This window comes from Glossina fuscipes, unplaced genomic scaffold (genome assembly GCF_014805625.2).
Source record: "Glossina fuscipes isolate IAEA_lab_2018 unplaced genomic scaffold, Yale_Gfus_2 147, whole genome shotgun sequence".
NCBI classification, from domain to species: domain Eukaryota; kingdom Metazoa; phylum Arthropoda; class Insecta; order Diptera; family Glossinidae; genus Glossina; species Glossina fuscipes.
Genome location: NW_023998490.1, coordinates 1,287,505 through 1,359,593, shown reverse-complemented (window position 1 = coordinate 1,359,593; position 72,089 = coordinate 1,287,505). Strand labels below are relative to the sequence as shown.

The 72,089-nt window shown below is 35.1% G+C and overlaps 2 protein-coding genes and 1 long non-coding RNA gene across 6 annotated transcripts; 1 reads left to right on the top strand and 2 right to left on the bottom strand.

Annotated features, from left to right (window-relative positions):
* Positions 1–50,611: 50,611 nt before the first annotated feature.
* LOC119641225 lies at positions 50,612–61,998 on the top strand. 4 transcript variants are annotated; one of them, XM_038039785.1, is made up of 4 exons: positions 50,612–51,313; positions 59,568–59,943; positions 60,059–60,208; positions 61,001–61,998. In XM_038039785.1, exons 1-4 carry the CDS (start codon positions 51,265–51,267, stop codon positions 61,890–61,892), a joined length of 1,467 nt encoding a protein of 488 aa, XP_037895713.1. In that variant the 5' UTR covers positions 50,612–51,264; the 3' UTR covers positions 61,893–61,998. The 4 variants fall into 4 exon arrangements, with proteins under 4 accessions (XP_037895713.1, XP_037895712.1, XP_037895715.1 ...); XM_038039784.1 differs by having other exon boundaries at positions 60,056–60,208; XM_038039787.1 differs by lacking the exon at positions 61,001–61,998 and having other exon boundaries at positions 50,617–51,313; positions 60,059–60,422.
* On the bottom strand, positions 59,824–60,117 carry LOC119641228. The gene is made up of 2 exons (XR_005247806.1): positions 60,026–60,117; positions 59,824–59,965 (listed from the first exon to the last, which is right to left on the bottom strand). It is a non-coding gene; the product is annotated as an uncharacterized LOC119641228 (long non-coding RNA).
* Positions 61,999–68,960: 6,962 nt separating the features above from the next.
* Positions 68,961–70,473, bottom strand: LOC119641227 (U3 small nucleolar ribonucleoprotein protein IMP3). The gene is made up of 4 exons (XM_038039788.1): positions 70,308–70,473; positions 70,047–70,258; positions 69,072–69,296; positions 68,961–69,004 (listed from the first exon to the last, which is right to left on the bottom strand). Exons 1-3 carry the CDS (start codon positions 70,442–70,444, stop codon positions 69,100–69,102), a joined length of 546 nt encoding a protein of 181 aa, XP_037895716.1. The 5' UTR covers positions 70,445–70,473; the 3' UTR covers positions 68,961–69,004; positions 69,072–69,099.
* Positions 70,474–72,089: the final 1,616 nt, after the last annotated feature.

Here is a 72,089-nt window from a genome sequence, read left to right as displayed (position 1 = left end):
CGACCCTAAAGGGATTCCGTCAAGCAAATTAATCTCCTCTACCAGGAAAGATGTACTTACAAGGATCTCGCATTGCAAATCTGCTCACCGGGGAACTAATGCTTCCGTTGATGCTCTTCGTGAAATATACACAAAATGCTTGTTGCTTGAGGTCGCCAGCTCTTTTATGTTATACATGTAATCCTCTAAGATGGTAGAGTATCCCAGTAAAGATGAACCCCTTCAGGTATACATTATAGCGTCATTGTTAGTTTTACTCAGTTGATCAGAATGATTAGAACTCTTATTAGTTCCTTTTATTTCCTTGCACTTTATCTGTCCACCTTACGGTTATGGTGAGAAGCTCGGTGTAAAACACTCTCGAACACTCTTACTCTTAAGTAAAAGAGGTTGAAAAAATTAAAGCGAATCAGAACTAAATTGAAGCTATTTTCTCAGAAGCTAAGTTTGGAGATAGATCTACTTGTTATATTATATAATAGGTGTCAAAAAATTCGTTCAAAACAGAATTTTTTCTCACTTTTATTAATTCAATACCTACTGACGATAGCGATAGCGATGTTGATGATGATGAAGGTGACGTTGACGGGTTTAAAACTTATATTTTCAATTATGCTTAAAGACTGCCTTGGTGTGCATTCATCAGCTACTTAGGTATGCGCTTGCACTTGACACTTGGTAACGATAATAACAAATACATCAACGGCAGTCGCTCAGTCATTCGGGAAATACAGACATTCCTATCTTTTCATTTCCCCTCCCCCTTCCCCCCTATTTTTTTTTTTTCTCTCATTTGTGTTGTTTGTTGATAACAATTAAATTGTAATAAATTATTTATTTATGGTTTTCGTTATCTGCTTTTGGTCTTTCATTTGCGACAGGTGCCAATCAAAACCGGAAATCTTACTGACTTTTGTTTTACAAAGTGAAAGTAATCACTGGATCTTCCAAGAATCACATTAAATACATTTAGAAATTCAATAGAAAATGAATACAATTGAAACTCATAAGGAATAATAGATCTGGTTGGGTCAAGAATTTTCTATACAAACTTCCTTACCTGATAATATAAAAAAAAAAAATAAAAAAAATGGCTAAATAATTACGAAGAATGATTGACTTTATTATATGATTCATCGCTTGAGCGATTACGCAAGGCAAATAATTTTAATTGATTTTAATGAGATCGCTTTTATGTTTTGTCGTTGTACTCATCAAGCCTGTTAGCTTTCCAATCGGGAATGTCGGTTGTATTGTGCAATCGTCAAACGAAATTTGAAAATTTTATTAAGATTTTCGTGTTCCAGAAGAAACAATGCTTGCTAAGAGCAAATCAAACGTTTGTGAAGGTTGTACTCGAGTTTAAGTATATTTGTCGTGGGAAACAGAATAAATTTTTGAAATTGTGAGTGATCGTGTAGTTTTTAGGGTAGGAAATCACGTATACCTGTTCATGTGAATATATTTAATGTATAATACATAAGCAATAATGGAACAAGTCAAATCATCTGGTGCTAGCATTCTATTGTTTTCGCGAAATTATTGAAAAAGCAAGACATCTTTGCCTAACATGAGTCCTTATTTAACAAAAAACTCTGATCTGGGTACGATCTAAGAACCGTTTGCTATTGTTTCTTACTCTAAGTTTTCTGGCTGGTACGAAGACACTTGTATTTGCTGCTCAGTCTTTGAAATCCAAAGGGCAGCCCGATATGTATATATAATTTGTTGTGTTCAATAAATATTGAAATTTTATGTAACCAAAAATAAAGGACAGTAGATCCTATTAGTTCAATTGCACAAATGAAAAGAGATGAGACCCATCTATCCACGGGAGCTGAAAAGCTGGCCGAATCTCCAATATATAACCAAAAATTCTAATATGTAACAATTTGGAAGGAACGATCTGAAATAATTACAAATATGTAGCAGTGAATAAGTCCCGGGACTAAGTGAGGAATAACTTTCTTTTATTTTTTAGACTTTGTTATCTCTAACTTCTCCAATACTTCGATGTCTTTCTTTATAGAAGAATGCAGTTGTTAGAACTTCAGTTTCAACAGTGACATCCTCATTTGATCAAAATAATTTTTCATCGAGCATTCTTTTAAGATTTGCTCGAGTAGACAATAATCAATGAAGCCGTATACGACGAACACGATGGATACGTAGAGCAATTCGTACTTGGATGCGTGCAGTTTTGCCCTTGTAGCCATTGACTGGTGACACGATGCACTATCTTTATCAAGGAGCAGTTCCTTGTTCGCAATTTGAGCCGTTTCGTGATAATGGCATTCTTTGATCAAATCAAACGTGCATAGGATAGGTGCATATTCGTCATTCCCCTTTTTTATAGGTAAACGATGAATAAAATATCACGTGCATCCCAAAATGCGGAGAGCATAAGTTTGCGAGATGTGCTTTTAGTTTTTGGTCACTTTGCACCTTTTTCGTAAGGCACTTGACACTTGAGCGGCTATAGCGGCTGACCCATGTTTCGATCATGATCATAAAAAATTCCGTTAATTGCTGTTAAGTATTTCCAACCAGGAGCACGGTCATAAATAAACGCAACACCCACATTAGAAAACAATCTTCTCGTGTCTGAATCCCCAAGGATAATAATGAATATCCAGCCGTTTGTATTTGTCGAGTATTAGGATTTTTACGATCTTTCCCGCCATTTTCTGATGCATCTTTCTTCGGGTTGGAGTCAGTTTTCAGTGTTGTTTGCTCGTAAGTTGAAGTAAGCACGATATGAACTTCCACTTTCATTCCACAAAGATAGAAAGAGTCAGCCATGCCCATCCAACATTATAGAGATATGAAAGTTTAGTTTCTTCCCTTTTTGAAGTCTTTGAAGACTTTTTTAATAACGGTAAAAGTTCAATCGCTGCCGATTATAATTTTCTTATTTGTTTTATTTGTAAATAACAATAGTAGTATCAATAAAATTACTGGCACCTATAAGCGAACGATCGAGGTGAGTGAAATTTTGACATGGCGCCGTTTGTGTGATCGCGCTTCCAGGAAACGATATAAAATTTTGTTAGGGACAACATCTATGTGGTAGCCTCCAAAATTATCGATCAACGTTTTGTTTTACTATAATATACATGGTCTCGATTGGGATCATTGCTATTAACTTAAACGTAAAAGGAAGCAAGCACTACTTAAATGCTGCGATGATGTTAGAGAGCTAAAGCACCTCCGTGCAATAAATTTCATTAAAATATCTTGCGAACTGTGACCTGCAGACAAACAGGTAACCGGATAGGCAGACTTGCTTAAATTCTTTTAGAGGACGAATCTGAATCGATTAGTAAGGAGATGGTTACACACATTTGATGACGAACCCCGGTGTTAGGTATCATTGATCAATTCTGTAGCAGGTGCGTTTTTAGCTATAATTGTGTTTGCAAAAAATATAAGAAGAAGAACAGAGACAGAAAGAGAGGGCAAATGAAAAGTAGTTAGTAAACTTATTAAAGGTTTTTTTTATGGCAAAGTAATTTTCAAATCTATCATTATTTTTCTAATGCTTTGATGAATGTGAATGCATTCTTACATTAATATAATCTTAAAATTAATTACATACGATATCTATACGCAGCCATTATGATAAGGCTTACTAAAGTAAAAGCTTTTCTTTGTTTCTTAAGTTTTTAATTATAGTTAATCTGAGTTCTTGCAATAAATAATTACATTAAGACAAATGTTATTTACGTCAAAAGAAAGTCTTGACTGCAAACTTATGAATTAATATGAGACAGACAAGCATTAGCTAAACGCTTAATATCCACGATTGAAATGCTCAATTCACATGTTTACAATAACAACAATAACAATAATAGCGATAATAACAATTATAATAATGATAATAACACATTTTAATTAGCGATTTTATTATTCAGAAGGAAGGAGGAAAAAAATAAACAACGATTCATTTCAAAGATACAAATGCCTTTTTGTTCTCGTAATCGTTGAAAATATTCCCGTAGCCAAGAATTTTTCAGTTCAGTTCGTTACACGATAGTTTGTAATCATTATGCAACAAATTGTTTTGTGCATTCATAAAGCAACAACAACAATTGCATATATTCATTATGCATAAGTGTTCACATCTACAACCGGAGAAATGTTCACTTTCTCAAACGATTGGTAGCAACAGCAAGACTATACCCCGACGTATACATATTGCTGGGTTATTGATCCTGTTTGTTTCTGGCTCCGGTTATGAGAGTCCCAGAGTGGAGGCTTCGAATTCGAATCACTTATGTCAATTGGAGGAGTAGCAAAAGCTTAAGACAAAAAGTCGTGAAATTTATTCAGCGAAACCTTGAACGGAGTACTATCAGTAACAATCTGAATTTTTTTCGTTGATCCTTTCAGTATTTGGACATTTGGTGATCTGAAGACGAGTAAGTCATGTTGTAAATCCTCCGGACAGAAAGCATAATGTAAGCGCCATTAGGCACTGAAATGTGAGTAAGAAGAATGAATTGAGATTAAGAAGGTATTGCCTAAGGTTTACTTTAGGGCAAATTTCAAGCGCTTTTTAAATATTTACAATAAAGACGATATTTTTCAAGTTTAGAAAGAAACTTGAGATCAAACTTAACTCTCTATAAGCTATACCTTGGAAGGTACGTGAAGGTGCATTTTAAGCAACAGGGAAAAGTTTTTCAATTCTTTGCTAGTTACGGAATAAATTTCGAAGAAAAGTTATTTCTTTGAGAATGAATATGGAAGACGGACAGTAGCAGCTAAATTTTTTCCAAGTATTTGTGTTAATCAAGTAGTTGTGCCATGATATTTGCCTTGTTAGATGAATTTCAACGCTTCATAAGCATTCGGCTGATATAAGGTATGTCACAGGCAAAGTATGGGAAATTAACTTATTGAAGCCAAGCACTTTATCGAATTCGAGTTCATTGTGAAAGTTTTCCTATGTTCAAAACGGAACTGTGAGCTTGATAAAAGCGCTCATGGCGCTTCATCTGATGCTTACGTCACCTTTGACCATTGCTAGCCATAATTATACGTTGCTAACCATTGCTGTATAAATAACAAATTATTGGCAACTGTTGTGCTCCGTACAAACCGGCAGCAAATTCACACTCGAACCGTGCAATTGTCCAGTTCAGACGTTGACCCAAATAGGCGCTGTTTAGTTGTTAAAAAAAAGAACGAAAAATTTTGAAAAATCCCATAGCGATTGACTTTGAAGGCGACAGAGCATCTTATAGATGGTCATTGGAAAAAGTGGCGGCCACTGCTCAAGCCGAAAATCTGGACTGGAAGAAGTACTGATACGCCTACGCTTTTGTTTTCGGTAATCAGACCAGTTGGAGGTCATTGATTTGCCAAAGTTCGAAGACATCCCAGTTGGTTCAAAGAGTTTGTAACATAATGAATGCCTCCATCGTGCGCATTAGATGAAAATACAAGTTTCTGAAGAAACTCTGCATTGTGTTCAGCTATTCGGCTACTCCAGCGGCTAAATAAATTGATTACCTATAAGCAAAACACCATAACGGATATATTTTGAGTCATTTGATTCAAAATTGTGGAAGAAAATAGGTAGTTTAACGTAAAACAAGGTCAGCTTGTGCTAAGCGAAAGTTTTGTTTGGTGCAAAATTCAACGACTTGATTTGTTTTCGAAATATCTATCTATATACATCAGTGAAAGAATCTGTGAGGTCTTGAAATTTTGTTTTTTTTGTTTTGGTTTGTTTTGGTTTTGTTTCCAGTCCAAACAATCCAAATAATGCACCTATAGAGAATAGTCTGCATAAATTAAGATCATCAATTGAGCTCTGATTTAAATAAAAAGTTTTACTGGCGGTTAAGGCGTATTCGCTTTTCGCGGATGTATACCATACCTGGAAGTACTTGGGATAAGCCTTGTGACAGACAGCCCTTGTATTACATCAATCGATTCTGAATTGTTTTTCTTTTTTTGAATCGATGATGCTCACGTCATGTGACCATCTTTTATCCATCTATCTGCCTGTTTGATGTCTATCGGCGTAACTTTCAAAATAATTTCACGCAATCGGATACACTGATAAGCGTAGTTAAGTTTCCACTATCTGACAACGCATATTGGTTTCAAATCAGATTCAGATAAGTTCAGATAGCATAGACGTATTATTCGGACCCCTTTCTAAATGAGGATTCCAACAGAGAAGCTTTTATATTGCATTTAGCCGAGATGGTGTTGAGCATTTAATGGTCGACTTTACTCAAATCGCAACATTTTAAGTTTTCTAAATCTTCTTTTCAGGAAAAGTTGTAATTATTATATTTATTAATATTAATAATACTTCTTGCAGTCCGCAAAACATTCATATATTTGAAATCTAAGTGATGGGCGCAATAATTTTCTCTCACTTATTCAAAACCACTTCGTTGCGAAATTATTTCTCCTAACGGTAGTGCATTGACTTTTGTCATTGATTATTTATACATTCAAGGTATACCTTGTAAAAAAATTTCTTTAGCATTAGAAATTGTTGTTGTTGTTATGTTCATAAATTCATACAAGTTTCGTGATACAGCATTCTGCACGAATATATCTTAACCTTGGACAATCGATTCTCCAATTATAATTTTGGGGTAAATGAAAATGCAAACATATGTGGACATAACAAGACCGTGTCAGAGATTTTATTACCTGGCGGGGTCATAATTTACATGAATTAAAAAAAAAGGAAATTTTTTACCTTTTTATCTTACGAGCGTGCTAATTATATGGGAAGCCCTTTTGTCTTCAGACAGTTGCTACCCCTTGTGTTCTAACAAGTTCTGCAAGTTAAGCTATAAATGATTTTCGTAAAACGTTCGGCCAATCATACCAAATTGCCAACTTTTTGGTAAGGCTTCGAGAAAGTAAATTGATTGTTTGGCTTTGTACACCTTTTACTTAGCATGACCGAGCGAAAGGTTTGATTCAAAGCAGCTAAAAAGATAAAAGATGCTACTTGGCTCGAATAGAAAGAAAATTATTCGGAAGACATGAGACAAATATTAATTCGATTGTAAATATCCATCCAGAAAATTCTATAATTTTTATACCCTACACCATTTGTGATACAATGATACATTAAACTTGTGCGGGACTGGAAGATTTTTATTACGCAGGTTATCTCCCCAACTGTCTTTCTTACCATTTTAATACCTCGACGCAGTTTGGCCCAAGAACGAAATCCATTGAAAATCCTTCTTTGGATAAACCGATGTATGGGTAACTATAATTTAGTGTAAGGCATTTAACGGTGCACCACACCTCACTCTATTCTTTTACTTCTTTTATTAAAATTTTCAACTTCAGTAGATCAGCAGCAACTTGTACCAAAGAGTTAACTATTATAAACCGCTTCAGAAGGTGGATTTTTTAGGCTCACGCCTCTGCTAATAAAAAAAAGGCGCCGTATATCTTAAGCTAAATCTCATAATTTAAGTCCATAATCGAATGTTACTTCCATATAATATGTATTCATATATCTGCATATAAATATTAGTTTGGGGAAAAAGAAATCCATTATTTTTTCGGTAGATGGCTGCACTGATAGATTTCTCGTAAAGTATTGATCAAAGAATTTCCGATACTGTACATTTACATACTGTACATTTCGCAGTAAAAAAATTCTTTTGCTGTTTTTTGTTTGGTGCATTCAGTTGTGAGTTACAGCGTGTTAAAAATGGAAGTGAACAAAGAGAAAATTCGGTACATTTTACAGTTTTTCTTTGACAAAGGCGAAAATGCAAGCCAGGCGGCTAAAATTGTGAATGGTGTTTATGGTTCCGATACTGTAACAGCCAATTATGTGCAATTTTGGTTTCGTAGATTGCGTTCAGGAATTTTTGATGTTAAAGATGCACCTCGCACAGGTAGGCCGGTCGTCGAAAATGTCGATAAAATCGGAGAAATGATCGAAGTTGACCGGCATGTTAGCAGTCGTAACATCGCCCAGGAGCTAAAAATCGACCATAACACAGTTTTAAACCATTTACACAAAGCTGGATTCAAAAAGAAGCTCGATGTTTGGGTGCCACACCAATTAACAGAAAAAAACATGATGGATCGAATTTCCATCTGCGAAGCCTTGGACAAACGGAATGAGATAGACCCATTTCTTAAATGGGTCTATGGTGACTGGAGATGAGAAATGGATCACATACGATAACCCTGTGCGAAAACGATCGTGGTCAAAGAGCGGTGAAGCACCTCAAACGGTGGTCAAACCAGGACTAACGGCCAGGAAGGTTTTGCTATGCATTTAGTGGGACTGGAAGGGAATTATTTATTATGAGTTGCTTCCATATGGCCAAACGCTAAATTCTGATCTCTACTGTCACCAACTGGACCGTTTGAAGATAGCGATTGACCAGAAACGGCCAGAATTGGCCAACAGGAGAGGTGTCGTGTTCCACCAGGACAACGCTAGGCCACACACATCTACAGTGACTCGCCAGAAACTTTGGGAGCTTGGTTGGGAAGTTTTAATGCATCCGCCACACAGTCCGGACTTGGCACCAAGCGATTATCATCTTTTTCTTGCATTGCAAAATTTCTTTAATGATAAAAAATTGGAAAAAGGGAGGATTGTGAAAATCGACTACTAGAGTTTCTTGCAAATAGAGACCAGGACTTCTATGAGAGAGGCATTTTGAAGTTACCTTTAAAATGGCAACAAATCATACAACAAAACGGTGCATATTTGACCCAAATCGGACAACCCGAAGCATGTTAAATAAAGTCGTGAAGTTCATATAAAAATAATGGATTTCTTTTTCCCCAAACTAATATATACCCAAAAGGGTTACGCCTGGGATTCCTTTGCCTGATGGCTTATGTTTTATGAGTTCAGAGACCTAACACTCACTATAGCTACGACCACACACATAATAAACGTAATCTAAGCATGGCCCACTGTGCGGAGGATTGAATTCGGCTATGCCTACTCGATTGCTGTGTTTCTTGACTATTTGCCTATGCGAATATAAACTTTCAGCATTCTATCTTTTACAATTTATCAGTAATCCGCCCATCCCCCAAATCGATCGATGATCGATATAGTTATAAAAATAATAATAATAATAGCAACATTCATTAAAAAATAATGATAGTAATAATAATAAAAATTATCATGTTGACAATAATAATAATATAAATTAGTTTATATAATGAAAGTCAATATCAAATTCATTAATTATTATACGGTAAAGCAATTGAAAGGTAAAAATTGGTTTATACGTTATCGAAAATTTGTGAAAAACACAAAAAACCCGTTTTTTATTTTGCTATTGACAAATGAAAAGCAGAATGTTCGAAACAATCTGAAGCTCCCAAACAAAGCCAGCGATCTCTAAATAAAAATTGAGTTCCTAAAGACCATCTTTTTAAGTGAAATTTTCATAACCAAAACCGAAAACTTAAACATCGTGTATACGATTTAGGAGAGCAAATCTAAATATTGGAACATGTATTGGATTTAAGAAGTTCAGTATATGACGAATAAATAATTATTAGATTCCAAAGTGCATCAATTTCATCTTACACATTAATGTTTGCTCATTTTTAAGTAACTGCATTAAACTGAGATATGCAATGTGCTTCGATTCATGGATCTGTGTATGTACCTGCCAAGCAAAAGAGATAAAATAAAAAGTTATAATAATAATTAATAATAAATAATAGCAATAATATTAATGAATAACAATAATAGCAAGAATTAATAATAATAATCTCTATTTAATGTAATAATAATTGCTTAGTATATTTTGATTTAATTTCGGTCCAATATTTACTTTTCTGCATACAAGATGCTGGGTGATCTTCTTATTCTAATTAAATTTTATTAGCAGATTTACGAGATGCAGCTTAAACTATTTCTTAAAAGGTAAATTTAGCATAAACTTTTTTTTAAGTGGTACGTAAAACTTATCATTATTTTATAATTATCAGTTCATCAGCATTTATTTGATATTTTCTTGTTACGTCTCTTGCGGATGATTTAGAATTTCGTTGGAGCTTCTTTTGATTATGGGGAAGGACAGTCTGCATTTGTTTCAAAGATTTAATAGGAGCTGATGTGCTTTCTTTATTATTTTATGTAAAATTTACTTTTATTTCCTTGAAGTAATTACTTTGCTGGTCCAAGAGCCATCAATAACAAAAGATTCTTCACTTAAGCCTTAAGCTAATTAATCTAAAAATCCATTGAATTCTGAATACATAACAAGTTATTATACTTCTTGTTAGTAACAGGCTATATCAATTTCAACCGTATAAATCGTACTAACACTACTACTATAGGGCTCGTTAAAGCAATTCAACGTGAAACGATGGCTCGGCATTCAATCGTAAAAGCTTCTTTCTACTTTCGGAAATAAATTTAGACAACTGGTTTGGGAGGGAGGTCTGATAAGCGTATTCATCGCTATCATTAACAAGAAATTCAGTGATGGAAGCTTTTAATTATAATAATAAATAGTTTTGTTTCTCCTCTGAAAGCATAGGGGAACAGGACTCACCGTTAAGTACTCTATATTATTTATTTATATAAAGGCTTTTCAAAATTAGGTCCAATGTTTTTGAAGTGATTGAAAAAGTGCTCCGATCCAAACCATTTTCCATAGCGTTCGATCTTGGGACAAAACACGTGTGTGTGCCAAGTTTCATCAAAATATTGCAAAAATTGCGAGCATTAAATGGACGGCAACAAGACGGACAGCCGGACAGATGAACAAACAAGCTTTGATCAGTATTTATTTATTTATTTTATATATAATAAGAGATAGGTCTGTCTCAAGTCTCAAGTCTTGGTGATGGTAAGATATAAAAAGTGGTTATAAATGAAATCAATATTGACAATATTTTATTCTTGCAATATTTAGCATACTTGATGTGAAATGTATATAAGAACGGGGCTATAATAAATCCTCTAAAGCGCCCTTTCTTCGAGACGTCTATGTTAGTTGTGTTAATATATACTCATGTACATATGAATTAAGCGCAGCTACTTCATTATACATGAAATGATTTGTAGAGAAAAAAATATGAATAATAACCTTAGGCAACCCTTTATTAAAAAGATTTATACACATTTGTATCTCCTCTTACATGCAAATATTAACTGAAATTTTTTAGAATGTGTTTAGTAAGTAGTTCTTCAAGATAGTTCTCACATTCGCTTGTGTACATGCATGTACAGGTAGTCATATGTTAGGTAAATAGCAGAACAACTGCATGATGTATCATTTCGTTTTGTTGAATTCTTGTTTTTTTTTTTTTTCAATATTTTCACGATATCAATAAAACGATTTTATTGATTTGTTACTCGTGAAGCTTTTTTAAAATAAAAGCAAAAAAAAAAAAAATGCTTTTTTACCTATTGTTTTCATCAAGCATCGCTTGCTGTCCGTCGAAGATATTTAGTTATGTTATATTGAGTATCTGTCGGCACGGTTTAGATAACTGGTTTGTCTGTTAAATCTCATATCATGTTGGTAGACCATTGTTAATGAATGAATAAAAAAAATTTGGCTTTAATGATGGAATTTTTTATTGAAAGAAGGGTTTAAATCGCCAGGCGCGGTTTAAATAAAAAACACAATAAGCAAAATGAGAAACAAGAAAAAACCCAATCAAGACAACAGATCATCATTCAATCAAACCGATGCCACGTTTAGTTTGTTTAGCCACACGAAAGCTTTCATCCACATATACATACACTTAAATAAACATGGATTTCGGATAAAAGTTAATTGTAATGATTAATATCTTTTTTCATGTCGAGAATGATTGTTTTTCTTCTTCCCTTTTTTCCTTTTTTTATACCCTACACCACTTTTGGCACAGAGTATATTAAGTTAGTGCCGACAGATGCAACATGCAAAAGACTGTAAGATAGACCCATATTTACCTTACACCGACCGATTCAGATTCGTAATCTGAATTGATCTGTCTGTTTGTCTCTTCAACTGTCCGTCTGATGTCTCCCCATGTAAATTTGTGTTCAAGCTATAGGTCGCAATTCTTGAGATGAAATTGGATACGGTGACCTGTTTTGACGCAAGGGCCAACGTTGCTGGCAATGGTTCGTATCGAATCACTATTTTGACCATTCTCCATATAATTCCATATATTCTGGGAAGACGTTATATGGAAGAAAATTCAGTTTTCAAAATTTCTCGGCAAAAGTCACTAACTAGTAGTATTTCGGCATTCCAAGTTGGTACGAAAATTTTGGACCGGCTGGTGCCGCTTTTGAACCTTCTCTCATATAATGAAAACTGAAGTTCACGCGACGAAAATATGTAATTTTCAACGCTTTATGATGCAAATTATATCATAATAGTAATTTAACATAAAAAAATGAACTGTAGCAAATTTGGACCAGGTCTGCCTATTATTCGGATCCTACCATAATAGGGATTTTCAAGAAAATCGATCCTTTGTAGAGCAGAAAACTCCAAGTTTTAATATGTGGTGATGAAAACTGACTGGTAAAAGAAATTTCATACAAAAACAAAGTTTAGAAAATTTGGAACGTCTACGTCTATCTTTGGGTCCTGCCCAATGTCTATGCAGGGATTGAACTTGTACTACATTAGGTTGCGTTTTGAGCCCGCCTCTCCAAAAATACGCACTCGAAAAATATGCCATTTTATAGAAACAAGCGATAACTTTTGTGTTCTATAATAAAAATAAGAATTGTGTTAGACAATGTAGTGTAGGGACAATGTAGTGTAGGGTGTTTAAAAGTCCAACCATAACGTTGTTACTTGTTTTTTGATATAAAAGCAAAAAAAAGATAAACAAAAGAAAAAACCCCAACGCAGCCGTGAATAGAAAGACCTAAGGTTCTTTGAACTTATACGGGAAGTTGGTTTCTTTCGTTCTTTTTCTTTCTTTTTCTTTAAACTTAGATACAAAAATAGAAATATTTACACACATATCTATATGCAGGAAAAACTAGCAAAAACACCTTTAATAAACTCTCGTTGCATATACGTCATGCAGACTTACAAAAAAAGTACCGGGAATCATCTCCGTAAGAATTTTCACTTACTCGAGTAGGCGAAGAATGCAATTTAAAATTCCCTCTCGTCCTCTTTGGGTCTTCTTTACATTTTTCAAGATTTCAGAAAATTCAGAAATAAATATGTTTAGCAACTTTCCCTATCACAATTTCGTTCGTTTCTCTACTTCTCTACTTCAAAAAGAGTAACGATCTTAAAACTTTACCGGAGCGGAATCCATTTAGGCCTATTGCTCTATTTTTCTGTATCTGCGTGCAGTCGTCATCTGTTTAAAATAGGACTTCACTGAGCGAATTCTATTCGGACACGACTATCTTTCTAACTGCGGGTCGCTGATGTGTCTTTTCAAAATTTCAAAGTGACCTTAAAAGAAAAAAGTATTTCTTGAATGCAAAAACCGGATAAATCGCTATCTGCTCTCACTGCAATGAGCAAGAAGTTTTAGTTTCAAAATTCTAGAATTTCTAGATTAAAAGTCTAAAGTTACTTTTGAATTTCTTTCTACGAAAATGATGAAATGTTGAAATTTGAAAATTAACTAAAAATGGACGAGTGGTCGCGAAAATAAATAAATCGAAATAGATGGTTCTTAACACCTACCATAGTAACGTACAAAACTGCTCGACTTTCTGAGCGCCCACTTCTAGACTTGCTCACATATAGCACAATGTACCACCGCGACTCGTGGTTCTCTAGCATAGTATCTGTCTTTGAGGCAATCTACCTCGAAATGATCTTGCACATCGTGTCCAATGCTTCCATTTTTAAATCGAGCGTACATGGGTACTACTCTCTTCTCCACTTCTCCTTTATGTAGAATTCCTCATGGCTACTGACTTGCCCACATGGGTGACATGCTCTGAGCGCCTAGTTAAATATAGTAAAATATAAATAAAAAAAAGATACCGTATCATAAGAATATACTATTTACAACACATGCAGCACACAGCACGATATACAATATATCCAGAGAATCGATATATCGGGTGAGTGAACGTACTCTAAGTCTCTTTAATAACTAAACGTCAAAAACAAAGTAGTAGTCAATATTAATAAATGTGATCTAACTCGCATATAATTTCGTACATTTTGTTGAGCTGAAAATGTCGAATAAGCCCAACAGTAATGAAATCCTATAAAAAGCACAAATGTTGTAAAATAAAGCTGCCTACGATCCGCTTGAATTGGTTGAAAAAATGTGTTGCCGTGATTGACTAACAACATCCTTCAAAATAAAGAAGAAGTCGATCAAAATTGGATGTGGATATCTCTCACTTTACATTTTGATAAACATATCGAGCTTGAAATGCTGGTCCGGCAGCTGGTCTTGTTTTTGGCCCCTAAGACTCTTTTTCTTTCGAAAACTATTAGCATTGTTCCGCGAAGAATGTTAAAGCACCGACCCAGTGAACATTTTTGCGTAAGAGATCATACGATCCGTAAGCATTAGATAGAAAGGAGTTTTACTTTTCCCAGCACTTTTTTGACAATGTTTGCTTATATTTGTCCGTATTAATATAAAATTAAATCTTTATGTTTGTATTTGTCCGTCTTCTATGATAGTTCCTTTGCATTTCTTTTAGGTTAAGTGTAAGCCAAGTTTTAGAAAAACAATTACAATCACTATACAAATAATTGCCATTCAAAGACGGTAACCATGATGATGACAATCATCATCATCGTTATCATTATTGTGGCTACACTTGAAGATAGACGAACTTCGTTACTCTGTTCGCAATGGCGGAAAATGGCTAAATGTTGGAAATGCTTACTGTCCTGGACGCACGTCTGATCCAAATATAAACTCAATCTGACTTAAACGAAACATTGAAGTTGTTGTGTGTGCAATTTAACGTTTTTTCGATATATAATATGATCGAACTTGGAATAAGAATTTGAGTTGATAGGTGTTCAATGATTCGGTCTAATCCTTACAAATAAACGCTTTCCGTAGCTTTAACACATTTTTGCTAAACGCCCGAGTTGCATGCCTGCTCATCATATTCACATGTACACTCAAAAAAAGTGGATAGTTAATGGTAATAAAAAGGTAATAATGTTGTTTTTTTTAATATTCTGTTTGTTAATGGCGCGTTCAGTTGACCAGAGATTTCTTCGATTACGATGAATGCTTCCATTGCATTCGTATTGTTAAATAATGCATTTTGTTAAGGCTGGGGTTTACATCGAAGCGTGTACTGGATAATGAAAAATGAAAAAAAATTAAATAATAAGAGAAGAATTAGTAGGTATTTAAGAAACAAACCCGCGTTTGTTTCTGCCTGCCTCTGTAATTTTACCAAGATAGTGTATGTCCGTGGACATGGTTTTCATACCAAATACCGGAAAATCGAGGTTTATTGAAAGCTCGTCAAGAACGTTAGCAACATCCTGAAGGAGATTTCACAGGCTCTAAAAATCTAAATTGATGTAGGAATCTCCGTCCGCCCAACTATATAGCGCCTGTGGTAAACGTGATCGCAAATACTAAAATGTCACACCCAATGGATTGCAATCATTTCTCTATATCTTTCTCTTTCTCCACTTCTTCCTCGCGGTCACCGTGTTACACAAATCGGGGACATTCCCTGAGTGATTTGCCATATAAAACAAAGAAAAAAAACAAGACAGTATTCGTATGCAGGCTCGAAATTCAATGGGTGACCTCAAAGCACTTGTACTAGAATGGAAAAAAACCACCCACGCCCTGCCAACATTATAGTATATTATTCAACGCCAGGTAGTTGACCACGAATTTATCGAAAATCAAGTACAGAACATTGTAGTCGCGCAACTGTGACTATTACAGTACACAGCTATTCACTGGTTTTGGTCGGTCAACCGATCCAAACTATTTTAAATAGCGTTCGTCCTTGAGTTAAAGCAAGTCAGCGCATTTCAACAAAGTATCTCAAAAATTGCGATTTGTAGCTTGAACGTAGACTTCAGACGGACACAGAGGCATGCAGACTGACGGACAGACGGAGTGACAGGCTTAAATCGATTCAGAATTGATTTGATTAAGAATTGATTCGATTGTCTGCAATCGAATCAATTGAATCGAATCGAATTGATTGGATTCAGAATCAATTTCTAAATCTACCGGTATAATAGAAGGTGGGGGTCTAACTTATCCCTTTCTATCTGTTACATACGTCCGCACAAGCTGTGCAGGGAGTAAACTGGAAGATAAACTCTGTTTTTAGAAAATTGAATTTTTTTTGACATCATTTCTCAAGTTCTTCTGAAATTTGTCACATAATTCATTTCCGCTCGAAATTACTGACGTGTAACTCCTTTCAATTAATGAAACCTTGCTATCTTCTAATTTCTCCTATAGATGACGGTATTTCTACATTATCACAAGCAGAGACGACCTGTAAAACTCCTCTCGTTTAGTAACTTCGCTAATTAGTGGGCATCTATTACTTATCATATGGATTGTTTTCGCTAACAAAACTCTTCTGATTCGTTTAGTGATCGTATTTGAAAAGAAATGCATATTTATATATTTTTATATATATTTATATACTGATAGGAAATGAATCATGGCCGAAACCTTGCTTTATATTACGTCTTACGTATGAAGCAATTTTTGAAGGTTTACCTTGCCTTCTTCTCATCGTTATTTAGATTTGGCCATAAAAAGGATTTGCAAGTCTATGTTTATTATTTATAGGTTTACAGATAATTTTTCTTGACTATAGATTATTTTATAGTCAAACTACGTTTTGATATGACATGAAGTGCATAAATCTATTCTTTTAGTTGGTATTTAAAACATGTCTGTAACCGGTAGTGCAATTTACGTTCCGTTGCTGCATAAAATTTACTAAATGGTAAGATTTAACCATAAGATCTAAACTCTTGGCCTAAATGATCATCTATTACCGTGTGTTTGCTAATGGCAACGAGGTGGTCATGTTTGTCAGATGTACAATCGCAATTTTTATTTTTGCTTTTTTGTTTTGCTTTATTTATTTTGGATGCACTACCAAAAGGTTTTAAGCATATTAATACATTCCTCTCATAAGTTGCAATTCAAGACATGCATCGAAAGCTTCGTAGCCTATGCACGGCAAAAAAATTCTTGATATCTCTGAAGAGAGATGTGCCTTATGGCAAAGTTTCTGGAAGATATTTTTAGAAAAAAAGTAAGGGGAAAAATTGACTACGAGCTTAGGGTAAACAAAAGATGAGATTCTACAGTGGATAAGCTCTAGGGGTAACTTAAAACAAAAACCAACCGGATAGGTTCCAGCCAGCAACCTTCAGTCAAAAATTTGGATTTGGATAAGCAAGAACTTGATCTCCCAAAAGTTCTTCTTATTCCCATCAAATCAAAATAAAAAGATTGAAATGAATTTCGATGCGTGATAAATGGAGTGTGTTCGGTGACCATATTTATCGTACAGACTTCATGATTCATAGAATGCTTAGCAATTGGTTTTGAAGATTTTAGCAACCGCATGTACTCAAGGCCACAACTGTATTTAGACCAATCTCCTGCTGGCATATTCACGATTGCACGATAGCAAGTTGGTATAGAAATAAAACCTCAGTTTCAAGACTTTTGTTCCTTCATATCCTTTTTAAAGCCTCTCAAATCGATCCTTGGGTTCGATTACCGGATAATCCTTCTATCAAGGTGTTGGAGCGATTATTTGAAGCATATTAAAGGTTGGATACGATCACATCCAAACTTTTATTAATTAGTTTCTCTTTACCTACATAAAATTACATAGCAAGTGCACAACAATTATTTGTGCTTGCGCTTACTCTTACATTACATGTTACAGACTCTTAGAATGCTGTCATATACTCCTTGCTTAGAAGAAAATAAAAATGCAAAGAAAGCACTGCTGATGGATATTGAAAAGTTCGGTCTTTGCTATACATAATTTCTTTCTTGTTAATATTTACGATATTTTATTGTACTCTGATCTCTATGTATGCTCTTGTGTGCTTCATGAAAATGTGGACAAACACTATTTACTGCTGCAATAAAATATTCGTTAATTTATTTGAAAGGTAACGAACGCACAGTTTGGCCCGCTTCTTTTCTTTTGAACATGTGTATCAAATGTCCTTTAAAAGTAAGAAAATCTTAATCTATTAAAGGCACGTACTAATAATTCCATAAAATAAAATTTTATGTTATTTTGTGGTTTTGGTTTTTGCCGTTGTCGCTATTTGTTGCTATTCCTGCTTATGCTCTTGTACAGTTGAGTTGACAGTTTTTTCAGTTTTTGGTTCTCCTCAGTCAAATCGATGTTTGATAGTTTTACCTTTGTTCTTTGTATACCCTTCACCGAGATATGCCGGATTTGCTCTTTCCCTTATAGCATCAAATTCGGCCAATGTAAAATTCTGATTTGATTTCGTCAAGCGTCATGTCTGTTCAACCAGCCAACGGTCTATTAAGACATTTGACAGCCATTTGCTTTTCAAATGATCAGCTTCCCCAAAATCGAGACGGACACATATCATGTCAATAGTGTGGATACGATATAGGAATGCTGGGCTGAGATGAACTTTAAAAAAGATCCACCGATAATCGTGGCTATAACTTGCAAATCACAGCATATTTGCACCTAAAATCTAATAAAAGCTTTCCAATCGCCACGTAAAGCCTGCCAGCCGGTTTACTCGCACACACACTCTCTAACTAATACAATTATCAAGTTTTTTTTGTATTAGTTTAACAAGATAACAGCCAGACATACGCTAAACGACGCACTTCCTAATAAGAAAATAGTTCTAACCAGTGCGACCTAAATGCAAATTTCATGCATTATTGAACACGTTATTGAACATGAAAGCGTGGTCCCAAGACAAACCTTCCCATCTACTTTTTTATAAAAGCAAGAGAAAGTTTCGCGTACATAAGTCGACAAGGTTTAGATATATATTCAGTTCAATAAATTCATTAGCTTTTCTAAAATTTTGCAATTTTTTTCATATACACCAACATCGAAATATTTATGTATGCATATATGCGCAAACATATTAAAAATGTACATTTTTTTGTTATCAGTCAATAAGGATTGAAGATTCAGTTTGAAGCGAATCTTGGGTGCCCCACACTTAAAGTGCACATATACTTGCACGTTACTTGAATTCAGTTTCCGATTACTTATATGATACATGATTGAGTTTTGTATTACTTTTTACTTACTTACTTACTTCGTGGCTCCCCGTAAAAGTACCCATGTCTTCTTCTTCGTCCTAGCACTAAAAACATTGTTGAAAGAGTTCATCCGTCGTCGATTGGAATGAGTGTTAAGAAACAGTAGCGATGTTTAGTGTACAAAGCGGATGATGTGGCTTATTCGTAAGCGTTTTTCACGTTCCTAGTCCTTTTCGCGAGATAGTATTTTGGCATGGTAGCAGCGGTTATGCCTTCTTCTGAAAGCAACATGAAACTAATATGTACAGCTAATGTATGAGAATTAACCTGAATTATCATTTTATCGAAACAGAGCCACTGCAGCCTAAATACGCCCTTATATAACCTGTATCCATCGAATGATAACTAACTATTCACCTTACTACACTACATAAGTTCCGATGATTTTTCTTTAGTGGGTTTAATCGTTAATATCTTTAAAATTTTGGTAACAAGACGTCGTCTGTCGACAACTATATCCAAACATTGCTGAAATGCTTCAAAAACACCACTTTACAGGTATCTTTTGGGTTATGTAGGAAAAGAATAATCGATCAATCAAGTCCTACTTCCTCTGAACTTAAATTTTTTGAAGACAAGCAGATAGAGTTAAGTAAACCATTTTAAAATTTCAAATGGATCAAGAAAGTCGTCATGCTTAAACTTGATATAAAGATATAGATATAAAGAACGCAAGCACAATTTATTTACGAAGCGACAGGCCAAGTCGCATTTTTGTTATCTTAGCTTTTTCTCTTCCGAGAACTTCATCTGCTGACGCACTGCCGCTTACCAGCCTTTGCATGATCAAATCGTTTCAAAATACGTATCTATTTATAGAAAATTCGATGTTCAACATTCGTTATGTTACAAGAGCAACGATAATATTAATGTACCCGTCAGGGACAGACAAATATAATGATATGCGTTAATTAAATATTCAAAATTTGGTTTTAATATTCGCAAATATTTATTGAAATGTTTTAAGTACATATAACACAAGTTGACGTATCAGCGCAGAGGTTAATGACCCTGCGATCATATAAACATTCTAAAAAGGTCGGAAAAGTTTTATCGAATATAAATATATTTTTTTTTTAGATTTATTCAAATTTATCACATCTCTGGTAAACCACTAAACTTTTAGCGAAAAGTTATTCACTTTTAAGTTGATTTAATTTTGAAACCTGATCAGACATTCTTTTTTTTTTTTGCGGGATATGCTCAAGTCAGTGGGCCAACTTCCGTGAAAAGCGAACGAAATCTTTTTCTGTCGATATCTTAAAAAAGAATATTATTAGTTATTTTTGAAATTTATCAAGAATGCATGCATTTCTCAACTTTCTGTTTGTAAAATGAATATATGAAGAGAGATTGAGAGATGAGTACTGTTAGTTCCAAATCATGAACTTCTCAAGGAGTACGTTATGAACACCTTCCGTCGTAATGATATGATCAGTGCTGGCATAAAGAATCCATCTTGGAATAGGTCCTCCGGTTCGTTATGTGGTCGTTCGATCAAAGTGTATAAAGTTTTCAGTTAGGACGATATATGATTTCTTCTTATCTTTGAAATTAGTTTTACACTAATTTTACTAAACATTGAACTTTTATAATCCGATTAAGTAAAGTATGTATTTCTGCAGACATATAGGAAAATGTATAATAGATCGAAGAAAAACATTGTAGAGGGACAAGACCGACCATTCGATAACCTGCATCGCATCATTGACTACGCCTATGTAAAGAATTTTTAAAGTAGGGCGTTATATAAGAAGGGGTCAAAACATTGGTCCGCCCCGAACCACTTTCGATAACGTTGATTCTTGGACCAAAGCACATAGGCGTTATGTTTCGCAGATTGAACTCAAGAATTTAAAGCGGAAATAGGAACAGACAAGTTTAGATCGATTCAAAAAGTGATGCTGAATCGTTCGATGTTGTATATAACGGCAAGAACTTAACATACACTTAAGCCGCAATTGGTGTAAGATGTAACAAATAAAAATATAATAGTCGATCAAGATTATCGTTAAATACCCTACGATATTTCGCCTAATAATGCAATTTTTCATTCATTTTCGTAATAAAATACCAAAAATTGTGACTTGTTCCCATAGGAAGGTATGTTTTCTCAGGGGGGCTTCACATACATAAGCTAACGTGGTCCAAATTCAACAAAATTAATTTTCTCATCAAAGATCTTACTATTTTTCACCTATTTTCGTCGGCCAATGGTAAAATTTTACTTGGTTGCTATGAAAATAATTATATATAGTGGGGTCCAACAAATAAGCCTACGCGGCCCGGACTCGGTTCAGATAATTTTTGTATCACATTACTGATATAAAAGCTTACTTTTCGTGATTAACCTTATAAGGGATGGATTCAGCTATTAGATATACGTGGTCAAAATGTGTTACAACTAATTTTTACTTAAAGTGCAAATATGGCTAAAATTTATGTGTTCAAATGTTCAGAATTAGAACTTTTCAGAATGTGAAGGTTTGAGTTTGCCCCTTTAGAGAGAATTGCGTGATGTTAGGAAGAATACTCAAAGAGTACGGGAAAGCTTAACTTCAACAAAAGGATATATGCTGGGTCCCATCAAGAAATCTGTACAACCTACCGAAGCAAATTCGAACTACCTCACTCACTACTCAAGCTTTCAAGTAGAGGATATATATACAAAGCTGAATGTGGCATATTAATGATAATTGGCAGTATTCAACATCAGCGCCTTTGCCGAAATGGTTTAATCCTCTAGAAAGCGCAACATAATCTCTCCAGTTTGCATTTATACGCCAAGTATACATATGTGTAAGTGCATATATATGAAGTATAGATGTTGTTATTCCCATTACCCAGTAGCCCGCAAAGGAAACCGCGTTTTAAGATGAGTTTCTTTCATTCTTAGCCCTTAAGCTTTGCAACGCTTCGCTTAACTTTTCACGATTTTTTGGGTATAATACAAAAAATGATTTTTCAAGTTAAAAAGTAGTTGAACGTAGAGAACGTAACGTAAAGACGTAGAAAAATGCAAAATATGCTATCGTATACGCATTACAATGTCGTCAAAGAAGGAAATCAATGGAAATTTTTCATGAGTCCTTTTTTAGCTTAAAAGATGCTTTGAATGCCTTAGAATATATGAAAAAAATTCATTACCGAAAAAATATTTTTTTCCGGGAAAATTTCAAGTTCACTTCTAAGCGTTCCGAAAACAACTCCAGTGACAAATGAATCACTGCTAAGAAGTTAAAGACTAATCGTAAGAACACATTGAATTTTCAACTTTCCAATATACTAATCGACGTCTTTAGAATGTATTTATATTCATTTTATGGCCATTTCCGAGCAAAAATGCTTTCGTACAGCTTCATCAAGACGACCGTGGAATAGATATGGGGTTAAAAGAGATTCCAAAGCTTTCCGCTCTTCTGCCAAGGAACTAAAAATTTGAGATAACATTTTAGTTATGTTAGTTATGAATTTCGATATAGAGTCGTGCATTTTCGCACCGTTTCCTCTACATGCCGCGTAACGTCTGCGTAATATTTTCTAGAAAAAGAATTTCGGGGAGAGTGAGGAAAAATATTTGATCTCGAACATCTTCTTCATAAATTCAAAACTGCAGACTAATGATCGGAAAAAATAAAAAATGTACTCTAGTAAAAAAGCTTGTCTATGTATATCATTGCAATACAAAGCATTTTTCTCGGAAAACGATTCTCCAAAACGATCCACAAACTAATTCTTACAATTCGAATTTGTTACAATGTATTCACAACAACATTATCTAATGTTGTACGAAAGGCAATTGTTTGGATAGATAGTCTTACTAAGCAATAGACAGTGTCTATGTTTACCATCGGCACCTGTTTTGATAACTTGATCCGACGGGAGCCGTAGGCTTATCGAATAATCTATAAGTGTTTTGTAGCACCACAAGCTTGCAAGACAATACTGCAAAAGGTAGGGCCTATACCAAGAGTGACATACCAGTTATGAAAATTTGGCCTCTTCCTTTCTGGACACGATGAAACCTATCATGCACGTCTAATTATTGAATACCATCGCATTTGGGAATAACCTCAGCCACCACGTGCACTACACAAAAGACCACACGCACTGATCAGGCTTCACACGCCCACTACAGTATCTGGCGGCGCTCTGCTTAGTAATGCCAAAGCACATGTGGTACTAGAATGAGTGGGCGATCTGCCGCCCGGGGGATCCCAGAGTTTTATTCGGTAATGCCTTAGGCTTATCGGCACGATGCGTGCCATAGTTAGGGACATGCCCTCGATTTTGGGTTATCCATAATTCCTTGGCAACAGCTCACACTATCAACTTCTCTTTCCTCCTCGATAACAAGTAGATCTTGAGCTTCCATTATAACTGAATTCTTAGTAGAGAAATTGGCAAGCAGACGGACACTTGCTATTCAAAAAAAAATCAATATGTTTAAAGCCACCTACGTACTGCATTAACTATAGGCATGTAGATCATACATATATCCACTTGTCCGTGGGACAAGTTAAAAACTCCCAATGTCTCCCGAACTAACTAGCTCAACAATGACAGGTGCGTCCGCCTCTGCAACAGGTGCAGTCGATCCTCTTCAAGTGGCTCTTACGAGTACCTGATATGAAATGATGAAATCAGAAGTCTGATATTCAGACAGACAGAGGGGACTATTACAGATATCACGCATTACACAATATGTATAATATGCATACATATATACATATTTACTTCCAACTTGCACCACAGAATTCCTTGAATTAAAAATAGCTCACGAGAATATCTCCGGTACTGCCATTTATTAATCATTTTCCAATTAAATTTATATTTTTTTTAATCTCAAAATCCAAGTCTAGTATAAGTTCTCCGAATATTATTATTCTATTAAAATCTCTTTCATCCTCAAAGAAATTGCCAAAAAAACGACTTTTTTGAAACTGCGACAGTGAGTTTCCCCCTTAATTAAGAATCGAAAACTTGGTATTCTTGGCACGTCAGCGCCGGATATGTTTGTTTAAAATGCGATAAAATTATTGACATTTATTTTCTTATGGTAATGAAGTTTGTTTTGCGTGCTTCAGACATTCTGAAATTTATAGGATAAAAGCAAAAGATGAGGAAACCTTTTTCCCACTGCTACGTAAACACAGTGCGCTTCACTACCGAAGTCAAGAACGTGATTTGTTGATTTTACAATTCTTCATATATATACTTTTTGATTTTCTTATTTAATAACTTTTAAAATCTTGTAATTAAATGTCATTTTTAGTGAGCTTTGAAGCGATGAAAAAGACTCATGACGACAGTGTGTAGGACAGAAATTCCCAAACTATATGCAGTTTATTTAATTAGGAAATTATGTTTCGCTGCAGTGGACTCGCTAATTAAGCCTCATTTGTAACCTTAAGTTGTATGGTGTAAACAAATGTTAAAATTTCGTGTTCTGATTCTTTTTGTAGGTAAATAAGCAAAGTCGAAGCAATTAGCAGACGTTTATCTTATTATTCTCATTCGAGATCAGTAAATTCGGGCGTAAGAGTAGCCGAGCAAGTACGAACCGCGACCAACAAATCAGTATTCGCGTGTTCAACTCTTAGTGCGGTAGTGTTTACTTTAGTCGTGACTTTAGTGGATGTTCAGTCAGTAAAGGCATAACATTTCCTGGCCATCTCCCGATATCATTCCCTTTCTTCGCTTGTTCTTCCTTCTGGCCGTCCTTGTGTTGTACGAATGAGGGACACTCTCTGAATGATTGGTCTTCTTAGAAAAAAAAAAACAAAGAAAAAGTTCGTGTTGTAACACTTTTACGACGAATCTATCGAAAATTGAGAAACTGTGCTGGCAAACAAGAAATTATTTATTTATTTCTTTGTTTATTCACACATACAATTCGGCTAGAACAAAGCAATAACCGCAAAGAGTAGATTCTTTAAAGTATGTGCTAAGCTAGACATTGGGAATAGAAAAGACCATAATCCATGTGTAAATAAATAGGCAAAATAAGAAAAAAGGGGAAAAAGCATCCGCACATATTGCATAGAAGCTCAACCCTTAGCAGTGCAGATGCGAGCTTAGACTGAACCCCTAAACCGATGCTAATATGGGATAGCTTGGGAAATGATAATAATAACTAGCATACTTAATATAATTTGCGAATCGTACGAAGCTTTAAGGATTAAAAGTCAATTTAGACACACTGTGAACATGAAAGGCATATTCAAGAGACTTGCTTTGATAAAATTCCAACATTGAGGTTAAATTGTAAATATCACTTAGGTTAGTTTACGCTTTAAGGTATCTAAAATGTCGCTCAATGTGTTATAAATGGAACTCGTTTTGCGTCGACAACGTCAAGCAAGAGAATCGTACAAGCGTAGCGAGGAATGTGCCATCAAAAGCGTAGCGTAAATTCCAGCAATGTAACAAAAAATAAGGAACAATTTATTTGTTTTACTGGGTCGCCAAAATTTAAAGAACAGCTTGCCTGTTGACGAGAAACTTTCATTCTCTCAGTAGGAGGCAGCCGTTAATAGCAACGCTATGTAGATTAGAATACGCGAAATGTTCTTTATAATGAATACGATCGCCATAGATTCGTCTTTTTAATGCATTTTGAGAATCTCTGATTATAAAAAGTGTTGATATATACAAATATATGAAAAGTTTAATATCGTCCACAAAAACAGCATGACACCAACGTTTTCTTCTTGTTTCGCAGTTATAACTCATCGGAGAAGAATTCCTTCGATCGCACATAAGAGCTCATGCGATTACGCACAAACCTACATCCATCCAACATAAATAATAAATAAGCTTGGGCATATGTATACATAAGCAAATCATGCCAATTTATTCTTAAATTAGTTTTCTTGTTTCGAGATCTACGAATAAGAGCAAAAGGTAACCACCAACAAAAGTAATATAGAACAATAAACTATACGCATATATATATATATATATATATATAGGTAGAAAATATGTTTATAGACATTTATGTGTGATTTTGCATATGCATACAAGAAAACGCTACGTTTTTAACAATTCATGCCTTAACATATCCTCAATAATATACCTATTGCGCGCATGCGCAATAACGTAAGCACATGTGGCAACGGAGGCATATGTCTGTATGTTACGTAAATGCATACGTATGTATATAATAATAAAAATAAGACAACAAATAAATAGATAAAAAAACAAAAAAAAAAATAGTTAAAACATTGATTGCTTAGCCCCCTAATACAATATGCTTTATCCTTGGCAGTTAGTCAATCGCTAGGTGTTTTCGAGACTCTTAAAAAAAAAAAAAAAATCGAAAAAAAATTTTTTAAATTTTTATGTCCGCTACGATAGGCATGTTAAGGTTTTCGGCAGAATCCTTGTAAGATGCCAATGCACTTGATCTACGCTTACACATTGTGAAGCCAATGTTCAAAGAGAAATTTTCTTCTCACTGCCATTAAATTAAATCCATTCCTGAGACTGTGCCCAAAAGTTTGAAAACTGCTTAACAGTCCACTAATGTTGCCTGTGTCTGTGTCAAAGGATATGTGGCAAAAGATTCCATCTTCAATTGTACAAGAACCACACCATTCAAATCTTTTTCCCCGAAATTTACAAGCGGATAGTAGTCGCTGGGAGCCAAGTTTCGAGACCACGATGATTGATACGGTTTTGCCTTCGCAGGTATTGACTTCTGACGCGATCACTAAGCTCGTATACTTATACAACAAACAACAACAACGACTGTCTCATACCAAAATTTGATTATAAAATAGCTCTCTTTGGCATTTTTAAGACGTCGGCTATCTCTTCTAACTTCGGGCATCCTTAGCCAAGAATAGCTTTTAGTGTTTTATAGATGCTCCGCGGTGCATGCACATCTCTCGGACGTGCACTTCGTTTAACGCAATCGTTGTCCGCACGGTTCCATTCAAAATCAAAAACCAACCGGCATTATTTTCTTTTCTCGACGAGAGGAGCTAACACAACTCATCTCTAATTAATGCGGGAATTAAACGGTGCGTTTTTCAATCTAAAGGAGCGATTTCACCATCACACGAAATTTGGATTTTTCTATTCTTTCGAAGCTAAGAAATATCGCACCTCCAGCAGCACTGTCACTGTCCTAGGCAGAAGATCGAAACTACATGAAATTATGGAAAGAGCCATTTGAGGTTTATCACGTTCTAGAAATGGATATGAACAAACGAAGTCTGCGCAAAATGCATTTTTTGGACTGGCTTGCTAGATCATGACGCACGTTGTTACCACGTTGTTCTGTTCTTTACTGAATGACGGTAAATTTTCCAGAGCTATCTATAATATAATATACCAATCCATCGTGGGCGATATAATATATATACACTGTAGTTGTCCTTGTAGGCAAGGTAAATTTTCCTTCCTCTTCAGTACTTATAGGCGTTCATGTCGAAGGTCAACCATTTCTTATTTATTTATTTATTTATTTATTTATTTTAATTCTACTTATACATGAAACTCAACTAAACAAAGTTCAATTGACCCTTAATGCAAAACTTATGTTAATTAATAATAAAACTTAGTATAAATATAATAAAAAAAATAAGAAGAAAAGAAAAAGAAAAAAGCATGTACAGCATCAGCATAGAGCTACACTTACAACCGGTACAGGACCAAATTGCAAATGAACCCCTAAGCCATCGCAAACATGCATAATACTTAACACTAATTCATTTTCGAATCGTAACGACTTTTTAAGGATAAAAGCAATAAAAACTCTTATTAAAGGCCTTCGTCTACTTTTTGTTCTAATAATTTTGTCATTTTGAAGTCGAAACTGGCACTTCCCTATCCAAAAGAAAAAAAAAAGGTGTTTAACAAAACACGGACGAAACTGTTACCGAAACCCGTCGACTAACAAACGTTTTCGCTAAAACGACGACTCCACTAAAGGCATCTATCAGGCGCTCGTCTGTTGTCAGACATCGCAGACTTTCAGGAACAAAAGATGAAAATGACCGGCAAGCTCTTAACAAAACGGTGAAATACGCTTCGCTAACTAAAGAAATTAGTAGCTCTTATGCAGAGATCCAAATGTCACTATAGTACGGTTCGAAAATGACAAAAGCGAGAAGTCGCTGACCAGAACTAAGATCGAAAGCTCGGCAAAACTCGGCTATAGTTTGATTATTGACAAAAGATTAAACACAAACAATATAAAAAGGTTCCAGCGTTGCCTACTAAAGATTAATGGAAGTGTAAACGAAGAAAACAGAGAAATCAGGCTGTGATATGGATTTCAGAAGGCGCGGAAGAATACGATAAGGTTAAAAATACCCTGAAGGCAAAACCATTAACAAAGGAAATGGAACTGACTGCAACATTATCCGATGTGGAAAAGCAATCAGAAAATTCCGAGATGAATCTTAGAAAGCAGAAGTATTTAGTATCCCGTTGGCCCTAGTATACAGTATGCTTTAAAAATATATCCACGAATGTGCGGTAGCCAAAGGAAGACAGTGTTGAAAACGAAAGCTAACGGATTGCTGCTAATGATGAAAGAAATGGAAAATCAAAAATACATCCATAAGTAACAACACAGCGTAAATATATAATGCTATTAAAACTAATGATACCTTAGCAGTAATTGCACAAAACTCGGCAAATGATGCAGACACTGGGTCGCTTGAAACCGAGAAAGTCATCCAGGCAACTGCTGGTGACAATTTGTTACAAGAAACCTAAAATGGTATTGCAGTTTTTCAGCTCGAACACTCTCTTAATCCATTATATCATACACCGGTAGAAGCTAGCATAACAGAGATGGCCGAATTTGGTGAGTTAAAGGACATACGTAAAAACAACACTGTTTTTTCTAAGAAATTGGACGAAAAAGATCAAGAGGAAATTGTAATTTTCTCAAATGATTAAACAGATAAGGAGATGTTCTTCAAGGGTTAAGCTGTCACCAAGACAAAATGCTACATAGACATGAATTGTTCAAGCAAAGGAAAACTTTGTGGTTGAAACTTATCGATAAGCATGTTAATAGGGTTTTAGTAACTAAATAAGGGCATACTTTCACTCCTTGTGGACTACTAAATGGGCATGTACACCTATAGACAGGCCTTTCTTTCTGTAATAATAGGAACGGTAAGCAATAATAAAGACACGTTTGCCTTATTTCTATACCACGCAACATGTCAGGGATATCAAAACCAAGAAGAACACAAAATTTGTAGAAGAAGAAATTGCCGGAAATTCTACTGGTCCAGTAGAAAGGCAGCGGGACACAAGTGTATCAAATAATGAAAAAGATGCCTGCAAAGGTAAAATCATTTGATAAGACCTTATAAGATCTTAAGTCAAGCTAATAATCTTTGTAGAACACGTCAAGCACGCTTTTGTCAACGTCCTCCAAGCTTCCGTTAATATTACAGTAGATAAGAACAAGCTCAAATGTGTAGAGAAATCCAAAGTGCTGCCTGCAAAATGCCTCGCCATAAGTATACGGAGAACTTTAGGTTAAAATAAATGTGATGCTCATAGAAAAAATTTTTTGCTTAAAAAATGGACTCAACAGAATATGCTTCCAGCTTGCATTAAAGCCGTTAAGAAAGAGGGGCTTATGAAACATTGCTCCTCAAAGATGTATCCAAGAGCTTTTTGGTAGCGTAGCCGATTACACGGTCACAGGCCGGGAGAAGTCATAAAAGCTCCAAGTCTTCTTCTTTTTTAACGGCGTTACAGGCCTTTCTGCAAAAATGCCAGAGGTCGCATATATCTGCGATAAGCAATGCTGCACATTCTCAGCTGTTGAGGTGTTCTTATATATAAAAAATGTTGACCATGCAGTCGTTTACGCCACAAAAATCTACTATTGATGAAAGTCGGACAATCGTTTTAGGGCGGTCTATAAGTTTTAGGACCCGTTGACTAAAGCATAAAGATGTGTCACATGTTAAACCGGTGAAGAAACGTGAATTAAAGTGCAAAGTTAAAGGCCAAAGATGCAAGTTCGGGCTTCTGCGTTGAGCTTCAAAAGGAGCCACGAAATTAATAACGATTCATGTTCAACATATAATCATCTTTACAAGGAAAATTACATTTTTACATCAGGCAAACTGATTGCTAAAAGCAAGAGAAATTGCTATGAAAACCATAAGTTCTATGAAAATTTTGTTATTCATAAAATGTCAATAGAAAGAGAATTGATTTACATTGTATTTGAAATTTTAATACGGCAATAATTTAAGTTTTTGTCCATACGAGAGCCCTTTCTATCGGATATACAAACTTTATAAAAAAGAAATCCGCCCAAGTGGCCGAAGGCCAGGACTCCCGACTAGCAACTCAATGATCGTGGGTTCGAAACTCAAGTGCGGTAGAGTTTTTAATAAAAGACCGATAGCCTTAGATGCTAGTGCTTTTAAGAGCTAAAGTCTGAGAATTTATTTGTCTGGCGAAATTAGTAATAATAGTAATAATAATATAAAAAAGAACTTTGGTTCAGCGGAACTTTTCTACGAAATCTCTTTTTTTTCTTAAAATCGATGATTGGACTTAAATAGGTCACTTGGAATGTTTCCTATCGTATTTGTTTAAACCATTAGCAATACGTTGTTTTTTGGTATGGTGTTGGTCTTTAAGGAAATTAGTTTTGTATTACATTTTTTCCGCATACAAACAACAAGGCTTGACCATAATTACCAAAACGTGAACTTTGTGTTCGGAAATCTCCCCGTGCGCTTTATTTTATATTAGAAGAATCATAGTGCGAGAACTTGTTTTGGGCATGTACATAGTCGTAAGTGATTCATTCCTCTACGTTCAATGTAAAACAAGTAATTTTTGCTTTTCGCCCATTTTTTTTTGGTTTGTTATACTCTTGTGAGTATCATAGCGAGGCTTTGTGTGCTATAAGTAAGGATGGACGGTGGTCGTTAACCTGAACACCATGCAAATTTCAATCCGAATTCGTATATAGGTGCAGGGAAATCAGAGGAAAGATTATTTTTTTCCTTCTGAATGGAACCGTCCTTTGAATAGAATCGTCAAGGAACCATAAGAAGCATAGGTCGTTTGCTAGGAAAATAAATATTCATATTGCTATGAATTTGTCCTTCTTGTTGACATTAAGCCTTCATTCCTAATACTTTCTGAGTTGTAATAAATAAAATAGAGCCTAATCATAACGTTCAACAGGTAGTAGGATTATTTTTTCATGTGGGGAAATACAAGCATCGAAGGTAAGAACGTCCGCAAAAGTCGCTGAAGCACACCCTGGCAATAAGAGTAAATAAATTTTCCAGTCTTGGCAGGTATAAATTTCTGTTCAATTATGTTGCGTTGGGTGCATATATTTGTATGTACATATGTCCCGCTAAATGTAGCACTTTTTGCCGCCATAATTTTACATACATATCTATGCGATTTTAATTGTGACACTACAAGATTTCGTATCTTCAGTGGCAATTTTCTTTGCACTGTTGTTGCATATTCCAAACAGTGTAATTTTATCAAACTTAAGATTTGTTTGCATATTGCTTGTTGAGAGATTTTTGAATGAATAATTTTTTCTCAAATTTTTGTTTTCTTCTATTGACGGTAGTAATTACAAGTTGAAAAAAAATTAAATATAACGCATTATATGGCAAGGGCATCAAGAAGTTAAGTATGGATATTTGACGTTAAAGGGTTAATAGTTCGTATAAGCTAAGTATTTATTCCCCATATACTCTATTACAATTATTCCTTTATAGGCTTGCGATTAAATAGCACTTCAAGGATATTTGGAAACATCTTTCCAAGAACACAAGAACATTTAGTCTCAGCAGGGTGTGCAGGGATTTTTTCCATAGATTTATTATCCGCTAATTTATATTTTTCATAAGCTGAACCGAGTTACTCAAGACTGTCTGTGCATTCGTCCTTTGAAATAAACGCGTACGATTTCACAAGTTGATCTGAAAATTTTTCTTGTTACTCTGCTGCTCGGCGAAATCAATATTTTCCGTAACATGTGCGTATTTGTGGATTGTAGCTGCTAAAGGTATGTCTTAAATTTTCCCTTAACGCCTTCTTGGTGTTGAATTTGGAAAATCAGCGAAATTGAATCAACGCTTTAACGGGTAACCACAAATAAATAAGACGGTTACGAGATTGGGGCTTTTAGTTTGCACATGTATATGGAACAATGCACGTATAAACGATTTGAAAGTCGAAAGAATTTTCGTTCTATGTCTCAACTAAATATCATATAATATCTTGTAGTAGGTATCAAAACCAAAGCCGAACCTAATATCTTTTTCGGTTTATTTTTTTTAAGTTTTCTTATTTATATTGATTTTCTTCTTTTTGTGTGTTTAGTTCATTTTATATGAGATCAGGTTGGCTTCCTGTGACATAGTTTGGTTTCTACCACGCTCCGATGAAGATGAGAATGTAAGCTAAAAACGAGACAAGAAATATTTGTCTGTACTGCAGAGCGTACGCGAAAGAGAGTAGAATTGTGTGCCAAGTTTATCTTATTTATGCGAAATTCCTTTTGTATATATAAGTGTATAAGTGCGTGTGTGTTTTCTTTTTTTTATTTTGAAAATATATTGATTTATTCCTTGTGCGGTAAAGGAAAGAAATCGCAGAGTTTCCAAATGGCTTTTTCGATGAGAACAGGGTTAATGAGTTGGGTTACACCTTAGTCATGTACGAATACTCATCATTGAGCGCAGACAGTATTAGGAAAAATTTCTTTTCTAGAGATGACTTTTTTGTCGTTGAATGACATATGAAGATTATTCGTTATTCGTTATATCTTCAATTTTATTCGAGGTAATAACGGGAAGGAATAACGGCAATAAGGGAATATAGATGACGGAAATCAATTAGGTTTTTACGAAAGTAATTTAGAAACTACCACAAAAATAATCTCTTAATTTCTATCCGAAAAGTGGGTGTATTTTTGGGCCATTTACTACATAGGCTCCCTATGAAATAAAATCTCACTGTGAAAATGGTAGAGAGTGAAGAGAAATCCATTTGAAATGAAAGAACCATTTTCCCACTGTTTGCTTCCTAAGTTTCATTAAAATGCTTGTAATACGAGTGTAAAAAATACATATTCGTTGCGAAGTAACGCCGGAATTTAGCTCAGCGTGTTTGTATTTTAACGAAGGTTTAGTTTACATCAGTTTATGGTTTCTTTTTCTACAACTACAATATGATAAACAAGGGGTGTCCATATAGGTTCAATTCAGCAAAAACTTTTCAGTTATTGTCTATGCAAGTACTAACTGATCATAATACAGGTTACTATAAATAAATTTTCCCTTCTTTAAAAGGCTTAGCCATGTGGCCTATAGTTCACCAAAAAGGTTTCCTTTAAATAAACTACTTGGTATCCACACATAACCTTCAACTTTATATTCACGTAGTTGCATGTACTATAACTCTAGCAGTTTTTCTGTTCTAAAGCTTTTATTTTAATCAGTCCTTAGATCGTGTGCTCGCGGTCTAAATTGTGCTACCTTGACTGTCTTATTGGACTCCTTACCTTGTGTTCCTGAAATTTTGAGCGACTCCTATCCGTTATACTATTTCTATTTCTTTTTCTCTCTTCGAAGGATTGGCGTTGGCGCCTGTTACCTCATTCGAATGTAAAGTGAGCTGTTATGACTTCGGACGTTATAACCCTATCGACTCCTGTTGGGCATATTAGCCTATTTCGTTAAATACAAAAAAATGCCTGAAATACTCTACTAGATTATAGAACTTAACGAGCTCTGAATATGTACAAACAGCTTAAAAGTGAGTCTTCAAACAACCTTAGGTTGTCTGCTTATTTAAAAATTACTGGCCTTACAATGCCTGATGTTGATATTTAACATTTCTCTACAGCTTCCAATTGCTACAGAGTCTACTCAACGCTGAGTTCAGTGCTATTCTGAGTTTTGTATCATTTTCTGATCCGTAAAAAGCACTGAGTGGAATTTTTTTAACTAAAAGCAAAATTTTTTAAAAACTATTGTGGAATGCAAAGCCTCGCTTAAATTGCAAAATCGTCAAATATTGTATAATTCAAAAGACGATATTTTACCCCAAGCATTAATACAATCTCTCTGATGACATCATTATCATGAAATATTTAGTAGACAACAAACTTCGCAAGTATCGGAATATTTTTTTTAATAAATTCATTATTGATTCATGATTTTATACGTCAAGCATAAAATAATAAATGTTCATTTTGTGGCAATAGCTTATATGTAGGTTGTAAATGCATTAAAAAAGCTGATCTAAAACGTGAACACATGGTTCAATCGTTCATTTCTAGTCTGCATCGGTGTAACGATTGTAACGAACTCTGTTTACTCATTCGGTATATGTGATGTTGCAAAAAATATAAAAATTGTTGTTCGCAAAAGGGAGAGAGAAAGAAAGAGAAAGAGAAAGAGAAAAAGAAAGAGAGATCAAAGTGCGTTTTTGCAGCAGACGATAGAATAAGTCATTAAGTATACCAATGTATTAAAAAGTGTTACAGAATATAAAGCAAGTTTCACTTTCTTGCATAAGAACGCAATAAAAGAGGAAAAGGAAAAGTAAAAGAATTCGACATAATCTTAATTGTTCAATTCCTTTTATTGCGATTCGCTTTATTGTACTTGATAATGAGACATAAAGAAAAATAATCGAAAGTAAAAACAAGTCCACGAAGACAATGGAAGAAAAATGAGCGACAACCGATAACCAACTGAAACCGTAGTGTAACTAAGTAGAACAAAAAAAAATTCTTAAATTTAGATTGTACCTTAAGTATCTCTTGGACACCCTTCTCACGTACGGACAAATGTATAGAAATTGCAAACTTAATCGTTACATAGTTAAGTGAAAATATCTCCAAAATTTTAAATCATTGCCTATATATATATATTAGTGTATATATGTAGTACACACTAAGCGATTCATGATAATGAAAGCGTTTGATGCGCACGGCAGATAACAGATTGCCGAAAATTCCCCTAAGCAAGACTGCCAGTTTTCGCAAAAACCAGAAAGCGTGAAGAAAGGTGTAAATTATCTTCACTAGAACGGGCTAAAATAAGAAGAAGATACAAAGTTGGGTCGTCAGGTTTTGCGAACGATTTAAAGTTCTAATTTTTTGTACTCCTTGGCTCAGATTGTTTGTGTATTAAATTTGCCGTTTCAGAGACTCCAGCAAGTTTATGTAATGACCGCTTAAAAATGTATCCGACGATTTATTTCTGGGGGTATACGCGCCCGTCCGTCTATCTTTAGTCGATTGTTGGAAATCTCGTCATCCCACAAAACTTGATAGAGAAGCCAAAGTTTCACGCATCGGCTTTTTTTCTTCGGTCGGAAAATGTCTTTTAAGATGACCGCCTTAGGTCGAATATGTCTTTCCACGCGAGGTGTTCTGCAAAGACAAGAAAGAACTGCCCACAAACAAATTGCTTGAATAGGAGTAGGCTGCGTTTTCGCTTTCGTCGCATATACTTCTTGGGGTTTAACGCGCGACACACTATCGCAATTGTACAACGTTAACCCCTCTGTTGGCCTTTAAAACAAGCTACATTTAGGCGTCTTTACTGTTGCTCCCGATTTCCTCTCCTTTTTAAACCGAAAATTATAATTTTTTCTAAGTCACTGGTCATAAGGGAGAAGATGAATAAAACCTTCTTACTTACTATTCTACTTGAAGTTCTTGTGTGTGACATATTCGAGTAAGTGATCATAAGTTTTCCAGTTTACGACGCCAGCGGTTACGTTTAGGTTATCTCATAAGCAGCATGCAAGCGAAAAGAGTTAGATTGCGATTAAAAGACTAAATCGCTTTCGACAGTTGAGCTAGTAACATTAGTTGAATATGATTTCCTGGAGTGCGCATATTCGACGCCGCCAGGCACCAAGAATATAAACACACGCATTCTGACGGCTGTCGTAAAAATTACTTTGTGTCATATTAATGAACACAGACAAGTAGAAGAGATTTATTTCTCATTTTGCTCATATTATGGTTTATTGTCCTGCGTACCTATTAATAGGTATGCTAAATAAATCATTTCGCTGACGATATGTTTCTTTTCTTTTTTTTTAATTTTATCAATTCGAAAATCAATTAAGCTTAACTGATGGCTTGTGCTACTATTTGAAGCGCAAAACTTAAATTTTCTCGTAATTATATAGAGACAAAAGACAAAAGTGTTGGGTCTTTTGTTGGGTAAATAAAAGCAAAGTATTGAACTAGAGGACCGGCATTCGATTTAAACTGAACATATGTTCATTGCATTTCAAGCTTAACCCATGACCGTAACATTTCTATTCGATGCGAATCGAATAAGCAGCTCATGTAAGTATATACCACAGCCATTATTATTGGAGCGGTTGCCGTCTTTACATTGTTGACACGCACGTGCAATGATCATCAAAATTTGCGACGTCCTGTTTTAAATGTCAAGAATTCTTAGGAATGAAACTTTGCTTTCAGTTTTTATAATAACCATTATTGAAAAGTAAATTTCGTTTTATTGAAAGATTTATTTAAATTTTGCTGAACGAATGAATGGTTTATTCGCGAGACCGAGACCGAGAACGAGAACGAGAACGAGAACGAGTTCATAACCCTTTGACGTGGACATCAATAATTTCTGCTGTTGTTGTTTTTGTTTTTTTTTTTTTACAATATTTTGCTCGTGAGCCATCTCCATCACATTAAATGGCCCGTATATAAGCGCGCTTTTGAAGTATTTTAGAAGTATAGGCGAATTACTCTCAGCCAATAATGCGTAAAGAATATTTTCTTCCCTATCTTCTGATTTTCGGTTTTCGTCCAATTTCCACTTATGTTTGCATAAGCTTCCATTGAAACATAAAGAAACATGTTGTAGTTGTAGTTGGTCTTAAAACTATTGCCGTCTGTATAAAACATTCTATATAGATACGAGATATAAATGTATTATATACATTTTTTTTTTTTTTTCGTTTTTTCTGCCCGACGCCCAGAATGCAAAGATTTTTCAGAGAGCGAGAATGTTCGTACACACAAGAATATGTGTAACGCAAACGCAGCATTGCGAAAACGTAAAAGAATTAATAACGTTGGTTAAGCCGCAATAGCAGAGCATAGGATAATAATATATTGTGTATTGGTAAAGTTGGCGAAGGCTGGATAAGAGAGAAGATACAATTCGTGTTTTTTCTTGTCTAAAAATAAACTCTTATGTTACAAAGTTTGAGGAATTCATTTAGCCTTTGGCTTCGACCGGTGCTGCGTTTGTTACTGGCTCTGCGCGCTGTTGCTGCTGCTGCTGCTGTTACTGTTGCCGTTGCTTCTACTCCTACTGCCGTTGGTATCATTATTAAAAAGACAAGAATAAGGCACAAATGCGCTTCGATTTGTGTGAATTTAGTTCTCTGACACAATGCTCTATAGCAAAATATATATATATGTATGAATATGTGTAATATTAGGAAAAACCAAAAAATTAAATGGTCAACCATCTATTTGTCCGTCGTCTATCTACGTGCCCAATTTTATCTGTCTGATAACAAAAAAACCATATTTATGTGATGTGAAGAAGAAAACAATTTAGTTCGAAACGGACCTTGAATACTCTCTTATTGAAATTTTCCCTCATTTTTGTTTATTTATTCTCCTTTTTTTTTTGCAGTCTTAAGGGATACGTTAATTACTCAAGAGTGATATTTAAAATGTTTTCATGTGGCTGAAAAATTTAAATTTTTAAGTGAAATCAGCACTCTCCGCGAGTTCAAATCTCGCTACGATAGGTCTTGATCGATAGCGGCGCACAAACCTGCCACTGCGTACCGCTTTTTTAAACTTTCGTAAACTTTTTCTGACCAACATCGTCCTACACGTGTAACACCCGTATCTAGAAATCCTTATTTGCCAAAATAGCAATCTATGTCTGTCAGGCCCCATGTATGGGGTCACTTTTGTGTAACAACTACGTCTAGAAATCCAAACGCCGAAGGTGAACACAGAGTTCTGTGTTTCAGCCTCAGTAAAGTTAAGGTTCAATTTGGTATATTGTTTCTGTTACGGCAGAACATATATATAAATTGTAACATAGTGTCTGTAGGTCCTCAAGGTTTGTCAAGCTATGGAACTAAAGACTTGATTATTTTTAGGACAACTTTAAAGTTCCACTTCAAGAGGTTGCTAGACTGTAGAGTCGGTCGTACTTGTCATTGCTGAGCTTGCTAGTTCGGGGAATTTAAATTTTGGTCTCACGGACACTCCACAGACTGTTACACCTAAAAGAAATCGCGTGCATTACCATTAGGTAGTTAGGCGGACGAACGAAACCTACTTACCGAACGGACAGGTCATAAGCGCTTGGCCAATTCTACACTCTAACTATTCTTTGGTCTCCTTCGGCCCATGATTTGTAATGTAAGACCCCGAAGTTGGTTGCAGTTTTTTCCTCTCCAAAATCTTTTCAATTTTAATAATTTTTTTTTAATCAGACTAATCCGAAATTAACGAACTCATCTCAAACAAGGTTGTATTTGCGACAATTGTTACGATGTACACAGCATTCCTTTAATGATTGGTCAGATAACAAGAATTAGCGGTTGGGGCACACATACCCATTAGACCGCGGCCATTGCCTATCTCTCTCTCCTTTACCACCTCTTTGTTACCATCATCGTCCTAAACCTATATAGGCAGCATCCCTTTAGTGGTCGATCATATTAAAGCAAACAAAAAAAAACTGAAGCTAATCACTAGTTAAGAGTGTAATCGGATTATTTTTCGAAAGTATATTTAAGTTAAATTAACTGTGGAAAGTCTAAAACAGTTTCACTTTCAACCGCTTGGATTCCAATTTCAGCTATGGCTGCGTGATAACTATTCGTTATATTCCTTATATACGTATATAAAAAAAAATACATCAAATATTAACTAAAATCGTTCCATTTTTTTTTTTTTCTTTTTTTTGTAAATAACAAATAAAAAAAATCCCGCGTCCTTCACTAGATTTTAAGTAAATAAATATTTGAAGAAGTATTCAGTTTTTTTATACCCACATAGAGAGCTGCGATCTTTGGTCGGATGTTGGCATTGATTTAGGCTGGAGCGAAAAATTCCGAAGTTGAGGGTTTTAACAAAAATCGAGGTTCAAATCTCAAGTGCGGTACAGTTTTTAATAAAGCTGAAAGCCTTAGATGCTAGTGCTTTAAGACCTTAGTCTTAGAATTTATTCTCTGGCTAAATTTATAATAATAATAATTATAATAATAAAAAAAAACCTAGCAAGAAAATTATATACCGAATATATAGACCGAATCTTCTATAGCTATGGTGGGGAAGGTTGATTTTTACTATTTTCAGAATAAAAGTGGAAATTTATATATTGTATATGTTGTATTTTATGAGTAACAGTCAAAAAATACGGAAAGCAAAGGTGTTCATCACATTTGTTGGGCATGCGTGTGGGTGTTGTGAATATGTCCTTTGACTCGTTTGGATAACTTTTGAAATTCTTCTGCAATTTTGAAAGACAATTGGGCAGACGAACAGGCAAGCAAACGGATATTGCATTCCCAATTCGAAACTGACCAAGAATTTATACACTGAAGCTGACTTTTGCGTGCTACAAAGCAATTGAAAAAAGAGATTTCTCAAGCGTGCGTTGTTTCATGATGAAGGAGTGAATTTAGAAAAAGCGATCACGTATAAGAAAGCATTTCTAATCTGGAATTTTTTTCTTTAAATTAATATTAGCCATTGTCCATTTTGATGTGAATTTCTGCAATGCTTAGGCTATATTAAGACACAGAGCAAGGATCTGCATTCACTTCATATATATATTTACTCTGTTCCATGTTGTACAAATTTAAAATTGTATCTTTGCACTCTTTACTAACACAACCGTATTGATCGGTGTACGGTATTTATACACTGCCTGTTGGCAATTATGTGCTGGCTTCGTTTTAAGCATTGTTAAGCACAAATAGTTGTTAATGTTTGTGTTAACTACAAATAATTTATTTATTTTTTGTTCTTAGTAATCGTGGACGAGCTCTTGATGCGCCATAATTGATTTTCAAATTTAATAAAGGGATGTTATTGAGGAAAAAACCCCTACTAAAACTCCAAAGAAACTAAAAAAGTTAATGCGAGGAAATTAAATTTAATTGAGAGCCAATTTAGCGGGGTCAACTTTAGACTTTCTAGAAACTTTTCAATCCGTAATATTGTTTTCAGTTAACAGCAAAGTGCACAAACGAATAGACATGTATAGATATAAATATCTATACAAATTTCAAGAACGTTTCCGGCGCTTATTTCTATGTCTTATGAGCAAGCATGACTACAACACTTGGACTTGTAAAAAAAGCAAAGGAAAACTAAAAAACAAGTTTCAAAATATTATGCACCGTGGTCTACAATTAAATTTGATATAAATATGTAGCGGCGCAAAAGTACCTTCACTATCGGACGTACTCGTCTTTGGAGTGTCCTTGGAAAGAAAACAAAATTCGACGCCGATCCCAATGAACTCGACTCAGTTATTTTGAATATTCTATAGTCGATAGTCAGGCCCTAAGATGCTTATTTAGTTCTATTCTTTGTACACTCCTTGACATCCGCTGAAAGAAGAAAAACGACTTGGCTATATTCTAATGGCGGCACCTGCCAGGGACTAACAAGAACACAGTAACTATCTTTTAAAGACAAACGTTAATAAGTAAAATGAGCCTTTTTTTATTCAACAAAGCGAACCATCTCTGTGTTTGATATGCTGACTCGCAGAAAAGAAGGAGAAAAACAAATGTTACTAGGTAATGATATAAAAGTGATATTAATTTGTAACACTGATGGAAATTTATTTTAGAACTAATACTATAACTATATATCAAGATGTCAACTTTAAAATGATCGCTAAGTTTGTCAAGAGGTCCATTATAAAGTCGTTTGTGGCTTATTCTGCTATCGAAGGTGAAACATTTTGTATAAAGAAGCAAGAATATCGTGTAAGGGTGCGGCCAACCACTACATAACTTACATTACTTCGCCTTGTGCACGTTTTTCATGTACTTTCGTAATGGGATACCAACCAAATTATGCTATGTTTCTATCTGAAGGTCTACTTTCCATGAAAGAGTTTATTTGAAAGGGAACCCAAAATGGCTGAACCCAACAGGCTGACGTGGTTTGAATTTAGCAAATCAACTTTCTTATTGAAAATATTGTTGTTATTCCCCTTTTGTTGTCACGAAATTTCAAGAATTGTACTTTATGACCATATAAATGCCTACTTTTCATGAGTGCGTCTGTGCGGGTTGGGGTCTGAACGGTAGACCAATATGATTCAAGTCTCTGCTTTTATGGATCAATTTTCAATGCGAAATATGAAAATTTAGACCTTTTTGCAAAGTAAAGATTTACCTGCCGTGCAACCGACAGCTCAAAACATCGAGCCATCCGTTTCACATTTTTCACACAAAGTTATTACGCCGAAATTTTGAAAAATTCCAGTTTTCATATAACAACCTTTTCGATAATTGCCACCAAACGGACAAAAATTGATTAATGTATGCAATTAGTGAGCCTTGAGAAAGGAAGGAAACCTCAATAATAATCGCTTCAAAAGTGGATATATAAAAATAGAAAATTGCACGCAAAATTTTGCTAACAATGAACGTGGTAATCTACCAAGGCGAACCAAGTTTTTTCTTTGAGATGGCTGTGAAAAATATCTGTTTTAGATCAATATTCGTCGTTGCTTTCTTGCGAACTAATTAATGACTTTCAAATTTACGCATAAATTTTAAATGTCTGTGTGAATATATATGTCAAAATTTGATACAAACAACTTCTGTAGGGTGGAGGTTTCAAGCACATTCCTAAACAGGTTATGACCATTTTTCCAAGTGTTGACTTTGCTTCGATTTTTTCGGGTGCAAACGTTTCAACAACTCGCGAGATATAAACGAATGGACAGAGTGGTGGACGAATAGACCGAAGGAAGATGTTCGAGTTCAAAAGTGATCACGTATTCGTATTGGGTATAATAAGTTTAGCCTTTCGGTTGTGGGCCTAAACATCCCATTAAGAATTTTCAAATCATCTTTGATAAAAGCATTATTTATAACTCCTTCGCACGACTATAATAACAAAGGTGTTTGGTCCTCATATGTGAGAAATGATGAATATATTGTTGTTGTTATATTTGTGCTCTTTCTCTATGCATTCAATAACTGATAAATATACATTTATGGTAAATGTCCGCACCTAACGAAATATATTTTTTCCAATAAACGAACGAATAGACGTATAGACGCATATTTATACATACCTATCTATGTATGCATGTATGTATGGTATGAATGCCAACCACCATATCATTTTATTTTATTCGTTCATTTCGGATGATGGTGTTCTCATTCTCAAGACATCTCCTTACAGCTTTTATTACCTAAAGAATTTTTCTTAACATAGTTTTCTTGCTTATTTTATTGTGTTTTTATATATTCTCTTCAAAATTGTTAGAAGCATATATCCACAAAAAAAAAAAAAAAATGAATAAATAAAAATAAAAAAAAAGAAGAAGCAAAAAATGAGAAAAGAATGAACATTTTTTCTATAGCTAAAGAGGAACATATATGTGGGGTTTTCTTCAGTGCAAACGTTCGCTAAGGTTAATGTTTTTAATGCTGCGGTATTTTATTTTGTTTTGTTTTGCTTTTCTTTTAGCCAAATACCAAATACGGTGAGCAAAGGTCACCATCACACAATTGCCAATTCTACTGGATTGGGGGATTGCGACTGAGCTTTAAAAACAATTGTGCACATTTCTCTTACATTTATTGTTGGCGTCCTTTGTTGTTATTCTTGCATTTGCAAAAGAAAAACCAAGTTAAAAGTCAACCACTAATGCTTGGTTTCGCTTTGTTTTTATGCCATTGCGATTGCCATTGTATGACTCTAATGATTCTAATCATTTACTATCACTACATTAATGTATGTATGCTGTTGTGTGTATGTATATGTGTGTGTAATTCTTTTATCACTAAGGAGCAGACAGTAAGCAAAGTTTGTTTGCTCGCTTGATCAGCCAAAGCATGACATAAAAAAGCAATAAAAATGTATATTCGTTCTGAAGCAAAACTGCCATGTCCTGTAAAACGGTTCTGCTACCGTCTCCAATTTACCTTGCAATCGTCTTTTGTAATTCGTACACATGCCCATGCATCTGAGAGCCTCTGAAGGTCATATACGGGCGAAGGTATATGTAAGGGCGCTAGTAGGTATCCAACGGTTTCATTTTCTCGTATTTTTTTTATACAAAAGTAAATAATGTAGCGGGTCAGTCTTGTTTCTTTAAATGACAGTAATCAACGGTGTGTTCGACACGTCAACACAAAGAATATCATTTTCCTTTGAAATCACATATAGATTGCCAGGTTGGGTTCGTCTGGTTCCCGGCCACTATTTGCATCGAGATAAAAATCTTAAAGCTGACAGGTTTGTTCAAATCTAAAGTTTAAATTTAATTTAAAAGCAGGGCACAATCAGCCTAAAATACTTCAATAATACCTCTAAAGATCGCAAACTTCTAACAATTTATTAATTAAAATGAAAATTAAGCTCGACAATTGACCTTTGCGATGAGTATCATTAAGAAATAAATTCGTTCCAATGAATTAGCGAGTTTTCCTTTTTTCAAAAGTACATTTTTTTGCATTTTGAGAAAGTGATTCCGATCATTTTTGTACCCACCATCGAAGGATGAGGGGTCAATATCCGCCTCAAACTCTAAATCGATTTAAGTCTGAGTGATTGTCCGTCTATTTAATGTCTGTTGTAAGCGTTCTCCTGGCCGCAAAAATTAAGCTATCGAGAAGTTCTTGCATGCAGATTCGTATTGAAAATGGTCGAAATCAGTCGAAGGACATGCCTACAGCATTACACCTCTGTGCTTCAAAAGGAATAAAAAAATTGATTTTTTCATAATTACTGATAAACTATAGCAAATAAATGTACAAAAATTTTAATGCAAATTCTATTGGCGACGCTGTAGCATCTATGCAGAAAAATGGAACGAATTGACCACGCCTACCCAATATCATAGTGTATCAAAGTTTATTTATTTTTCAATACTTTTATAAGGCTTTTTAAAGGCTTTTTCCCCTTTTGCCTTACTTTTACTTTTGAACATATGTCACGGATGCCTGCGGGTAATGGTGGTAATTGATCAACGGCGCCGTGGAAGCCTTATGGCGGAAGCGAGCGTTGATCAATTTGTGAGTCCTGACTGCTTGGGTGCGGCCCTTCGGGGAGTACTCGTGGTGGTTGTGGTTGGCAAGTTCCTAGCCAAAGTGGAACAATTTGAGTGCAGCTAGGCCTCACCACTGACCAGAGTAGGGTTTATTGTTCCATACACAATAAATCGTTCTGGACTGGTGTTGTGGTTAGGCCCCTACTGTGTGGGGATTGTCTAACTCGCCAGGGGACGTAGTACGCTTAAAGTGGCTTGGGCCACCGTGAGGTTAAGCCTTTCAGGCAGGAACCCACGATAAACCCTTGCTACAAATACAATACTTTTATAACACGGAGAAATAATCTTCAAAACCCCTATAAAGTTATCTAAATTCTTGGCCAGTTTCTAATTTGGAATGCAACTAAGCATTCTTTCCTATCTACCTGCCTGTTATCTGTGGTAAACATTCCCCCGTTAGCGAAAGTGGCGATATCGTCTATAAATTTGCAAAAAGTGATCTAAACTCTTCAAAGTACGAACCTACAAAAATTTTTATTTTGAAAATAAGAAAAATCAACCACTCCCACTTACTATTGTAGAGCGTGAAAATGTAGTTCTTTTACTTTTTTTTCATCTTTCTTAGGATAACAGTGACGGGTATAGAGGATGCAGTCACTACCGAATATAATTTTCTTACCTGTTAAACATTGGAATTTTACGTATATTTACGCCTTTGGAAAAACTTGCATACATACCTATTCTATTTTTTCTTTTTATCTTATGCACCGGGCCCACACAGGACATAAGTGGCAATTAAAAACAAAAAAAAAGAAACAAGTAAGAGAATAAAATTCGGTCGGGTACGAATCTTTTATACCCATCATCGTTTACCTCAAAAAAAGACAAAAGAAGTAAAAGAACAAAAGTTTCATTCTTTATAATATCGAGTGGACGTAGTTGATTTCTTTTACTTTCAAAATAAATGTTTTTCTCGTATAGTCGTCTGGGCGTTGTAAGCGTGTCCTTTGAAATGTTTAAGTCAATTCCAAATTCTTATGCATATTTTTAGGCGATATCTTAATTTTCGCTAACGGGAGAAAGTTTGCCACAGATACTAGGCATTTGGGCAGACGGACATATAGATAGAAAGGCATGCTTAGTTGCATTCCAAATTTGAAACCGTCCAAGAGTTTATATACTTTATAGCGGTTTTGAAGCTTGTTTCGCCGTGTTATAAAGGCATTGAAAAAATAATTAAATTTTCATATACTATTGGGTAGACGTGGTCAATTTTTTCCATTTTTGTGCGCAGATGCTGCAGCATCGACCATAGAAGTTGTGTTCAGATTTTTGTACACTTACTTGCTATAGTTTATCTGTAATGAGCAAAAACCCAATTTTTCGTTCCCTTTGAAAAACAGAGGTGTTTTCACTTCACGTGGTGCTGTGTGTCCCCTTCGACCGATTTGGCCCATTTTCAATACCAGCCCGCCTGCAAGAACTTCCAATGCTTCTGGAAAATTTAAAGTCGATAGCTTGATCTTTGCGGCCAGGCGATTGTTTACACCAGACCTTACCCAGATGGATGGACCGTCAGACGGGCAGACGGACATGTTTAAATTGATTTAGAATTTGATGTTGATCAAGTATATATAAATACCTTGTGGATTTCTGATGTTTCTTTCTGGGCGTTGCAAACGTGCAAACGTGCAAAATGAATATATCCCTCAACCTTCGATGATGGGTATAAAAAAGACATTCGTTTCAAGGAACATATTTTTACTCTTTCAAAAACTGTTATAAAAATAATATTTTAATTCTACACAACAGTGAGTTAAATGCAATTTTTAGGTATGTTAGATAAGCCATTTTTAAAATAAACGTACGCTCGTGATACTAGAGAAAAATTATCAATTGTTTAGAGAACCTAAGTTGCAAGTTGCCTAAGGACAATCAACTTGATGTCAAAGAGTATTTCAACCGTCTTTCGTGTGAACAGCTGAACTTAAGGCAACATAAAAGCTACTTCAGATTAACACTGCTCTTCTACACCGTAATGATTAAAAAAAACACGAGCAATGTTAAGGGCATTAATAAAACGCTAATCATTTCAGTCTCATCCATTGCTCAACCCTATCAGTAAAATGGTCTGAAATCTATGCCAACCACTGCAAATGTAGTTTTCATGGCAAAATAATGTTATCGCCCCATTGTAGTCTCGTTAGCTATAAATTATAACTAGCAGGGATTGTAATTATCAATTATTTCATTCAGTTTGTACACATATAACATATGCATATATAATAACACGTACAAATATGTTATATGTATTATATATATAGATATTCTTTAAATAAAAAATTCAAGAAATATGGGCACGATTTTCATTGACGTTTTTCCGTCAACTTATCCGTCCGTCGTTCGTCGTTTTATTCTTTGCCCCGTCGACAACATTCGTGCGCATGGGTTATTTCACATCTCTAACTGCATTCAACTACCGCTTTATCTGTGGACTTCTCTCGCTCTACGTTTCTACTTTCTACTTGTGCATTTGTCTGGCAGTTTGTTCATTTTTGCGTTTGTGCACCCGATTTCTCTCTCTCTCCCTCTCTCTATATATATATATATATATATCTATCAACATCTTACATATCCATCGCTTGCTCCTTCGTCCACGATGTATTGCACGTAAGACTACTCGACCGCATATCGAGTCACCTGCCAGGTGCCCTCCGCATCTTTGTGTTATCCAAATTTTACGCTGTTCGCTTGTTCCTCCGTGGGCCTATCCGCCCACTTATTCATCGTCACGTATGTGCGCTCCTCCTCACATTTGTTCACTTGTTAGTTCTTCTAACTATATCCACATCTTCTTTTCCTTTAACTACTTTTCCACATTTGCTTTGCCTCTGTCTATTTCTTTACATGTGTGTCCGCCTGCCCAACAGGCGGTTTCTTTGTTCACTCTTTTTTTCGTCCATCTGTTGATTACACTACGTAATTGTACATGCGTCCACCAAAGTTGAAGGCTACCCATCTACAAGTCTAGTCTTCTGCCTATCTCTGCATTCGCTCATCCTTATATCCCTCCATATTTCCGCAAATGGAAAGTCGTGTCTGATCTGCTAAACGTCCACTAACTGACGGACAGGCGTGACCACATCGATTGATTTAATTGGAATTTACCAAATAAGCTACGAAAAATGTTTACGCTTAACGTAGTACAGTCCGTCTATGATTTCTGCTGTCGTGATTGAAGTCTATTTACGAATTATTCAGAATTATATGAATAAGAAATGAATATGAAAAACGTTTAGTTTTAAAGTTAATAATAATATATGTATGCAATAATCATGAACATTAATTATATAAACACATCCATCCACGCCGCAAACATTGCGATGAGGAAGATAATCGTTAAACATCTCTTTGTGAAAACGATGACAAACAAATATGTCTATAAGGAAGAACTTAAGGTTGCATTCACAAAAGCAAACAAGCAAACAATTGTCATCCATGTGTACATACATATAAAACACAAGAGAGACAAACAAAAGATACCTAACCATGTGTACATATTTGTATTTGCTCATATCCCGTACTTTTTAACAATTCTTTCAAGTATGTATGATTTTTGGATTCTTGTACGACCATCTATTGCCCAAGACTTGTTTAAATTTTTCTAAGTGTAGAAAGGCGCAACAAATCAATGAAAGTCTCAAGGCCCCTAAAGCTTTCAAAAAAAAAATTTCGTCTAGTCACATCTCCCGATCACATGAATAGAGCGAAGGTGAAACCGTTCAAAAAAATGTCATTTTTCATTAACTTTTGATTTTGCGTTGAACATTGTGTTTTTCAGATCATACATGGTTGTATTTGCAGTAAGCCATAAACTTTGATATACTATAGAAGAAATGCGGCTCAACCACGTCGTTCCAATTAGACATGTGCTTGCAATGAGTCGCCTTCGCAGTCAGTCGGAACGAGGATTCTGTTCTTTTGAAAGAAGACTTTTTTCATTGTACACTATACTACACTGCACTATAGAAATCTTGAGAATTACTACGGATTAGAAAAGTTGTAGTTGAATGAAAGAATGTGATAAGAACGTAGCTGTATCGATTTCCTTTCTTCGACTGTTGACGGATATTTGAGAAGAGGCAGGAGGATCGCTAACGCATGATTTTGTGGAAGACGTAACTCGAAGTAGTTATTTGCTGCCACAAATATATCCATAGGTGGGTCTCGCGAGCGTAAGAAGCCCCGTCTTCGGCAGTGCCTGGCTTTAGTTAAACGATAAGATTAATATTCCCTAAAACGAAAGCCATGGCCACGGGCACGTTAACTGACGTAATGAACTCCGTGCGCCATTGGACATAGTGAAGTTAACCATTGTACGTCCATCAACTTATGGTATCGAAACATAGCGACGCAAATCGTTAAAAAGGAACTCATTACTAACCAAAAGCACACTGTTCACGTTACAACTAAGCGTCAACTAAGTTATTTTCTGACCAGATATCCGAAATAATGTTTTTGTTTGACTTTTAGTATTAGAATCCATAAATGGATGCAATGAATAAAGAGGTAATAACACAAAGAGATTACTTTGTCCCTTTGAAATCGTTTACCTAAATGGATTATTAGGTTGCAAAAGATCGTCAAAGCCAGCAAAAACTCGTTAAGATTAAAACAGCGTAACTGCTTACCGCTAGAGTGTACAAAGCAAACGATTAAGAATCGTATAAGCGTTCATAACGGAACCTTTATATAATTAGAATGTTTTGATAAATTCTTCCTTAGCACCTCAGCTATTATTTATTTGACAAGTATTTCAAAGAAATGATGTAAACATTAACTAGATGGATATGATTGAAAACATGATAACATTAGAATAACTCCTTTAGAATATCTCATTGAAGATCCCAAGGTTTTCAATGACATTGCATTTTATAATACGAATACATAAACGGGAAACGAAACGAAACCATTTGTCAGCCAACGTTTCTTTTTATTAATAAGCAAGAGAAGGCTTAAAGAAAAAAAAAAAATATGAAAGAAGATAAGAGGAGAGTGTGAGGTAAGAAAAAAAGCAGTCTTGTTATTTGTCCTCGATAGTGAAAAAAAAACGACACAAGAAAATATTCACTATCCACCTTATCCACCGTAATCACATACTCATATATATCGAGATGTCAAAAAATATTGAAGACCCAACAATATTCTTAATAATGATAATGATTTGGTTTTCTAGCTGTTATTGTTGTATTGTTGTGATGGTAACATATGTGGACAAAGACCCTGCGACAATAATTGTAAATGAACTACCGATGAAAAATCTGAAGACGATGTAGAAAAAGAAGAAATAAGAGAGAACACAAACACTACCCTACAGTACGTATAATTTCAATTCTTTGATTCAAACTTTGATTCGGAATCCGACTTAAGATTGCCACGGTTGTTATTATTGTTGTTGTTGTTGTTGTTATTGTCAGTTACATTGGTGGCGTAGAATCGGTTAAGCATCTTTTTATATACGTTCGTACGTGTATATGTATGCATTTAGTATACTGTGGGCTTCTAAAAATAGTTATTTGCAAAGAAGTTTGATTCTTCATTTGCACTCCACTCTTACCCTACTCAACTCTTCTCTGCTCATTCTCTCTCTCTCTCTCTCTCTCTTTTTTATTTTTTTATACGCTATTTACATTTCTTTGCTCATCATCGCATTATAGTTCTTTACTATACATGTTGGACATGTTGGGTTACGTAGAGTTGATAGTAATCTTGTTGTTCGTTTTCCCACTAAACTAAATACATGTTCGTGTGCGTGTTTAATTGTCTTCCTTTTGACTTTATTTCATTGTATATGATTTCATGTTTATATTCATGTGTTGGCTTATAAGCGACAATTGTTAGGTTAAGAATGAGTCTTCATTTGTTGTTATTTCTTACCACTCTTTTCTTTTCTTTTCTTTTCTTCTATACAGACATCCGCACTATATATCTTGGCATGCATGTATATGGTGCATATATACACACAAATATATTGACGTTCCTGTGATCGTCTGGTTAAAATTCCTTTTAAGCTTCAAACACATAACCATTTCAGGCATTCGCGATCGTGAATTTGAGACTAAAGCAAGTCGCGCTTTAACTAAACTATCGTCATCATCATCATCATCATTATCATTATCATCATCGTCATTGGCGTCATTATCATCATCGTAATCGTCGTCGTTATTAGCCCAACATACTTCCGAGTCAAGAACAATTTTTTAGCCAGTCCTCTTCGTTATTTTTTGCGCCCATCGGCGGACAACTTGCCTCTTTTTTTTTTTTTTCCTTCTTCTTTAATAAATGCGAACATTTATATAACAATAAAAACGTATATACATACATATACATATACTGTGTTAGTGCATTTGTGTTCGAGCCTAGGCTGTCGTTTGCTAGCATTGCAATTGTGTCTATGTGTATGAGTGTGTGAATTAAAGAACCTTTGGCCAAAAGAATCGAAGCTAGTTTCGCAATTCTTAGGCCACATTTCGGACAATTTAGTTTTGAACTCGCTTCGAATCGGTTCATCTTACGGATAATACACTTGTACCGAGAGAGCATCAACTTAATTACTAAACATAATTTTGGGCGCTGTGGAATTTATTTTGCTCTTTGAAAACATTCAAATCAGAAAAACGAGGGGAATATAAATTGTGCTGCTTTCAAAAAAAAAAACGTTTCTTAGACACAAACAAAAAAAAAACAATTTTTTATTTTTAAAATGAACAAAATATTGATTTGTCTTCTAAGTTTAGTCGCCCTATCAACAGGTGAGTGTTTTGCTAATATTTTGATGCGAACAAAATAATAAATCTGTTTATTAAATAAAAATGAATAAAATTCTTACAAATTTCGGAGCCAATAATTTCAAGATCAAGATTAATACCAAGGTCATAACAAAAATTAAAAAAAAAAGAAACATGACACATATTCGGTGTGCCTTGTAAGACGAACAGTCCATCAATTTTATATTTGGAAATATTTGAAAATTTTAATAGAAACATATTCGAAAACCTATTTTAACTATGATAACTTCGCCACATCGAGTCCTGGATATATACAACTCATAAGTTTTTTTTTTTTTCTTCTTATTATGGATTAATCACTGCCTGGCTGATCGACATACTTTGTGACTTTTATTGATAAAAATACAAATCATTCCGGTGCTAACTTTTTCACAAGACAAATTGTACAAAGATCTTAAAAGATTTTCAGATCTTTTTTAAATCAGATTCAACTTATTTTTAAATTTGACTTCAATTTAATACGAAGTCGATGAATAAAGACTGAATATTTTGATTTTATTTCGACGGACGTCTTCTTTATGGATTTGTTGTAAAATAAGTCTATACTAATACTATACTGGTATGGGTCGAACCTTTTAATTTTTCAACTTTACCCGAAAAATAGAGCCAAGATTCAGATTATTCGGTTTTCTCGTTAACCACACGATATCCCCTTCCGACTAAACAGTGAACGTTGATTAATTTTATGGACATGAGTTTCACTCAGGACAACGTTGGTAAGAACAATTTGTTTGTTGTTTGTTCAAATATATGAAGCTTTCGTGAGCGAATATTTTACATGCGACCCACGCTAAATTTCCGCTAAAGAACGTAATGGAAATGAAAACAAATCTATTACGATTAATTTAAGCTGTAAGGTCCCAGAAAATAGCGCCTATAATGCGATGATAATTACTTTCAATTAATTTTCAATTCTTTCGACCTTCTACGAGGATATTTCTTAAATTTATTTAAGCAATGATTAGTTCCGTTTGATTAGAAGAATTGAAATGTTGAGAATGACGCTTCATTCCTTGGATAATTTCTGCTCAATGGAAATTAGATATTAGATCTTTTCACCAAATGATTATCTGAATCCTTATTCGTGTCAATAAATAAAACTTTTGCTTCCGATCAACCTATTGCCCGAGGAAACTGTGCACTGCTGCACAGCTGCAGGCTACAAATGATTAAAAAAAACAATAATAAAGTAGAAAATTCACGTTCGCTTTGAGGCAGACGTTTGACGACTCATTACCTCGAAAAAAATTGGTTAATCGAGACCATTTTTATAATGAACTTTTTGCCCTTTCAGATAAGTATACGTTAGGTTATGAGATTTTTCTTTTAGTAAGGGCCTGTTTATGGCAAACGCTTATAGGAAGTTTTAGATCAAAATTGTCTTATCTCTTCAAATGCTAAATGACATTGGAGTGTATATGCAGCATGGATAAATGCCCGTCATTTGAAGTATAAAGTGCAGATTGGTAAAAATTTACCCTCATGTTAGCCATACGCAAAAATGATGGCCACAAGCTACGGATACTATATCAAACAATATCTTTCCGAATAGTGACATCTGAGGGTTAAGCGGATTCATTAAAAATTCGCGAAATGCCCTTTAAAATTCTTCCTCTTGGTCCTTATCGTAAAAAGTTATCCAAAAGTGATCTTTGCCTATACAGGAAATTTCGCACAATCTATAACAAGTGTAACAATTCAATGAAAGGTCTTTGCGTTACGCCATACGTCAAAACGTGAAGTTTGAAACATTTTAACTTAGGCTGTTATTAGCATGTTTGCATCTACATGTTGCAATTTCTCACATTTAATTTTCAACAATTAATTTTCCTGTGCGCTGCAAAGAGCACAGAGTCGCTTGCTAACTTGTAAACTTACAACAATTACGGTTGTTACAAAATTTGATGATAATAATTTTAAAATTTTTTAAAAATTTATATCAAAACAAGTAAAAATACTAGGGGGGATCAGGCACCACCCCATCAGGCAATACCCCACGCCACCCTGAAGTTATTCACATAATAACATTTCGAGGTAAATCGAAAAGTGGTCCTTGAACGTATCCAAGCAAGTGAATGTGGCCTTACGGACGGACAAGCTCAAATTGATTCACAATAAATCGTGGATCCATGTCAGGTCCTTCGAGATGTCACAAACCTCCGCATAAATGTAATATGCCCCCTTACTCCAAATGTTGCCGTAGGGGATAATAAATTCAAATTTCTTAATGTACTTGTAACAGCCCAAATTAAAGATCATATGTGCAAGCAGCGGCTTTCTTGTGGATGAAATCTCGGTTTAAATTGTTTGTCAAATTGGTCACGACATAACTTATCTTAAAGCTCCAAACTACGGACTCTGTACAATGTTAAAGTTGTAAATTATGAAATGCATCTCATATATGTAGAATATCTAATTTTCTGATTAGGTCAGGAATGAGCCCATAAGGCGATTTTACTGAATTCTCGAACTCAAGCTTGATAACATCTAAGTAAACAATTGAACCCTATTTTGGATCCAACGGACAAAGAGATAGATAAATTGGCACGAATCTCTTTTGTCAGTCGCACTGATCGAGAATATATCAGGACGGCTGCAATCCTTTTTCATGGGTAAATGGCGTTAACATCGACTAAACTTCTCCGACTTTAGCTTAAGTTTTACTAAACTGACTTTCGTACAATTTCTATGATCTAAAAGCTGAAAATGTACTTTTTTCAAAAAATTTCTTCGTGCGTGTGTGCGTATGTGTGTGTGCGAATTAATGCACGATAGGTTTTCCGTTGAGTTTATCTTAAGCAGCTTAAATAGTGCACATCACAGACGATGTTATAAGAATGTCTCCGTCCCTTCTCTGTGCAAGCTGGGTGTGGAAGAGTCTTCTTAACAGTAGTTTAGAGAATGCAAACATTAGAGGAAATCTTAACTTAAAATCTGGCACAATTATGTGAGCGATTAACGCGGTTTCGCCAACCAATGCACACCTTATGAACATAAAACCTCAAAAGTTGGTAGATAACCGAATGAAAGTTTTTCATTATCATCACCATCATCATCATCATCAACGCATTTTAAACGTTAAATTCCGAACGCTGAAATGACTTTAAAATTAAATTCACCACAAATTTATTTATTTTTACTTATTTATTGACGCCCACGTCACCTTGCAGCCATTAACGCCTGTTACACTAAATTACAATGCCTGCCTACCATAGGTGCAATAATGAAATGCGATCATACAAATTGCCATTAAACAAACTAAAAAAGTGAAAAAACAAATTGAAGGTAAAGAAAGAAAAAAGAAATTAACTGGGCTAGTAGTCACGGAGATAGCACATCGCATACCCACACACTATTGTCCCAGTGCTAAGTAAGTAGCTGATCTCGTTATTTGCTGCGGATATTAAAAGCCTACGCTTTTAGGTGAAATAAAAACATGGAATGGTTATTGCGAACTGACCTACTAGAAGACAAGAGATTGAAAAGATCCTTCGATCACTGCTGTAGCATAAAGGTTGTAAAGGTCCAACGATAGGCTAATTTTATTAAAATTAGGGAGGGTACAACATACATACCGCGTCATGGAGAATGTGTATTTAATTATACGATTGCATATTAGTCTCAATTTTTCCAGGTTTGAAGTATTCGTGGAAATATAAACTTCTAGCGCATAGGGTATAAATGGCATAAAGCTTTAATCACTCGAATTTTGACTGCAAAAAAATATAAGGGAAGACTGATTGATCAGAAAGTGCATGACTTAGAAATTATGAAGCATATTTTAAGGTATTACAAAAAAAATAAAAAAACTTTTTACACTCTAAATCAGGTATGGGCACAAACAAGGCCCCGCTATGCTGCAAACTGGTCTTTTAAACATGTCAAACGTTTGTTGAGCAATGTTAGGCATAAATAAAAAGTATTCTCGATAAATCGTGGAACAGGGCATTATTCTTAGTTGCTTAATTCTTACTATAGCCGACCTTCTTCTTTATTGCGATATACACGATCTTAATCTGGGAGTTGTGGCAAGGTCTTTAAGTGTACGCCTTAAATATTTCTTACAAATTCTGAGCCTCATAGAAAAACTTATCATTTTACTCGAAATTGTGGCCCTAATCAGCTAAAGAAAAGATAATAGCTGGTAACAATTGGCACAGTCCAAACATTACAAAAACCATTGTCATTTCATAAGCTTGCCGAACCCAGGGGCGTTACAGGAATGGATGTTTTTCCGTTTAAATTGGACAATAGAAATCCCAACTGGAATATGTCTTCTTGATCAGCATAAGATTCTGGTTCACTTCAGCACTGCTCGTTTTGCCAAGCAGCCGACGCATTGTAATTGACGCAATACTTTTTCGCACATTGCAAGAGTTTCTTAGGCAATTACAAGTTAACAGCTTTACACTGCGATTCAACGACAAGCTGATTGAAAAATTTATTAATGCCACATCAGAAATTATGTTATTTATTGCACGAATAAAAAATGAATTTAGTTAGAAGTCGTGAATATAATCTCGTCTTATCTAATAATCTGAAAATAGAATCCCCTTATAGGTCGAACAATTGTGCATGTTATGTACACATATTGATTGTAGTTTTGAATGTGTACACCAAGTCATTATTTGCAGCTCCGAATGGGTATGTACACGATTTTAGGATTTTTCGGGTACATGGGCTCATGGTGCTTCATGACGGACTACACGCAGGTCTCCTCTGACGACAAGAGGCTTTCAACTTTGGGTTCAGAATTTGTGACTGCTGCAATTAGTTTTTATGCGAAGCAACTGAGCAAAAACATTGCTTTGTATTTGTCGTCACTGCCGCCTCAGCTGTGCGGCTATCAAATGTGAAATGTATCTTTTCTATATATATATATGTATATATATAAATTTATATATATGTTGGCCCCCGCCGTGATATGAGTATTAAAATTGCCCCGTAGATGGAAAAAAGCTGTCCGCTGCTACTCTACGCAGAGAGAGCGAGAGGGATCTTTACACATTAAAAGAAAATCTTCTTTATGCCAACTAAGAACGCTAACTCGAGCTCTATAAGGATTTTTGTTTTGAGGGGAGTTCTCGCCGTTCACCAACGAATTCAACCCAACTATTTCTTTTGAATTTTACAAAAACTACATCAGCCAAGTAACTGCTTCTTTCTGAAGGTTTTTTAACGACTGTAATAGATTTCTAAAAGAAACTTCTGTTGAATATAGTTTTCCCAAAATTTCGCATATCGCCTTTCGCGCCCACGCAGAGGGTACGTAAGATTCGTTAACCACTCGGAAACCTTACAAAATACCTTTTCCCCCTATATACGGGAAATAGATTTCTCGTAAAATAGTGTAAAACGGAAATGAAAATTTTTGCTCATAAAACAATCGAACATGTGCTCTCTTAATCACTTAACTGACTATAAAATAAATGACACATCAATACGGCCCACGAATAAATGCCCTTCGCATCTCCATTTAGCGCAGTTGCTCATGTAAAGAGCTTCCAACATAAGGCATTATATTGGAAGCGGTCAAAAAGCGATCGGTTGCGAACCATTTTCAATAGCATTCGTCCTAGGGTGAAAACGTGTTGGTGTACGAAATTTCATCAAAATATGTGGAAAGTTTGCGACCTGTAGATTGAAGGAAAGAAAACAAAACGGACAGACGGACAAGCTTATCGATGGGTATAATAAAAGCTGGGCTCTCTCTCAAATCTTTCTGAGCGCTACATATACCCGCACAATCTACGCTTCTATTATAAGCGGTGTTGGGTATAAATGCAACATGCGAAAAAATCCATTCCGTAGAATAAACAAACGTTACATTCGAATAAAACAAAAATGATAGAACAATATGCCTTCTCGACTTTTCCTGATTAGGTCTGATCTGACTTTCCATTGAAATCAGTTTACAACCGCAACACGTTGTCTAAATAACAAGCTTTGTTTGAAAACATTTTCTTATCATGCCCGAGCCTGCCTTAGCGAAAATGAGCTGAATTAACTCAAAAATGCGTCCACAACTATCGAAAAACAATACAAATATGCTTTTATCAAGTTCTTAGCTATAAAAACGCTGCTGAACTGTATAAGTTCGCGCGATGGGATTGACCATTCATATATGAAATGGATATTTTGATCATCGTTCTTTCTTAAAAGAATTAAATATCAGGTAACAGCTGGTAGTTCATGTTAGAAAGATCCCCTCAACCGGGATATGACATCCTTTTTTTACTTTTTTTTCTCGTTACCAATTTTTCCTATTGACACCATGCCCATTTATGAAGTATTCATTACAACCCGTACAGCTTGCGGGACGAGTTGCATTATGTTAGCAATACAGAAATGCGTCAACAATCGAGAAAGGAACATGACTTTTTATTATATCCATCGTTTGCTGAATCAATCTAAGCTTGTCGATGTCTGTTTATTAGCCTGATAGTTTTACCTACGTAATTGTGTTCAACGGACGGGTAGCGATCTTTAAAGTATTCTGACGAAATTCGATAAATCGGCGTCAACCGTGTATCCTATCAAAAACAAATTGTATGAAACCATTTTTACCATCTACATACACAATGTCTTCTCTTGAAGAAGTTATCATACGAGAAAAATTTGCAATTCTCATTGGATAACTTAGAATAGACCAATTGGAAACAAAAAGAAAGCCTTTACATTGCAAAACCATTTAATTTGAAATGAAAACTAACTGCGCCACATTTGGATCAGGAGCCATCCCATATGATGGTTTTTATGAAAAGCAGCCTTACATAGAGCAAAAAAATGTAATTTTTCATACCTGAGAACGACAATAGTATCTTTGACATCTGTGGTTCTTTTGACCTTTGAACATTATTTATTGTTAAATAAGAACTACGACGATTCATGTTTTGCGCTCTCCCCGATGAGGGCACTCATCAAGAATAATTCTTTACATAAAAACCAGGCCTAATGATTGCATTGCTTATGTTCTATAATACACGCGTCTATCCGGATGCTATTACTCTTAATAAGGAGGCCACACTCATCGACGGAAAACCAGGTTTTTTGACAAGTAAACGCAAAGGAGCCAAAATAAAGTAACTTTAATCACAATTAATTCGAAGGTTTGGCCTATAGCGAGCTTAGTTCTCAACAGGGCGCGTCTCCTCTTTCCAATAAATTGGGATATAAATCCGAAATTTCAGTTTCCATAAAGTTTTCAAGAGCAAAGACAATGTGAACGGCGCGACGAAAGAAAGTTTCGCTAATCGATCAGAAAATTACGCCACCCTCTGACGTTGATTTTTGAATAAATTTGCTGAATTCGCATGGTTCGGACGTAGGAGGAGGGTGCAGAAAGTCTTCAAACTGAAACAAACTGAAAGAAGTGATTCTACGATTGCGATACCAATGCAAGGATGTGACTGCAAGCAGTCCGATCTTGGTCCGATGGTGAGGATGCGTTTTCTATTGCCCTTCTGGCTCATAAATCGGCCGATGGTCGTGTCTGATAGATTTTTTTGCCTTGTGACACACTAACGCAATAATAGCATTTTTTTTATTCGATATCGAGATATTACGTATAAATAAATAATTTTTCAAAAAAAAAGTTTGCGCGAGTAAAATTTTTTTTTTTTTTTTTTTTTTAGTCTGCGTATAGACAAACCAGTTATTTTATTTTAGCCATTACAGATAATTGCAAAAAAGAAACCAAAAACGGAATAATCCATACAAAAAGACTTATAGCTAGTTTTGGTGAAACAGAAGAGAAGAAGAAACGGAGCAAAAATAATTCTTTGACAATTTATGTTGTTTTTCAAACTTATGCTGGAGAGTTTGAATGAATGAAACGGTATGCGGTATGAATTTCAATTACAGGAAATGATTTTGAAAAGAAGAAAAAAAAATTATGCTCACGCACCTAACGTAAAATACACACATACAAACACGCACACACACACACACACACACACACACACACAACTATCGATGCATGGGCATAATTATAATTAGCTAGCATTTATATATAGATTTACGATCAAGTTAGAAATTCGTGAAGAAGAAGAACTAAAGCTATCTATAAGCAATGGTCGTGCATGGCATAACATAAACGAAATGAATGTCAATGAAACTTGGAAAAATTAAATTAATTTCTATATGTTAACCATATACACATAAATACACACATATATACATATATTAATGTATGTTTTCTATACATCCATCTTTTAAGGTCAACGCATTACCACCATACACCTGGATGGCGTGCAATACTTTATCAGTCGCATGAATCCTTATTCACCGGAATTGAATTATTTTCTAGCTTATCAGTATTGTCGTTCCTTAGGCCTGCAATTGGCTTCGTTCGAAACAAAGGAAAAAGCTGAATCGATGACCATGTATTTGAAAAATGCAGGTTATGGTAATTATGACTTCTGGACTTCGGGTAATCGGTTGGGTACGGGCATGTTCCTTTGGATGAGCACTGGCTTACCGTTCAATGCTACATTCGACTTTTTCGAAAACAGCGCAGATGCTGTACAGGCTGGCCTCCTGGATCCTGTGGATCACAATAGCAATACTGCCCCTCAACGAACTGCCCGCGATAGGTAAAGCATCTCTAACCATTTTCTTGTAGATTTAAAAGAAAAACAATTTTATTTTTTTTTTTTTCTTGTTTAAATTACTTACTAAATTCGCGATTATTTTTCTTTTAAACAGTAGCAGCGGCGCCGAAAAAGGTTGCGTCATACTAAAACAGCCTACTCTGAAATGGATGCCCGAGGATTGTTCGGCTGTTAAAGACTTCATATGCGAACAAACTCGCTGCTATTATTATAATTATGGCAGTATTCCTGTATCATCAGCGCAGGGGTAAGGTTTTCTAAGAAACGGAATGAACAATATTTCAAAAATCGTTAAGAAAAAGAAAATAAATAAATAAATAAATAAATAAATCAATAATAATAAAATTTGGGGAAAGAAAAACTTTTAGGGATCATGGTTCTTCTTAATATAGCAACAAAAACAGCAACAAAAACAACAAAATGTAAAACAAAAAAGGAAAAAAGCAGTAAAAAATTATTTCTATTAAAAATCTATAAATAAGTAAAGAATCTTAGTCTACAAATTATATACATATATATATATATATATATATATACATATATATATTTTAAATTTTCGCTAAATTAAGTCTAAAAATAATTATTGAAAAATAAATCGAGTAAAACGAAAAAAAAAATGGAAGAAAACTTGAGCAAAATAATTTTGCAGAGAGAAGTGTGCGATCAAAATGTAAACTGTGTTTTTTAGGTGAGCTAAAACCCCAAGTCATATTAATTTATCAATGCTTTTTTAATCCTTTCGCTCGATTATTTAATTTAAATATCACAACTAACCAATAAATACACAAGTAATTTAAGCTTATGTAGCAGCAAATTTTAAAGCCCGTAATTTTTTTTTTTTTTTGAATATAAATTTACTAACTTTTCGTTTTTCATCCACAAAACTTCTCTCTGGTGATTTGGGGCTTAGCTTTCCTAAAGGTAGTAGTACTCAGCCTCTCAGCTTTTTATTGCAATTGATTTTCTTATGTTAGTTTATCAAATCAATTATAAATTATTTATAATGATTTATTTATTTATTATTTTTTTTTACCTACAGGCGCCCCATTACAACAACCACGCCTCGCAGTGCCGACGACGTTTTAAGACAGACTGAATTTAGAACGACCACCGTGTTTAGTACCACAACCACGACTTCACCATTGCCTTTGTTAATATCTTCCTTCGGCAACGTAAACAAAAAGCTTAATCAACCTTCGTATGTTTCTTTAAAATTGGATCAAGAACGTGCTTTAAATTCGATCGGGATGACGTCAGATTCGCAAAATATTGAAGAAAACGACGAAAACGAACACGAAATCGCAGATGACGGAGAAGAGCAGCAGGAACGACACAATAGCGAGATTAATCAAATTGATGAAATGCAGGCCCATGACGATGTAGATGACCATGAGGAGGATAGCATTGAACAAGAGGATGCCGTCAATACTCAAGAAAATGTAGAAGTTGCGTATAATGATAGGGATTTAGAGGATTTATCTGAGAGGGAAGAGGAAGACGAAGAATTACCTTTGAGCAATAATGCAAAAACTCCTAAAGCGAAACCAATTTCTTCGTCCTCTTTAGAAGATGCATCTAGCGAAGCTAATGTCCATAATACCATATCGCACGAATCGTATGAAGCGACGAATACAGATGAAATGCCTAGTGTTGAAGTTCGCCTTAAGCAGATATCGCAAGAGGTCGAGAAACAAGCCCACAACGAGAACAGGCACATTCCTTCATTATCGAGCGATCTTGAGGATGTTGGCCATCAATCTTTTCTCTCGCTAACCGATTTAATTCGCACTTTACGCCCGAACGATAAACAGATTATACCACAAATTGATTCAGACTATTCAAATGCTATGAGAGTCTTGGGCGAAAAATCTATAGCAGTTAGTAATGATCATCAACAACACCAACAACAACAACAAAAACAACATCAATAGTTTTCCATCTGCACTTTATAAAAAGATTTTTTTTTTTTTTTTATAATTAAAGTTTAAGTGCCAAGAGTTACAAAAGCAAACATCTTTTTTATGAAAGCGGCTTTTTATTGTAAGACTTAACTGCAAAAGCAGTTCCACTGAGAATTGTTACCAAATGGGCTTAACTATCCATCCCATACTTTCGACTTTCGAAAGTAAAAACATTGGATACTTGGTTATGCTGCCAATCCGTTAATGCGCTTTATATTGTATTTCTCGCTTTACAACTTAAGTGCATTTCCAATGGTGCACTACTCTTTGGAACTGATTTTAGCAAATTTATTATAAAGGGCGTAATTTAGTTTACATTTATCTTTGGCATCGGATTAACTAAATAGTTTATTAACTTTATTTAATCTTTCAAGCAATATTGATAAAAATGGTATAACAAAACTTAATTTAGTTAACAAGCAAACATTTTTAAGGCTAAAATTTAGATTTTTAAAAACTATTTTTGTAAAAAAATTAAATAACTAAAGAAGTCGAAAGGTGAAGAAGATAAAACTAAAACTTATAATAGTTCTATACACATATTGGGATCTAAATAAAATTTTTGAAAATTTTTTTAATTCCATTCGATTTAATGAAGAAAGCTCTTAAAATATCATACATTATTAAAGATATGATATTAAAACTTCATTATTTTACGTTTTCATTATTTTACGTTTCAGCGTCGACGAGTTCGGCCATCGTTGGTAAAAAGTCCACAACTCCAGAGCCTCCTGCAGGGGACGGTAAAGTTTCTTTTTTATTATGTCGATCAATTCAGAGTCATTTGCTGAACCGATTTACATTTGTCAGTCCGTCCATCCGTGTACATATTTCGCATTCTGATCCAAACCTATCGAAACACAAAATTGAATCACTGTTACGACCATTCCAGTTATGAACATCATCCCTCCATATTAGACAAAAGTCTATAATAAGTCTATAATTAATAAAAAAAAAAAATTGAATTATAATTTTTTACCAACGTCACCTAGGACAAGCCAACGAACAGTGAAAGCGTCGTTCGCATTAGTTTACTGAAGATTTACAAGGTTGATGTGGTGGATGACGAAAAGTTGTTTTACGGGAATCAAACTTTTTTAGCTATCTATCTTAAAATTTAAAAATAGGTATATATTTTACCTCAGACTTTATAATACCCTTGGGCATAGAAGCACAGAGTACTGAGAGTCAATCAAACCTGAGTCCCGCTAAAGAATTGGTTGCAACTTCCGACGAAAAGTCACGCATTTCTACAAAGCAACCGAAGTCATTGTCTTTAGATATTATTGAAGAGGAACTTGTATCTGCCAATAATAAACTCCCCGGTATTCTTGTCTTAAAGCATGCAAGGGATAATAAAGGTTAAACACATATAAATGTATAGTTTGTTCATTCGTAAATACACCTCATATCACAGATCAAATAGACCTGACATCTAATAAATCATGTAAATCGGAAGCTGGTCACATTGAACCAAAAAATAAAGAAAACAAATTGGAGTGTGTAAACGTTACAGACGAAAAAAGTAATGAATCGAATAACAACGTGGCGCCTGCGTCGTCAGATGCGAGCTTATGTTCGGCTTTAAAAAACGATGACACTAATTCCAACTAGAAGATGTGCACTCAACCAAAGGTTAATTACTTTCCTATGAAATATCATTTGTTGTATATAATGCCCTCTACCAATCCGCCGCAAATATATCATGGTATTGACACAAGCATCGAAGAGTCTCGGCAAGATGCTACAAGGCGTGCACTAAAAATACTAAGTGAAATGCGCTTAAATCGTATAAAAGGCAATTAATTATTAATGTTTGTTCATTGTCTAGATTTGTTTGAAGGCTTTGTTTGAGGGATTAAACTTGAATTGTGTTTGTTTCCCATTTCACTATCGACAAGTGGAGGATAGAGTTTGCATCACCCACCGCCTAGTCAATTCACGTGTAGTGTGAACGACTTAAAGATTTCGATGAATTTTGAATGGTTTTCGCAACTGCTTAGACACGAAACGTATGGATGGTATGGAAGTCATGTGCTATCAAAATTAATCCACGCAAATTTTTATTCACTTAGGAATTTATCGATTCTAAAACTCTCTGTTAGGTCTATCATTGTACACATAAGAAGCCAAATTCATTAGTGTTTTAAGACTGTAGTCTTTACACATTTTCTCACCTGCATTGCCACCTACGTAAAATTCAAATGTAAAATTCATATATAATCGCACGAAATCAGAGGAATAATACCATTAACATGCCAAAGTCGGGGACGTGACTAGTCATACCAAATACAGTGGCATAAGGTATAAAAAAATTATATAAGCTTGTTAGCTTCTTCGTCTTGAGGCGAATAGTTCGGCTATACAATATGAAACTGCCATTGATTTTGATAGCGCCATCGCTCTTAGAGAAATTGATCAGACATTGGATGTAGTTTTAAGTGCTGACTTATTATTAGTTACTAATAGCAGTAGTCTTATGATAACTGTGGAAAATTGTCAAACTAAACATACATATCGCGTCCACTACATACCGGTTGACTTATTATTGAGTGTGCAAGATGAAAACATTTACCACGGTTTGGGTTTGCAAGCTTTAAACAAATGGCATCATTTGACTCAAGATTTGCACATAGATGTGCAGAAAGGTTTGGCTTGGCTCGTTTATATTAAGAGCTTCGCATATGAAGAAAGAAGCCCTGTTCGTACTTTCCGAAATTACATTCTTACACATTTCTTACAACGTACACCCGCAATGTACACGAATCTCTTCCTTTTCAATCGGTAAGTAGTGACGTAACTAATTGCTTTTTTATTTTTATTTTATGGCAAATTTTCATATTTACGAAATGATGGTAATTGTATTGGTCCTATCGAAAAGAGGTGCAGGAGTACAATTCTCCTCTAGAGAAGCGTGAAAGCCAATATCTGAATCAACATAGGATGAAAGCGTACGGAAATTGAACGTATCATTGATGTGTAGTATTATGCAGATAAAAAAAGAGTTGGTGAGGTACATCCCTCTACAACGTGATTAGATAATTTATGTAATCGAATATAGGTTATTGGTTACGGTCTTTTGGATTAGACAGCAAAAACAGCCCGAACGTTTGATAATGAGTAAAGTAGCTTTTAGATTAGTTGTCAGCTTTACGTACATGAACGACTGCAAGGTGCTGTTAGGATAAGCCTCAATGATGAAATTTTCCTGCTACCAATATGCATATAACTTAATAATAGTTGTTGGTTCCTTAATAACGGGCAGTTTCTCATTATTTCAAGTATCGTTAAAAACGTGTGGCTCGCCTATGACATGTATGTGTTATTTTGCGTTATCGTTTACTTTGGTTTTTGTATACAATTAAGAAATTTTATTTAATCAGAGAATTATGCTACAGGTATTTTTAGGAAAAACAAAATAAAAACTTTAAGAGAAACAGAAAAGACAAAAATTATCGACACATTAAAAAACAAAACAAATTAAATTTTAATTACAATAGATTCAAATAAAAATTATTAAGATGATAATAAGGACGAAAAGAACAAGAGAAATAAGTAAAAATTTTGAATAAAATATTTTTACTTCAATTTTCATCTTTAGGAAGTTTCTATTTATTTGCTGTTTTTAACTTCACTTGGAAACTTCTCATCTAGCTTGGATTTCGATTTCTATTTTCGGCCTTGAAATTTTTCCGCACCTATGACTTTAAAATGCTCATCTTCCATCAGTCTTGACGACCCTTCGCTTTCCGAACACTTCACACGTTCTTCACGTATTTTATCTTTTTGTTGCTTTTTATAACTAAAAAGAATTCGCTTCAAAATTACTTAAACTTTCTTTTCTCTTCACTTAATAACTCACAAAATTTCAATTTTGTCCGGATCTTTGCCTTCTGCAATCCATTGTTTGCGTATATAATTTTCCGCGCAGAATTTGAAATCGTCGTTGTCCAACTGTATCTCCGGTTCTCAACGGGTAACATTGTCTGTGCCCTTAGACTTAGGTACGATCCTAGTTTTGTGCCGCAACAGCGGAAAAGGGAGAATTTTCAAGATCTTCTTCGATGAAAGAATAACCTAAGAATACGAATGTCAAGAACTCCCCTTAGGCAGGTGTACTTTTTTAAATTTTTTTATTGTTTATTTTTGTTTATTGCTGTGTGTTCATAAAAATAATTTTTTTTAATGTAAGCGTAAGAAAAATTATTTTTACAAAAAGGCAGCAAAAACAAATAACTTTTTAATTTTTATATTAGTATCGTATTCACCTTTGTAAATAAACTATAGAAGAAATTTTTTGCTGCTTTAGTATAAAATGTCTTTGACAAGGTCTTCAAATGCGCACTTAAAGTCCGCTTACACCTGACTTTTGCTCAAGTCCCCGGCATTTCCTTTTTTGATTCATTACAAGTTTGCACAAATAATTACGCGTTGGTGCGATTTTTCAAGAAATGTTTGTTTGCATTATCTCGTTAGTTAAACGATGGAAAATAGAAAAGCTACCGATAAAGCGCTAAGTAGGCTCCTCCGCGAATAACCGATATTGCGACGTCCTTGGGCGGTATCGACTAACGGAAGATACAAGGAATTGGCATATAGGCGTTGCTTGGAACTAAATCGGGCGATGACTGTTCGCTATATTACAAAACTTTAACAGTCCGTTAGGGTCGGTCTGAAAAGACTTGAAAAGGACAGTTCCCACCTCATAGAGCATGCCTACGGTATGCGCAAGAATTTGACTGTAAGCGGGCAGTGGAGAACATTAAGAAACAAATCAAGCGTAAACAGAGACTAGAGGAAATTATCCGTTTAGAGGTCGAAAAGTTTTTTGGATTTGAGGAGGGCGTGCTAGATGGGAATATATCAGTCATAGATGATGTTATATTAGCACTGACAGAAATGATTTGCGACGCTGAAAGTAGGGCTGACAAGACTGGTGCGTCGAGGACGCCTACCTCCATGCAGATGATGCCGATTACGCCTACTCCGATGCGGAGGAGCCTGGGCGATTTTCTGGAGGAATGTGTGATGATGGCTGATGAGGAGTACGACAGACCATCGACATCAACCCAGGCGGCAAGGAGATGGCGAAAAAATCGTCAATCGAAGTTTGATGAACTGACCCCATAGACAGGATTGTGCAGGTCCATTTCGACGAGGTGTACACGAATCAGGCGGCGGTGCATTCACGGGCGGAAGACATGCTGCAGGGATGCGACTATAGTAAAAAGTCCAAAACGAAAAAATGGATCACGGCACTATCCTGGTCTTCGCAGCACGAAGTCTGTCGACCGCATTCAACATTTTGCTCAACAGCTACCCCTGCACATCCCTTAGGGGAGAAATATGGCCGCTATTAGAGGGGAATTTCCAAGCCGCGGAGGGGATGGGCATGGATGTGAGGGCTGTCGTCTGCGACAGATTTACACCTAACAGACGATTTCTTGGCAATTTTGTTAACGGCGTGTACAACAGTCGCTACACACGATAAACGATGTGCAAGGCGCGGCATTACAAGCAGCAATCGACAACGAGGAGATCCCTGACGAAGTTCGCGAACGTCTTCCACCGTAGCTCCGCCAACAGCGATACATGGATGGAGCTCAAAGCTGAACTGGAAGACGTTCATGAGTATTTATCTGAAAATTTAGAGGCGGTGGATACACGAGTCACATTCAGGAATTTCGCAGTATTCATGGACGAGCTGCTGCAGGCTTACCCCGGCATAATCTTCGCGCCATACAGGGCAAGGGAGCATCTATTGAAAAGATTCTTCCACAACATGGCACTAGCAGGAAGAAGATCAGGTTATCAGAAATAGTAGCGACGCTGACAAAAAGACTGATGGCCCTTCAGGTGGAACGATGGGCAGAAGGAGTCAGAGCTGATGACAATAAAATGAGCTACGAACTCGGGGTTTGAAGAAAGCGGGGTTGAAGAATAGTTTGTACCATTTGGCCTCGATTGGGAGGTAGAAGAATTCCTGCGGCTCACAGGATGCGCAATAGCACGATACATCCGTGAGCAGCAGATTGACGAACAAAATGTACCGCCGCTCACCGTCAGACCATAATAGCGATCGTCCATGCCTCCACGCGTCCTGTCCTCCAACGAAACTGCTGTAATGGCATCATATCCACGGCGAAAAAGAACCGATATTTGAGCTAATTACGGAAGATAATAATAAAGACAAGTCACGCAAGCAGCGATTTGTAGTTGAGGTGAAATCGAAAGGAATCGCCATACGTGGCACTGGAAGTACCAAAAAACTGCGCAACACAGCGTAAAGTAATAAGAAAAATTTACATTTTTATAATCACACCAACAAAAACAACGACGCACTACATTTGTTCTTCGGTTTGCAATATCCAGAATGATGGATCAAAGGTCTCTTAATGTATGAATTTTCTTAAGCGCTGCAAAATTTGTGTAATTTTGCGCTCTGTCGGCTCATATTTTGCTGTCCTTCGCATACAAACGCTGGCACGAAGGGCATGCCTTTATATAAAAACCAGGCAGAAATAATTTTCGGCTTTTAATCACGAAAATAAATGAAGAATTGCATTAGACGAAATACTACAGGACACTGGGCGGACATTGTAACGTTTTTCATTGTTAGTAGAAAAATTGAAAAGATGTAGATACGAATTTTTTTCATAATCACCACCTTAGACTATGAAACGCGGCAAAATTTAAAAGATTTTACAGCGGAATCTGAATATATATATTTTGTTAAAAGATTTGATGCAACTCCTTATTATTCTCCTATTTTGCACGAATAAACCCCAAGCAACAATTTCAACCGATGGACTTTGATCCTAAAGTTACGTCAATCAGAATTACTTATTGATTATTCCACACAAAATTTTAATCCTTTTATGTTTGGTCGCAACAGATTTTCCTTCGGTAAAATCAAAAGTAAATAAAATGCATAAAAATACGCAAAGGTGCAATATCAAGTGCAATATTAACGTACTTGCTGAACAACCCAAAAATTTATTTCGTAAATTCACCTCAAATTCATATTTAGCTTTTCTCTTCGCTTTAAATATTTCGTTTATTAATTCCTTATCAGTCATTGGCTGCTTATTAATCACATATAGAAACTTTGAATATTAAAAATACATTATATTAAAAGAAAATTCTTACATATAAATGACACCCATATTAATAATGGTTACATTTCAAAATCATCTCGCATATCGTTATAAGCCATAACGTGTTGTTTAATTTTGGACCCATCAACCCAAGTAACGAAATCTTCTAGGTTACGAGAGACTAGGAAAGCCGGATCTTTAATCATTTCAACACCGACTCGCACATGACCTTCTTCAATCAAGGCCGTTGCATTTTTTATGTTTTGTGAAAGTTTATCTAAGAAATTACATAATATTAAAAAATATATTGAAAGCAAACGCTTGATTAAATGTTACATTTTAGTTAAATTACTGCATTAAATGGCTGCATTAACTGCTTGGAGTAAAAACCCTATCACCTTCCAAGAAAAACGTCTATTTTAACTAACATTGCTGGCAATTCTTTCGACTAAGGTAGAACCCTGAATTCAATTTCATTGAATTGTTAGTTATTGTATCGTCCTTGACAAAAGTTCACAAAGACAAATCTTAGAGGGAATGTTGTAGACACCGATTTTAAAATGATCCTAAATATTTGGACACTCTATTTTACAGATGGGCGTTTATTTGAACGTTTTCCGAATATAAATTGTAGATAAATTATTTTCAAGAGATCCTGTTTAATCATAACGGAAATGGGTGAAAAAAGACGATTTGCGTGCCCTAAAGGGAAGACAATACTTTGTTTTCGCATAAAGGTCAATGTACCTATCCATCTATTATGTGCAATATTGAAGCGGAGAGCGTTAACGCGGAAGGCGTTGATCGCAAATCCAAACTACAGGTTTTAGTTGAAGAGCATGCAAACCAAACTTTACATCATAATCAGGAAAAATGCAATTTTTCATCTGAAGATGGGTCATCAGAACAGGCGCCGCTTTGAATGAAATGCCCTTTTTCCGTTAAAATTCCCGATCCCTGTTGCAACGTCTTAACTTTCTTAGTGTAATCCTACACTTTTCTATTATTTACAGCTTAAGGTACTTACTTTTCACCATTACTACCGGCAAGCGCCGCCGACAGAAACAACTAGCTGAGACTCGACTAGCTGTTTCAAGATCAACCTTGTCGCCTGTTAAACCCATGCTATATAATTTTTCCAATAGCATAAAGGATGCTTCGCTTTTAAACGAATCACTTTTGTCGAGCTTTGCGATTTTTTCCACTAATTCCCGCACCTCCCGCGAAAGTTTGTTATACCTTCACAAAATAAAATTATTAAAAGCACATTTTGCACGCACATACCTACTTGGTATAGTCATCCCGTTTACGTATGTGATATCGCCTAAGAATTTTGTTTTCCTGGCCGCCATTGTCAACTTTCCATGTTATAAAATCGACTTTTTTTAATAGCTTTTTTTCATGATATTTCAATTTACGAACCATTTTACAAAAAAATTGTTTTCACATGCAAGAACATATGAAGGACAGAGTGCTGCCAAGTATGCTTAATAGAGAAAAATTGAATTGAAGATACCAAACTGATATAAGAGGAATCTATTGCAATTAAGCGAAATGTCGGAGCAAACATACGAAGTCAAAATTTTAATAAACCCTTATTGGCGTTAATAATTTGGAGTGGGAAAGCTAGGAATTATAAAGTTCTGTTACGGAACATCGCAATAAAATAACGAAAAACCAGAATTATCGCTTCGAAAATACAACAAAGTGACAGTAGTCTTTGCTTTATACAAAAACTTTATGTACATGTAGACAGAGCCAAGCCCAAATTTAAACAAACGGTATGAGAGTAAGCGAGCTAAGCCCGGTTACTGCGGATTTTTGGGACATGTATGTGTAAAGACTAGATTTCTAGATAAATTAATCAAACGCAATAAAGAAAACTGGAACAGCAAAGGAAGTGAAGATATTTAAGTATAACAAAACTTTTTCTTCACATGCTTTAAAGTAGGTACTAATACAATGATGCGCTATTTTTGTTTTCGGCTTAAAAGTCCCGTTGTGGTAAATAAATACAATGGGAAGGCGCGTAAACAAAATTATATGATTTTAGAACCAAAAATAAAGAAATCAATATAAATGTAAAGAGGGAGTTTTTGAAAAGATGCGATAGAAAAAATAAATGCAAACGTGAATTATATTTTTGATTGATTATTGAAGTAAAGAAAGAAGAAAATTAACTTAAAAGAAGAAGCATAATAAAGAAATAAAATCGATTAAACGGTTTCACTTGAAAACCATATGTTAACTTAAAAAAATAAATTGCATTTATCGCTTGTTTTTCATCTTATAAGATAATATGAAGCATAAACCCTAAATTTCAGAGCGAATAACATAAAGACATCTTGATACAAAATAAACATAGCTTAGATAAAAATCTTTTAAATTTGAAGTAATTTATCTTTATTTTTTCCTCTAGCAATCTAAAAAACAAAAAAGCAAGAAGGACATCGAAATGATCATCAATAGAATATTGGTTAGCCAGGAATAATCGCTTAAATACTCCATGACAAGCAACTTTCCAGACTATATAAGCAAAAAAAGTGCGGACCTTACAAAACAGTTTCCGAGAGAACTTTTCTTCTCACAAAGGAAGTGATAAAAGTAATGACTTTAAGATACTCACTTTCCCATATAGCGGCCTGCATGTGTGGTGAGATCTCTGGCTTCTGCATAAATTGGTATCAAAAATTTTGTCCCGCAGTTAGATTTTGCGACACAATTTAAGTGCGTATTTTTCGAGGACATCGCGACGGCTGAATGATTAAAGATGATCATGAAAGGTTTAAAAACATCGAACAGCCCTTCGATATTTTCAATATTTAGAGTAACCTTTACGAAATCTTTTCTCCGGGCAACAATACTCCTCTGAAGTATTTGAATTGAACTTAAAAACTGCATACGGACCCAAACCATTTCAACTGAATTGAATTTAAATTTTTACGGGCTTAAGTAAATAGTTTTTTTGCCACAAATATGCATTGTTCTATTGTTATATTCTTCACAATTTGATTATATGCGTATATGGGCGGTCTCTCCTGAGTTATGCATAGAGTAAAGTCGCAACATA

Coding starts and splice junctions, on each gene's coding strand:
- LOC119641225 (XM_038039784.1), top strand. CDS start 51,265: ATGAACAAAATATTGATTTGTCTTCTAAGTTTAGTCGCCCTATCAACA. Junction 51,314..59,567: donor TTTAGTCGCCCTATCAACAG/GTGAGTGTTTTG, acceptor CCATCTTTTAAG/GTCAACGCATTACCACCATA. Junction 60,209..61,000: donor CCTGTATCATCAGCGCAGGG/GTAAGGTTTTCT, acceptor TTTTACCTACAG/GCGCCCCATTACAACAACCA.
- LOC119641227 (XM_038039788.1), bottom strand. CDS start 70,444: ATGGTTCGTAAATTGAAATATCATGAAAAAAAGCTATTAAAAAAAGTC. Junction 70,259..70,307: donor AAACGGGATGACTATACCAA/GTAGGTATGTGC, acceptor TATTTTGTGAAG/GTATAACAAACTTTCGCGGG. Junction 69,297..70,046: donor GCCGGTAGTAATGGTGAAAA/GTAAGTACCTTA, acceptor GTAATTTCTTAG/ATAAACTTTCACAAAACATA.